A 72,089-nucleotide genomic window follows, 5' to 3' on the forward strand; every position below is an offset into this window, starting at 1 on the left:
TGACCCCTCAGGATCCTCCTCATGCTGGGTGATGCTGGGTGAGAACATTTCCTGGCAGCTTTCAGGTGGGCAGAAGGCTGGGGGAGGTGGAGCCAGGCTGATGTCGCTGAGGTCAACCTGTCTCAGTTGCTAGAGGTAACAGGACAGCTGCCTGGGTCACTGGCAACAGCTGGGAAGAAAGGGCAGGAAAAGGGAGAAGAGGGCTTGTTGGGGCCGGGTGGGGGGATGCTACTGAGAGCCAGGACAGCCACCATTACCCAGGACTAAATTGGTCTGCACTGGTCTGAGACAGTCCAATTACAAGCTGTCCATAGAATCAGAACTGACCCTTGGCTGCACAGAGCCCAGCTTGCATTTGCTTAGCCCTCAAGCACATCAGCTATTCTTTTTCCTTTTCTGTTTTTTAAAATTTGAAATGCAATTCACATCCCCAGCGGCCATTTATTCACAATGTACAGTGCTTGTGCTTAGTTAGCGCTCAGCCTGACTCTTTGCCATCGCATGGACCGCAGCACCCCCCCTCCCCCCTGCCCGCACACAGCACCCCCGCCCCAGGTTCCTCTGCCCAGGGGACTCTCCAGGCAAGAACACTGCAGTGGGTTGCCATTTCCTCCTCCAGGGGATCTTCCCGACCCAGGGATCCAACCCACATCTCTTAAGTCTCCTGCACTGGCAGACAGATTCTTTACTACTTGAGCCTCTTGGGAAGCACAATTCAATGGTTATTAGTATATTCACAGAGTCACTAATTAGTCACCGAAATGCAACCACCATCACTATCGATTTTGAAATATTTTCATCACTCTACACAAACCCCAAACCCTTCAGCAGCCACCTCCTCAACATTCCTTCTCAACCTTCCAGCTCTAGGCAGTCACTAATCTACTTGAAAAAGCTTTTTTAATGAAATATAGTTGATTTACAATGTTGTGTTAGTTTTGCGTGTATAGCAAAGTGAATTAGTTATATATATATATATATGCATTATAGCTATTATATATATGCATTACATATCTATATATGCATTATAACTATATATATATATATATGCATTCTTTTTCAGCTTCTTTTTCCACATAGGTCACCACAGAGTATTGAGTAGATTTCCCTGCGCTACAGGGACAGGGTAAGTCCTTATTAGTTATCTATTTTGATATATAAGTAAGTGTTAGTCGCTCAGTCATGCCTGACCTGACTCCCAGCAACCCCATGGACTGCAGCCCACCAGGCTCCTCTGTCCATGAGATTTTCCAGGCAAGAAGAATACTGGAGTGGGTTGCCACTTTCTTCTCCAGGGGATCTTCCCAACTCAGGGATCTCCTGCCCTGCAGACAGATTCTTTACCAATTGAGTTATAAAAGAAGCTCTTATTTTGTATATTTTATATATAGTAGGTGATAAATTGGGAGATTGGGATTAACATATACATGCAAATCTACTTTTAATCTTCTCCCCATCTCTGAAGAGTTGCCTGTTCTGGACCTTTCATATCAATGGAATCCTATCCTAGGTGGTCTTTCCTGGCTGGTTGCTTTCACTGAGTTATACTGACTTTAAGGTTCAGCCACGTTATAGGATTACATCATGTGATTTTGATTCTCCAATACATTTGGGAAACAGGTATAGTAGGTGTTATTGGAACTGTTTCCACTTAAAGAGCCACTCACTCCATTTCACCTTCTGTGTCAAGCTTTGTCTTGGGACAATCTCACCATCACTATGATGCCAGGCAGAGGCACCAGCTTTTTTCCCACTTAACAGATAAGAAATCGAGGATCAGAGAGCTGGAGAAATTTGCCTGAGATCGCACAGCTGGCAAGTGCTAGGACGGGCCTTGGAACCCAGGCAGGTTTGTTCCAGAACTCCAAGTGTGAACACTGCCAGTGCCCGCTGCTTTCTGGGCTGCGTGCCTCGCCCTGGGGGCACGGCCCCTCACTGTCCGGGATGGCGCTCTGATTCAGATCTCCGGCTTCTGCATCCTATTTTCCTCCCCCTGCTCTGTGGCCTTTCCCCAGTCAAGTTGCAATGGCCGCTCTTGGCTATGTCATTTAATGCATTTTCAGGAGGGACAAGTCCTAACTTGAAGAAATCTCAGGAAAAATGTCAAGGTCACATTTCACATGATGTCCAACCACCAAGTTCAGAGAACGCAATGAAATAAGAGGAAGGATCACATCCTTTAGCCCAGGAAGGAAAAAAGAAAAAAATGAGCGTCAGTACTGTTTGGCTTTTTCCTTCTTTTCTGTTTATTTCTTTCCATAGGTTTCCTAGATGAGTATGAGGTGTTTCAATCATCACATTTAACTTCTCATGCAAATTTATCACACAATGCGTTTGTGCTTTATGCAAATGCTTGTGGAACTCTGTCTAGCTTCTATTCAGGATGTGCCTGGACACATGGACTCGTGTTCCCAGAAAGATTTGGATTCCCAAGATTTTTCCAGAATCCCAAAGTGACTATCGCTCCCTACCTCCAATATGTCAGCCTTTTCCTTCTCATTCCTCACCTAAATCCAAAGAACACACGTATATAAAAAGCAGGGGAAGATGTTCAGGTGAGGCTGAGGACCCTGCATCTACCTCCCTGAGTTTCTTGTATTCAGCCTTGGGCTTCCCACGTGGCCCAGAGATAAAGAAACTGCCTACAGTGCAGGAGACGCAGGAAAGACGGGTTTGATCCCTGGGTCAGGAAGATCCGCTGGAGAAGGAAATGGCAACCCATTCCAGCATTCTTGCCTGGAGAACCCCATGGACAGAGGAGCCTGGCGGGCTACAGTCCATGGGGTTGCAAAGAGTCAGACACAACTGAGCGTGCACATACACATGCTTGTATTCAGCCCTTGTTCCTCACTCACTGGCCATGCCAGATGCAAGGTGAGAGAACCTCAGCTTCTTCACTACGTCCAATGAAATGCTTTTCAACTTCAAAACACTGTTTTAGAAAAAAGTATTTATTTTATATTGGACTAGAATTAATGTACAATATTGTGTTAGTCCCAGGTGTATAGCAAACCGGTTCAGTTATACATATGGGCTGTGCGTGCTTAGCGGTTCAGTCATGTCTGACTCTTTGCGACCCCGTGGATTATAGCCCACCAGGCTCTTCTGTCCATGGGATTCTCCAGGCAACAGTATTGGAGTGGGTAGCCATTCCCTTCTCCAGGGGACCTTCCTGACCCAGGGATCGAACCCAGGTCTCCTGCACGGCAGGCAGATTCTTTACCTTCTGAGCTGCCAGGGAAGCCCGGTATCTATCACTTTTCAGATTCTTTTCCCATTCAGGTTATTACAGAATGTTGAATAGAGTTCCCTGTGGTGTTCTTTACTGGTTGTCTATTTTGCATATATATATATATTTTATATACAGTGTATATCTGTTAATCTCAGATTCCCAATATATCACCCCTCCCTTTCCCCTTTGGTAACCATAAGTTTGTCAAAACATTATTTTAAGACCCTAGTGCAGTGTGACAGGGATGTGAGGTTTCAGAGAGATTGTGGCTGTAAAACTACTTTAAAATTGAAACAGTATTATGCAAATATGAGAGGTCATTTCTTGTGATATGATTTGTTATCAGGACACACAATGACTGATAACATTATCGTCATCTTATCCAGCACTCGTCAGTGGCTGTCTCCTGGTCTGTCTTCTGCTGGCACTCAGCGCTCCACCTCCAATATCCCGAGTCAAGCACAGTGCTTGGAACACAGGGAGATCTCAGCTGCCTCTGCCCGATCGAGCCTCAGAACAGGTGCCCTCCCATATCTCAGATGTTCATCCAGGTCCACCTCCCATTTCCTTCCGCCTGAACAGACCCTCTCCCCAAACCTTGCCTAATTTCATTTCCTCAAACAAGGTGTGCTGGGGAGTTTTATGTGTCAACTTGGTTCAGCCAGTTATTTAATCAAACATGAATGGAGGTGCTGCTGTGAAGATATTTTGTAGATACACTTGATATCTGTAATCAGTGGACTTAAAGAGATTGCCCTCCAATCATGTGGGTGGGCCTCATTCAAGCTGTGGGAAGGCCTTAAGAGCCCAAACTGAGGCTTCCAGAAGAAGAAGAAGAAATTCTGCTTCAAGATTGCAGCCTTAACTGGCATCAGTCTGACAGCCTGCCCTATAGATTTCAAACTCAGTCTCTCAAGGTCAGCTTCTGATATGTTTCCAGCTGCCTAGTGGATTTTGGACTTGCTGGTGCCTGCAGTCCCATGACTCAGTTCCTTAAAATAAATCTCTTTGTATAACTTTCTATGTAAAGGTTCAGCTTCTCTGGAGACCTCTGACTGATACACAAGGCCTGGAAAGATGGTACCCCTCCCTTTAGTTCACCTACCTACTCAGGACAGCTGGTTTGCTCTCCAGAGATTGATCCTTTTTTTTTTTTTTTTTTTAGTTTTATTGGATTATATTTGATTTACAATGTTGAATTAGTTACAGGTATACAGCAAAGTGACTCACTTGTACATACATATATATTCATTCTTTTTCAGATTCTTTGTCCATATAAGTTATCATAGAATATTGATTGAAGCTGAAGCTCCAATACTCTGGCTGCCTGACGTGGAGGGCTGACTCATTGGAAAAGACCTTGATGCTGGGAAAGGTTGAAGACCAAAGGAGAAGAGGGTGGCAGAGGATGAGATGGTTAGATACCATCATTGACTGAGTGGACGTGAACTTGAGCAAACTCTAGGAGACAGTGGAGGTCAGGGAAGCCTGATATGCAAAGATTCAGACACGACCTAGCGACTAAACAACAACAAAGAATATTGACTGGAGTTCCCTGTGCTCTAAAGTAGGTCCTTGATGGTTACAGAGGCTGATTCTTGGGCTTCCTATTCCACCAAGAGAAAAGACTGACCGTTCTTTGGTTTCTGCTTCTTCCTCTGTAGCATCCAGACTTGGGGAGCTCTACTTGGGGATGGACCTCTCCCACCTTTCCCTGGGGAAAATTATTAGAGAGAAACCACGCGAGTCAGATTGTGTGCAGTGGGATTCGGCCATCGGAGAGATCCTGGTGGATTTTATCACCACTTTGAACATTGAAAGAGATAACTTTAAAGTTCCCAGGCCGTTCCCACCCTCACCCTCCCCGGCATCACTGTTTCTCTTGTTAATTTACAAACAGAAGCGCAAGCACGTGGTCGTCTCCTGTGCATCTACGTTTAGTGAAGAATAGTAGTCTGAGCCCTGAGTTTGTTTGTTTTCCGTTTCCTGGGAACTCCAAAGAAGGAAGTGTTATCCGCACACTGATAGGTATTTCACCTCCGAAGGATCCCGGGCGTGGAGTCTGAAGAGTCACATCTCATTCAACATTCTTCCCCCAAGTTCAGCGATCAGACAAATAGGCATATGGATGATGCTAAAGTTAGGTACCACAGATAGGAGGAATATTCGCATGGCACCCGCTCCCTTCAGCCCTCACTCAGCACAGAATATCATCCTGTTAAAAACGGTCTATTTTTATGGAACTCTTTTGCTTATATTGAGATATAAAATTATTAGTCTGAGGTTGGCTCACATCAACAGAGCCTCAGATTCTTGGCAGAGCTGCCTGCAGTCTGCTCCAGTCACTCACTGCCAGGGACAGAGCCCGCACAGGAGCAAAAATAGGTCTTCCTGCCGAAACCTGCTGAGATACCGGGAAGGCGGGCGATGTGCGAGAGGAATCTGATACCCTGGCCTTAAGAAAGTTTCAGTCTGCTCCTGAGACAGACTTGCCCTTGGTAGGTGACTGATCATATGAAATTAGAGCGCTTCAGCGGGGATTGAGGAAGTACCAAAAGGAGACTTGGCAGTCAGCGGCCCTGTTAGAGGAGAGTTTTGCATATAAATTACATATGCATATGACATTTTAGCTCCAACTTTACATGTGTTTTGGAGGCTGGATGCAGTCTTGTCCCTGCCTGTCTGTTTGCTTTTTCTCATCGCTGCATCAATATTAATCCTGCTGTTTTTAGTTCGCTTTGAAGAAAAAGCATAGGTTTTCTTTATCTTGATTTGAAATGGCAAGTGGGGCACTGTTTCCTTCGGGCGCTTTCGATAGCCTTTACTTTTATTTTTGGTGAACCATTGCATCTTCTATGTAGGAATGTGTCCCTTCTTTCTTTCTGTCTGAATGTTTCCAGGGTGATTGCCCTTCCCCCGCCCCCCTGCCCCCAACCCTGCCACGACCTTCCTTGGAATAGGCAGTGAAGTTCTAGGTCAATGTCTCTCACAATAACATTCTGTTACCAATAATCTCTCCCTTCTTAGATCTGAGAGCCTTTGGATAAGGGGAGAAGGTGATCTGAGCCCAAGGTGTTCCAGCTCTTCACTTTCTGATAGAGGAAGGGAGCTCCTGGGGGGAGGTGGTTTGCTCGAGGGCTCTAGAGACTTAGAGGCTAAACTGAGGCTAGAACCCAGCTTGGGTCACTCGTCTCTGAGACTGGCTTTGCCAATTCAAAGAAGATTCCAAGGGGATCAGCCAATTATAGCCTGTGGTGTAAATCTGACCTGCTGCCTATTTTTATATGGCCTGCAAGTGTATTTGTTGCATTCTTAAATGGTAAAAGAAATCAGAAAGACCCATGAAAACTATATGGAATTCAAATTTTTGTACCTGTGAAATTTGAAATTTGTGTACCTGTGTACCTGCAGCGGTACACAGCCATGCCCATTTGTTTGCATCAAATCTAGAGCCGACTTTATGCTACAGTAGCGGAGCAGCATGGTCACGATGGAGACTCTACACCCAAAAAACCTGAAACACCCACTTTCCAGAAAAAGAGGGCTGACCCCTGCTCAGCCTCGGGCCAGTGTCTCCATTCTTCGGATAGACTGATATATTATCATTTTCTTCTAATTCAGTCAAATCAATCCATTCATTGCTAGGTTTGGTTTTCTCCATTTATGTTAAGGGTCAATATCTTCTTAGTCAAATTCAGGTAAAATGTTTTATTGGGCATCTCAGGTACCAATTAATGGTAGGAAGGAGATCTTTGAATTGACCCTGGGGTCCCCACTTCTGGTTTGACTAGTGGTGTCTAAAATGGCATTAGTGATTGTATATTAGCCAGAATAAAAGGAGGGGGGATGTTTCATTCTCTACTCTGTGGATTGACCCACAGTGAGACTCCTGGAGGTCACTACACTTCTTACAAGGGATAATGACAAAGCATATTTAGGCTGGTGTAAGCAGAAGATAAAGAAAACTCTAAATTCTTTCCTAGGAGAAGCAACTAAGGGAAAAGAATGTGAAATCTCTTGGAGGAAGTACGATGGAAGGGGCATGAAGTTTAGCTTTAGAGAACTGAAACCCTGCGGAGCTAAAGGATGACGGAGCTTGCATTTTAAGCGAGAGGGGCCAAAGATGGACTCTATAACAGGTGTGTCTTGGTTCACTTGGACCATGATTTTATCTGTTGAATGTAGTCAACCACGGAATGGGCATCAAGGCCTATAAGTGTCCTTCCCGGGAGACACCTGACAGTCTTCAGCATAGGCTTTTCTTAAAGATGTTCAAACATTCCTTGCTGGACCCAAAAGTGGCTAGGACATCTCACTCAAAGTTGAGTTGATTTGAGTTCCTTTCCCTACCATTCAAGCCGAGTTAGGGTCACCCCTCTGGGTTCTACTTCAGTTCAGTTCTGTTGCTCAGTCATGTCCGCCTCTTTGTGACCCCATGGACTGCAGCATGCCAGGCTTCCCTGTCCATCACCAACTCCCGGAGCCTACTCAAACTCATGTCCATCTCATCGGTGATGCCATCCAACCATCTCATCTTCTGTCATCCCCTTCTCCTCCCGCCTTCAACCTTTCTCAGCATTAGGATCTTTTCCAATGAGTCGGTTCTTTGCATCAGGTGGCCAAAGTGTTGGAGTTTCAGCTTCAGCATCAGTCCTTCCAATGAACATTTAGGACTGATTTCCTTTAGGATTGACTGGTTGGATCTCCTTGCAGTCCAGGGGACTCTCAAGAGTCTTCTGCAACACCACGCTTCAAAAGCATCAATTCTTGGGCACTCAGCTTTCTTTATAGTCCAACTCTCACATCCACGCATGACCACTGGAAAAACCATAGCTTTGACTAGACAGATCTTTGTTGGTAAAGTAACGTCTCTGCTTTTTAATATGCCGTCTAGGTTGGTCAGAACTTTTCTTCCAAGGAGCAAGTGTCTTTTAATTTCATGGCTGCAGTCACCATCTGCACTGATTTTGGAGCCCCAAAAATAAAGTCTGTCACAGTTTCCATTGTTTCTCCATCTCTTTGCCATGAAGTAATGGGACTGGAATTCTGAGCTCAGAATGTCTATTGGGAGAAAGTAGACTATTAAGCTTTTCTTTTCAAAAATGAAGTTAAATCAATTTATTAATTTAGCATAGAAGCATTTAGGAAGACTTCACAAGACACACCATTAACACACATTGAGATGTAGAATATTTCAAGCGCTGTCCAAGAACAATTTTCCAAACACAAGCCAGGCCCCTCATTCTCCAGAGCGGAGGGTTTTTAACACTCTGTTGTCTTACATAGGATCATGTAATGAAAAATAACAGAGACTCTGGTCTTGCTGCAGAATCAGAAAGAGCTAGCAGCTGGCTGGGCAGGCTGACTCTCTGTGATTCGCATGTTATCATGAAGACTCTGGCTTGCTAAAATTCTTCATAAAAAAACTCCAATGGCGATACATTTCAGATGTCACAGTTTTCACTAATAAAGAAATGGAGGAATGCTGCTCTCTGAGTAGCTCACTCATTCGCACAACAAATATTTACCAAGAGCCTGTTATGAGCAAGGCACTGGCAGAAGCTACAATTCTTTATATCTTTTCAGAACTTGGGATGTTTTTTTATGTTGAGCATTTCTTTCATTGACAAACATTTGGAGGTATCAAGTCTGTGTAAGATGCTAGGCAAGATGGAATCTAGCAGGGGATGCAGGGTAAGAGGATGGCTGAGGATACAGACCCTGGAGACAGGCTGCCTGGGTGTTAGTCTCACCTTCACTTTCACTGTGTTCCTTGGGAATGCTCTAGAACATCTGGGGCCTCAGTCTTTTCACCTCTACGATGGGGATAATGCTACCTCCAGTGGAAGACTTGTGAAAATTAAGTGTGTCAACATGTGTGGAGTTCTTAGATCAGGGACTGGACATCTTAGTGCAGTTTAAGTGGCTGCTACTATTATCGTGGGCTTTGCAGGGGGTGCTAGTGGTAAAGAACCTGCTTGCCAGTGCAGGTGGATGTGAAAGACATGGGTTAGATCCCTGGGTCAGGAAGATCCCCTGGAGGAGGGCAAGGCAACCCACTCCAGTATTCTTGCCTGGAGAATCCCATGGACAGAGGAGCCTGGCAGGCTGCAGTCCATGGGGTCACAGGGAGTCGGATATGACTGAAGCATCTTAGCATGCATTGTTATTGTGCTGAAGCTGTGAAGACACTGTGCTGTCTTTTTAGTTTTCATTTGCAAGGCACTGTATTCCTTACCTTTACCAGCATCCTTTTGATCCCCACAATAACTGTATGATTTGTAGCAAGACGTTAAGTCTATTATCTTCACTTTATCACTGAGGAAAGGAGAGGCAGATGGGTCAGTGGTATGTCTGAGGCTACCCAGAACCCAAGACCTTGACCCTAAGGACCATTTTCTTCCCACTGGGCTTGCAGCTTTGACAATAGTGGCCTGTGTTGCATTAGTTCAGGCTGGACTGATTTTGACTATGAACCAAGGGAACTGGGTTAAGCACCTCTCTGTTTGACCATAGAGTTAGGAAGCCTTGTGTTCCCCTCAGCTTTAAGAAGCAGTATGCCCTGAAGGATGAGGGAAAGATGCCTGATACTGTTGGGTCCAGAGACTGGGAGCTGGGATTCTGCTTGGAAGGTCTGTTTCTTAAAATAGTTCTTCTGCTGATCTGGGGACCTCTGACCAAAGGAAGAGAAACCAGCAGAAGCAGGGGCAGATGCTGAGCAGGTTGGATGTCACCGCACTTACTGCTTTGGACCTCCGCATGGACCATTTGACAACATCTCCTCTGTAAGAATTACTTTAAGTGTAACCAGGTGACAACCCAAGGCTCTGCTGCTGGGACGTTAGAAGATTCTAGGGACCTACTGAGTAGTCATGAGAACAGCTAAGGAGCTTCTGGACAAAGAAAAGTGAGAGAGGGAATCTGAAAATAAGACAGCACCTTAACTCTCAGAGGTGGGAGAGGGTTCCTGCTGCTCCCTTCTTCCTGGGGGCTGGGGGCTGTGAGTGGGGAGTGGGCCAGATGGGAGCAACTGAAGCTGATGTGGGTCTCTGGGAACAGGAGGGACGTGCCCAGAGCTGGATGTAACTGGAGGACAGAACTCACTGGTGGGGAGGTAGTCAGTGACCAGCTGGATCACCCAGCGCTGAGAGGCAGTGACTTCTAAGACTCCATGTATTTTACGAGGTTTTGGATAATTGCAGCGGAGAGGGGCAGAACACAAATCAGATGCCTCTGTACCTCACATAGCATCAAAGGATGCTACAAGGATGGTGGGCTTTTCATGCCTCGAATGTCCAGAGCTTAACATCTGAGGGCGATCGCTAGAGTACTTTCTGTTGAGCCCTTTAACCTAACTCTGTGTGATGCTTCATTTCCTGTGTCAATTTGGCTGGGCCATGGGACCTAATTGTTTGGTCAGATATCAGAACAGATGTTGCTCTGAAAGTATTTTCTTTGATGAGATGAACACTTATATCTGTAGACTTTAAGTAAAACAGATTACTTACTCTCCATAATTTGGGTGGGCCTTACCCAATCATTCAAAGTCCTTCAGAGTGGAAAAGCTCTCCTACAAATATTACATGGTCATCTTACTAGAAATATCCTATATCTTTATTAGGGTGATGTTCACACGGATGTGTATATTTATCAAAACTTCTCAATCCCATACTTAAGTCCTGTGCATTTTACTAAATGTAAATTTTACCTTAATAAATAAAAAATTATACCTTATCCTTCAGTAAAAACTGCCTTAGAAGACAATGAAAATACCAAAGAAAGTTGCATAATCAGAAGAGTAAAAGTTAATTAAAATGGAAAAGTCTTGCTTGGTAAAAAAAAAAAAAAGCTTTTTTTTTTTTTTCCTTGGAAAAGAAGCAATTCTTCCTGAAGAGTGCAACATCGAAAATCTGCTTGAGTTTCTCACCCACTGGTCTGCTCTGTATATTTCAGACTCAACCCTGTAATAGCAACTCTTCCCTGGGTTTCCAACCTGTAGGTTCTTACTAGGTTCTCACAGTCACTTGAGTGAGATCCTTAGAGTAAATCTCTGTCTCTTGTATATATGTACCTCTATCTCTCTTACACACACACACACACACACACACACACACACACATATGTTTATACACACACATTCACACACATGCATTGGGAAAGAGAGGAAAATTGCCATCCTGCCAGAATCCTTTTGCTGGAGAGAAGGCCCACAACAAGACCATCTCAGGGCTGGGAGCAGAGGTAAGGGTCAGTGGATTCACACGTCACTCTGTCTAAAGCCACCGTGTTCTCTCATTTCTAAAGTGTCAGCCACCATCAGACACAAGAACAGCTTTTCCAGAATAGTGAACACGCTGATGTTAAATATTCACATTGATGAAAAGATGCATCTGAATTTCAAAAACCTTGAAATGTGAAGCTGTGTGTATTTCTGAACTTTAGAAAGACAGTAGTTAGCAATAGTTAACTTTTATTTTACTTTACCAAATGTCAAGCAACATATGGGATCAGTGCTAAGCATAATTGCTCTACATGTTAGCCTCCTTGCCTGTGAAACGGGGACACGACAGCAAGGACCCCATGTTGGGTCAAGAAGGTTTCAGTGAGATGATGCTCAGAGTGCTTAGCACAGGGCCTGGCTGTAGGAATTGCTCAGGCTGTTTTCCCTTGTTATGATTCTTAGCATGTGTGGGCCACCAAACCCGGTAGATGGATGGATGGTGGATGGGTGGATCTATAAATGAAAGGCAAAGTCCCTAAGCCGAAGTTCATAGGCCACTGGGGAAATTCCCAGGTAACTGCATTCATTATACCAGGTTGTAAATAACTGAGAAAAGGGTATATCAAGGGAGCCCCTGGCCAAATTGGAGTTTCTATAGCTAGGCACCCAAGGGCTACAGGAACAGGCTAATCTTGGCTGCTCCATCTACATGAAGGTGCTTGTCTACATGAGGTGCTTGGGCCTCATTGAGCAAGGCCCAGCTAACACTTCCTGAGTGCCTACTGTTTCTTAGGCTCTGGGTCGGGCAGGCTCACATTTCATTCAAATGGGATGATCTTCCATTCACTTGTTTATTCATTCAACACACGAGGGTATTTACACAGTACCTGCTTTGTTCCAGGTACTCAGTCCAAGAGAAAGATATTCTGTAGAGGATAAGATGGACAAGAACCTTGTTCTCAATGGCTTTGTATTCTAGGACAAAACACCTTAACTCTCAGAGGTGGGAGAGGGTTCCTGCTGCTCCCTTCTTCCCGGGGGCTGGGCGCTGTGAGTGGGGAGTGGGGCAGATGGGAGCAACTGAAGCTGATGGGGGTCTCTGGGAACAGGAGGGACCTGCCCAGAGCTGGATGTAACTGGAGAGATGGACAGTAATTTCAAAGATAAGTGTTGTCAAGAAAGTAAAGACCAGTGACTCAAAAACAATCTGCTGTGCAGTCTCCAGGAGGTTGGACAGGGAAGGTCTTTTGTGAGGTACATGGGAGCTGTGAACTAAATGAGGAGCCAGCTATGAGAAGGCTAATGGAATGAGTGTTCCACAGGAAGAACAGCAAGTGCGAAGGTCCTTGGTGGGAATGTTACTGAATTCAGGTTTGGCTGCTTGGGGCTCAAGAAGTTTATACTGAGAGACATAGGTTGGGTAAAAGAAAAGATGCTTTATTGAGGAAGCCAGCTATCCTGGGGAGAAGATGGACTCATGTCCCAAAGAACCAACTCCCCATTGCCAATCAGTGGGCAAGAGTTCCCAGAGGGCAGTTTCAGGGGTGCATAGATGCTGCGGGGAGGCTCCATGTAGAACAGCACAGTCAGCTCTGAAAGTGATCTTGAACTTGGTCGTGTGACAGTCTGATCGGGATCATCTTGATTGTTTTAAGTATAGTTAGCAGCAGCAGCAGTTTTCAGTTCCAGGGTCAGTTTGTTCCCATTTCCTTGAGGCCAGTTCTCAAAATTGTGGCAGCTTATGTTGTGGCTACATCCTGGTCATCGTGTAATTAACTTCTTTCACCTGATGGGAGTTATAGTATCTACAGAACAGCTCAAAGGATATGGTTCAGAATATTATCTATAGCCTTCGAGGAAAAACTTAAAGTCCTTGACTTTGTTTATTGGCTAAACTATGATTATTTTGTGTTATTTGACTGTTTTTCTTTGTTTTTGCATTGTTTCATTTCTCTAATTAAAATTAGTCTTTGACTAAATTTTTCTAGACAAGAGGCAGGTGGAGAATATGGTGGTGGTGGTGGGGTGGGGTCGGGGGGGGAAGTCTGTCCTGGGAAGCCTCCACAGGGTCCTGCTCAGCTTCAGAAATGGGCTCGGAGTGTTGGAAGAACAGAAGGGAAGTAGGAGGCGGCGGTAACAGTGGGCTCCCAGAGGTGAGCCGACCATAGGTGGTAAGAAATCTGAATGCCCTCACCATGCAGTGGAATCATGATGACAACAGTGTTAGCTACCTCCATGCCAGGCAGAATACCCGACATGCTCTGTCTTATCCCTCACATTAATGAGGATGTCATTATCCTCATTTTATTGACAGGGATATTGAAGACTAGAGACGGGAATTACCTTGTCAGGGTGAATCAGGACTAATCAGTGATGGGTCCAAGGTAGAAATGCAATTCTGTGGTCTTTATCCTCCAAGTTATATTGAGATGTTCTCAGTCACCTTAAGGAGCAGCTGGATGCAGCCTACCATTGTGAGGCTTTGTGAACATGTGTGATTTTGCAGGACCTGGAAGGTCATGCCTTTTATAGTTCTTGAGCACGAGGGTGACTCAGGACCTGGGTGGGGGAGCATATTTGCACCATGAAATCTCAGCCCCTGGAGTCTCAGGTTGCTCTTCGCGTCTGACGCGGAAGAAGGATGAAGCAGCGAGCCCTACTTTTCCGGAGTTGAATTTGAACTTGCAGAGGGAGCATGCAAGCTTAGGGGTGAAGAGAACAGGGAGGGGTTGCTCTGTAAGGCCAGTAGAAAGGGGAACGAAAGCAAAAAGAGCAAAGCCCAGTAAGTCAGGCTGTGGTCTCAGCCTTCTGAACCCTTCTGCTTCTCTGATTGATACTTTTCAATTATTCCTTCCCATTTCACTGACATTTGAAATGCTATTTTTTTTTTTTTTCTGAGCGATAACTTCAAATGCTCAAGTTCCCACAGTCCTGGTAGCCCTGTTTAGCTGTAGTGGTAAATTGCTTCCTTGTACAGCATAATGGAATTGACAGCCTTTTGCTATAGGGAAATGAGTTCTCCAGTGGGACACGCCAATGATAAGACGTCCGGTTTTGAAATTGTATTTCTCTGTATCGGAATTAAATCTGGACTTTATATATCTGGGCTGCCATGCTCAGGAGCTGGCCCCTATACAGTACACCCCGAGACTGACAAGCAATGCTTACATAGGAACTCTTTCGCTTAAATTGGATCTGCGCTTTTATGCTCTCTCCTATTATTAGCTATTAAAATCTCTCAAACCGCAGCCCCCCTCCACACCCCCCTTTTCTCCTTCTTCATCGTAGTGGGTTTCTTTTTCCCCCATTTTAAATAGTGATAGGGTTTTTCCAACCTAGTTGTCTGAAACCCAGACAACGGCAGAACTGGGGGAGAAGAGGCTTTCTCATCTTTGCAGGCAATAATTCCCCTCCGGAGGCTGAAAGGTGTAAAATTAACGCAAACTTAGGAAAACGCAGTATTGATTTTCTGTGATTCATAGGGGGATCTGCTTTTCATTACAATAGGGGGTCAGAGCTGAGCATATAATACGGGGAGGCTGAAAGGCTTTTGTGCAGATGACTTTTCCTGGATGGAAGAGGGGCGTCATTTTCAGATGCTGTGTGTGAACCCGCTTCACGCTCTTCTTTCCTCCTGGGTTGTCACCTGCGTGTCTGTCTGCTTCCTCCCCAGCCCCCTGCCTGCCCCCATCCTCTCAATTCCCCGCAATGGAAATAGTCCAAAACCAAAGCAAAATGCTCCCTGCCCTCCAAGAATTTTCACCTGCACCCATTTCTGACCATATTCTGGTGTGTTCACTTGGGGTATCCTCTTATCAACATCCCGTCACCCAGCTGAATAAAGGAGGTGGCTTGGAGGGTATCAGCACATGCAATTTCATTTCAGCCTGAGTGTTAATTTCTCTTAACATAATTCTTTTTAAAAGCATAAAATAATCAGCTGTGTCCGAGTAATGGGTTCTTCCCTCTGCTTGTGTTATGTTAAGATCCAAGGGCTTTCTCTCGATCCCTTGTTTCAAAGTTATTTACATTCCTGGCCACCTCTTTTTCCTGGAAGATTGTATTCTTGGCATTTGAATGGGAGGGGGTTCCTGAGAAATCCAAATACCGTCCGTGAATTTGGTTTCATATTTCCCAGATTCTGTCTCCAGACAGCACTGAGCAGTTCTCCGGGCAATGACGCAAAGGTTACCAGGTGTGGAAAGGCAAGGAAGGGAGCTGGAAAGACTGATGCCCACTGCTCAGAGCTGACTGTGAACTGGCTCCTGGCTGAGGGGATGGGAGAGGGGCAGCCCAGGGTAGGGAAGCCCCCTTTGCCCTGGACTGAGAAGATGCCCTCCCCCCACCCAATTCAGAAGTGCGAGTTCCCTTCTGCAGGGCACGGAGCAGAGGCTGCCATTCAACCAGAATGTAACTTTAAAGCTTGTGTTTCCTAAATGTCATTAATAATCAGGAACGTTGGATACAGAAGGGCAAGTTAAATCCTGTCATTGAAACAGCAAACAGCTTTAGTCAAATGTATTGGCAAAGGATTAAAAATGCATCAGGCATGTATTTGTCTTCCCTATGGGAAGCCCTTATTAATAGTCTGAAGAGTGGAAAGCTTTGCCCTTATACAATCAGCACTGTAGTTGTTTCTTTAAAAATATGTTTTAATGTGTGAAATTGCAGGATGCCAACGTTGCCATTAAAACCCTTCTCCAGTTCCAATAATTTCTCCACTTACATTTCTTTCCTCCCCCCTTTAAAAAAAAAAAACAAAACACCTTACTTCTTTTCCAAGGCATATTTCAAAGTGGTCGGAGCGGGAATGTGGGGTTATCAGAAAGGCACACCCCCAACCTGGCCTCTGTCTCTGCCCAAGGCGGCCACAGTGTGGGGCAGTTCAGAAGCAACTTGGGGGCCCTGTTCACAGGCCCAGGCTCAGGAAACCTTTCCTTCGGAGGAATTTAGACTCCAATGTTTGTGGCAGAAAAGCGTGATCTCATCCCAGCTCTGTTTTGTCATTTCTTGGGCATCTGGTGCAGACCACAAAGTGGACATGTGATGAGTCTGCTGATTTCTCATGACTCTTGCACTGATGTGCGAGGTCAGGCGTGACCAAGGTCAAGCGCAAATATAGACCAGAGTCCAACTCAGGTCTCTCTGATGTCTCAGTTGTTTTTCTTCCTGTCTTTTCTCTTCCCGTTCTTTTCTTTCTCCCCCTCCTTTCTTCCTTCTCTCCCTCTTGTCACCCCTCCCTCCCTTCCCTCCTGTTTGGCTCCATCTAGTTATTCAACAGACGTCGGCTGAGATCCTATCGTGTACCAGGGTCCAAGATGAGGGACACAGGCTCTGCCTTCACAGATGCACTTCTTCCCACGCACAGGACCCAGGAGCCCCATGGCTGACTGCGGTCCCCGCTCCCCTACCTGAACCCATGTGGACGTCAGCCCGGGGTCACCTCCAAAGTCCTTTCCAGACCCACATTCTCCAAGACTATGGCCTGTGGAGAAACGGGACGTGAGTGAAAAAACCCACCGCGCTCTCCTGTCTTTATCGAATTTCTCCCCGTTCCCAGGGCCACGGGTAACAGCCACAACAGTTCAGCGATCCTCCTCTTGGCTCCTTCTAACTTGTGTTTCAGATTCAGTCTCATGTGCCATATTGTCAATGCTCCGGCTCATGGGCTATTATTGTCACACACACACACAAGCTCATGAAAAAAAAAAAATCAATGCAATTTGAATTTCTCTTCCCCAGCCGGGTCTTTGGTAAATTGTTGTAGAGAGCTATTGATCTCTTATTGCGATGTGATTTTTAAACAGCATTAAGGTAAACATAGTCTTATTGTGTTCATTTTACTGGATAACACTTATCTAGACAAAAGGAGACACGGCGCTGCCGGAGCTACTCAGCTTACCTCGAGGAAAGATGCGGTGAATCACCTCCAATAAAAACAAAGCAAAACAAAAAGCTCTCCACGCTGAACGGAACGGGAAAATTGCTCTCTTGTCACTAATTTTGATTGAATTGAGTCGGCAATCTCTGAACTGGTTCACTGATACAACAATAGGAAACATTTAACTATTTCTTACACTTTTCCACATAGAAAGCGGGCTTTCAGACAGTTGATAGGGTGTGCGTGTTCAAGGCTCAGACACACACAGATGGGGGATGGCCGCTTTGGATCTGGGACTTGAGGAAGTGAGATGCCTCCCGGGAGAGCCCCCAGCCGCTGCTGGAGATGCAGAGACCTGGCCCTTGCCCGGGGCGGACCTTGGGAGAAATGGGGACCCGCAGCTGATGATGCTGATGCTGTGGGAATGGACATATCCTGAAGGTTCTCTGGGCACCAGGCTCTGCTCTAAGTGCATCATCTCATTAAACCCTTATGATATCACCCTGTGATTTTTACCCAGCATAGAACTCAGCGTTGCCAGACCTGGCGAGGAACCAGTCTTGGGTCAGAATTGCGCTGGACCAGGAAGCACAAAACTCCTATTTGGGCTGTGACTCTGCTGATAGACTGGCCTCCAAACAGAACCAATATGTATAGGTGCGTGCATGCGTGCTGAGTCACTTCAGTCGTGTCTGACTCTTTGCGACCCCATGGACTGTAGCCCATCAGGCTCCTCTGTGCAAGGAATTCTCCATGCAAGAGTACTGCAATGGGTCACCCTCCTCTAGCGGATCTGCCTAACTCAAGGGTTGAAACCCCTTGGGGTTGCAACTTGAGGTTGAAGCTCAAGTCTGAAGGCCATCTGCTGGCCATCTGCAGAATTCCTTCTTGCTTGGGAGAAGGTCAGTGTTTTTCTCCTAAGCCCTTCGGTTGATTGAATGAGGCCCATTCCCATTATGGAGGGTAATCTGCTTCACTCAATGGTTCCTGATTTAGATATGACTCTCTTCTGAAGAGCATCTTCACAGCAACATCTACACTAGTGTTTGACCACATCTCTGGGTACTGTTACCCAGCCAAATTGACACATAAAATTAGTCATTACAAGTCCACACCTCATCAACATGGCCCCCATATGCATCCCCTTAAGCTACAGATAATCTCTAAATAAAGACAGTCACAAGGTCATACTTACATTTGACTCGACGCACCATCCTGTGTACAACTGGAGACACGCCAACATGTTCCCCAGAAGAGAATGGAGTCCTTGGGTGATGTCCGCCCTTCACCTTGATATGCTCCAACCTAAGCACTGTGCTGTGGTGCTAACAGCTGTTTTTGTACTTTAGTCACTTAGTCGTGTCTGACTGTGTGTGACTCCATGGACTGTAGCCCTCCAGGCTACTCTGTCCATGGAATTCTCCAGGCAGGAATACTGGAGTCGGTTGCCATTCCCTTTTCCAGGGGATCTTCCTGGCCCAGAGATTGAACCCACATCTCTTGCATTGGCAGGTGGGTTCTTTACCACTGAGCCAGCAGGGAAGCTCCATTAAAAAAAAAAAAATTGAATGCTCTAAAAATGCTCACAGCAACTTAAAAAGCTATATCCGAAACAGTAAACAAAATATTTAAGAAACATTTAAAAAGTTAAAAAAAAAAAAGCAACAGCTTCTAGAAAGTGGAGACAGCTGAATTCAGTTTTGATGGGGCTTCTGCGACTTCTTACACAGTTAAGACCTCTCCTTGTCAACAATACAGTCCTAGAATTTTGGGCAAGTTACTGATTTTTTTGTGTGTTTTGGTCCCCTCCTTCATAAAGTGGGGAAAGTTACCCCAGACTCGCAGCCAGCTGATGATTAAAGAACCTGATGCATATAAGAAGCCCCATGCTCAGTAAACTCAGGTCAACTTCCACTTCCCTTTCTCAATCACAGACCAGGTGTTGGCAAGGGTCTTTTTTGTAAAGGGCTGGAGAGTAAATGTTTTAGGCTTTGGGAGCCATTATGGCCTTTGTCCCCACTGTTCAACCTTGCTTTTGTGGTATCAAAGTCCCTGTTGTTGTTTAGTCACTAAGTCACGTCCAACTCTTTGTGACCCCATGGACTGTAGCCCTGCAGGCTCCCCCTGTCCATGGGATTCTCCAGACAAGAATACTCGAGTGGGTTGCCATTTTCATCTCCAGGGGATCTTCCTGACCCAGTGATCGGACCCATGTCTCTTGCATTGGCAGGTGGATTCTTAACCACTAAGCCACTAGGGAAGCCTGAAAGTCCCTGTAGATGATACCTAAACGAGTGAGTGTGGCTGTTCGCTAATAAAACTTTATTGTCATTGCTGAAATATGAACTGCTGATAATTTGCATGAGTCACAGAGTCTTGTGATTTTTTTTTCAACCATTTAGACATGTAAAACCATTCTCGGATTGTGGGCCCTACAAAAGCAGGTGGCAGGCTGGATGTGGCCCCTCCCTGGGCAGTGGTTTGCAAAGGCAGGCAGTAGACCCTAAGCCCCTGAAGGCAGGAGGTACAGATATTTTTTTCTGCTCAGAGTCCCCAGCAAGTTTCCCATGCAGGAATCAACAAAACGCAGTGTGACAAATTAGAATCCTGCATGTGTCTACATCTTAGGGTTCAGGGGACGGCTAAGTGAAGAAATATTTCTAAACCAGGGTTGACATCACGAAAGACTGCATCTTTTCTGAGCTTTATTTACCATTTGGTCCTTGAAGGGGAAGTTTTAAAGTTTACAGCAGTGACTATCAGGAAATGGCCAATAAAAAGGGATGGAAGCAAGGATCTAAAATTTATTTGGTGGAGTTATTCATTTATCCATTTATTAATCCAACAAAAACAATTTCACCCCTCTCCCATCCTCCATGCTCACACACAAAGGAAAAACTTTGTTTTTCCTGGATCCCCAGGGAGCCTTCATTTGGGGCTGAGGGGTGGCCTAAGGAGAGATCAGGGAAGCTCAGCGGTATAGTCTATTAAAGCACAGCTGTTCATCAATTAGGACGGAGAAAATAGTCCTGCTGTTTTAGAATGGCGTGATGCTCCTCGCACTGTCTGAGCGAGCACCATGAGACCCGACGGGCACCCGTTTCCCTTCATCTGTCTCCCCCAGACACTGGTCTAGAGGGGGCCCAGGTCCCCACATTCCTGCATCTCTGCCACCCTCAGGCCCGCTGCATCCAGCCCCGCTAACAGCCAGAGGGCACCCGCTGCCCCTGTTGGTCCGAAAGCTGATCCACACCCTAGAGGGCTGTAGGAGATTGAGGTCTCCATGGGTCCTCGCAGATGCTGTTCAAACAGTATAGTGTCCTCGGGATTGACCTGAATGAGGCATCTAACAGGACTCCCTGCAAAGGGGAAGTTGGCTGTGGTGAGTTCAGGGAGCTTCTTGTGACTATCGTTTAGATCCCAAAGAGGTATTTAATCCACTCCTAATCCCTACAACAATTAAAGGGAACATCAGAGAGAATATTGAACACCATTCAGTAACTGGTTCTCATTCTCAGCTCAGGTCCAGGTTAAAAATTTTTTTCCATAATACTTAGAAACATAGTTTTCAAGGCCATGTGTGGGTTGACCCCCACCTACAGCTCCAACATCAGCTCTTGCCAGAACACCTCAGGGCCTTTGTCTCATTTGCCTCCTTCAGTCTTTACTTAAATGTCAGCTCCTCAGGTCGTTACTAAAGTCACTCTCCCATCACATTATCACATCATCCTGTCTGTTCTCCCACTTTGTGGTTCTTTGGTTTGTTCTCTCCTCTGCATCCTGGAAGTCTCTGCTAGCAAGCAGCTCCATAGCAGCTTGGCACAAAGTAGGAGCTCAGTACATCCTCGTTGATGGGAGGATGGCAAAGTGAGGCTAACGAAAGAGCCTCCCAGACGGAGGACTGCTCCGGAGTAGGGATCGGGGCTCCGAGGCTCAAGACTCAAGCCTCCACATGCGGCCGCTCTGGTTTGGGGCCAACCACTCAGCCCTTGAGCGTCAGTCTCTGCAGCTGAAAGATACAGACAACGCTTGAACCCTCCCCTCAGGAGCTTTGGGAAAATTAAATGCTGCAGTGGTTGTGCAAAGAGACTCGTGGGCTGTAAATCTTGCCGCATGTCTTAGTCACCTGGGAGCCTGCCAGTTCCGGAGGGCAGGGACAGACAGGGGCTCAGCTTTGTCACCGGACCATCTGGCGGCATCTTGGTTCACTTTCCATAGCGGTTGTTAAGTGAAAGGATGGTGTGGGCTGGCCTCAGCCGACACTAAGAAATTGAGAATAAAGCAATCACGCTCTGAAATAAAGATTGTCTGACTCTCGCCGTGGTATGGGCTGGATTGTTTCCTTAAAATTCATACACTGGAGTCCTAACCCCTAGCATCTTAGAATGTGAGTATGTTCTGAGATGCTGTCTTTAAAGGGGTGATGAAGGTTAAGTGACATCATATGGGTGGACCCGGGTCCAGTCTGACTGGTGTCCTTACAGAAGAGATTAGGACACAGGCACAGAGGGAAGAGTATATGAAGATACAGGGAAGAGGCGGTCATCTGTAAGGTGAGGAAAGAGACCTTGAAACCAATCCTACCGACACCTTCGTTTTGGACTTCCAGCCTCTAGAACGGTGAGAATCAATTTCTGCTGTGCACACTGCCCTGTCTATGATATCCTATGAGCCCCGACTGATGAATGTACCCAGACAGCCCGTTTATTGTAGTAAACACAACTCCTCATTATGGAAAATGACCTCATTCGAGGCCCCAGGAGAAGTGCATTATAGAAGAGATCTCATGGCATCTCCCAGCAAAGTGGTCCTCAGCACCCTCAGCTGTAAGATGAGGAAACTGGCCTGTCCTGGGCCCACAGCCAGGATTAGGCAAGGCTAGAACAGTGAGGTGGTTAAGCCTAGGGGCTCTAAGAAAAACCTCGGGTTTGAATCTTAGCTTGGTCATTTCCCAGCCCTGAGATCTTAGCAAATTACTGCAGAGTTTCAGTTCCCCATTGTTTAATGGAGTTGATAAGAGTGGTACCCAACTCTTGGAGCTGTGGAGGGGCATCAGCGAGGTCACTCCTTAGAGTCTTTCTCAGCCCTCTGTGAGCAACACAGCTCTCGAGTTCCTGGGCACGGATCACAGCTCATAGCAGGTTGACCAGACTTGAGAACCCTCCCTTCTCCGGCTGCCCCTGGTCCTGGGTGATGAAGGCTCTGGGCAGGAATGAACCACAGGCCCTGCTGCCTGACACACAGCCCCTTGAAGAGGAGCTGGCCCTCTGCAGCACATCTAGCCATTTGAACCCCTCTCTCAGCCCCTGTGACCACCATCTGGGCTTTTTAGGGACCTTCTCCTGTGTCTCCTGCTGCTGTAGCCCAAACAGGAAGTCTGCTGTGGCCATCAGTTGCCTCTGAAATCGGGCAGTTCAAATGTCAAAAATGGTGAAAGTAAGACCCAGTGTGGAGGGACTTCCCTGGTGGTCCAGTGACTAAGACTTCCCCTTCCAAAGCGAGGGCTGTGGGTTCAATCCCTAGTCAGGGAACTAAGAGCCCACATGCCTCACGGCCAAAAAACCAAAACGTAAAACAGAAGCAGTCCTATAATAAATTCAATGAAGATTTTACAAATGGTCCACGTTAAAAAAAATCTTTTAAATGAAAGTCAGAAAGCAAAGATTGAGGACAAATCACAGCAGCAGTTCATGTTGGTTCCTGACCACATTTGTAAAAGATAGGATGGTCCATGAAGGGTTTCCAAGTTGAGTCCTTCCCTGGTTCTGGCCTGTGCTGCTCCTTGGCTGTGCAGCTTTAGAGGAACTTCCTTAACCTCTCTATGCCTTGGTTTCCACATCTGCATGGTGGGATTCATCACAGTACCTATTGTGTAGGTAGCTGGAGAGATCAAGAGGTAATACACAGAAAGTGTTTAGCAAAGCGTCTGCTCTGGGCTTCCTGGGCGGTGATACGGGGAAAGAACCCATCTGCCAGTGCAAGAGACTCATGAGATGCGGGTTCGACCCTTGAGTCAGGAAGATCCCCTGGAGGAGGGCATGGCAACCCACTCCAGTATTCTTGCCTGTAGAGTCCTGGACAGAGGGGCCTGGTGGGCTACAGTCCATGGGGTCGCAAAGAGCTGGACACGACCGAAGTGACTTAGCAGCAGCAGCTGCTTAGGAAATGGTAGCTGCGGTCTGAGGTCTCAGGCTTATGCTCGTCCTCTGAATCCCCCTCCTCCTCCCGGGCCCACTGACTGCTCAGTCCACACGTGTCTCTAACGCTCCACCCCCGCACTACCACTGCTTCTCATGCAAAGTGTTGTTCTCAGCTCTGCCCGAGAGACTAGTTAGTGTCATTTTCCAAGGTCCAGCTTCTGTTACCACCTCTGTGAACCTGCTGAATATTGCCAGGGTGCTCCTAAAATCTTACAAAGCGAGTTCTCTTTCCTTCATTTTTACTCATGGGGAAACTGAGGCTCACGAAGATTGATTTGTCCAAGGCCATAAAGCTTTCAAGGTCACAAGGTTTCAAATTAAGAGCTCTGCGGTCCCCAGGCCATCCTGATTGACCCCTGTCTGTCTTTGCACATATTGTATTCACATTACTTGTGGCCTTTGACCCAGTCACAATGTGCATAATTTGATGGTAGGTGTAAGTCTATTCATCTCTGTATCCCTAACCTCTCGCAGGACACCTGGTACAGGCAGATGCTTGATAAATACTGAGTGAATGAATGAAGGGAAGAATAAATTCCACATGCATGTAATAAAGGAGTCAGATTTAAAGGGATCACTAAGCTTGCCACAGCTCTCAAAAGGCTAAGTCAGATAATTCATGGAAATGTCTTCCTGTCAAAATCGTGTTAGGAAAATATGGTAGCAAGTAGCATTGCGTGATTTTTTAATATAATTTGCAATTTCTGTAGCTTCTTATTGAAATATGAACTTAAAGAGGCATATGGGTGGTTGAATGTGTGTATCCAGAGAATTGTGGGAGGATCTCAGTGCAGACCCAGCTTGAGCAGCATCTTGAACTGGGACGGATGTGGGAACAGGAAGGGCGTGAGGGCTGAGTGGAGGTGGGCATGGTCCTGCTCAGCTGCTTGCTGGTTCCCTTACCTTTGACGAGTCACTGGGCTTCAGTTTCTTCATCCGTGAAATGGGGACAATGTGAAACGGGACTCTGTTAGGAACCACAGCTGTTACAGGGAGCACCCAAGGTGAGTCAGTTTCCGCTTCCTCTCTCCGTGATTTACAAGACAGAGTTCAGGGTCTTCACTCTGACAGTTGTTTGTTCTCTTTCTCTACCTGGGCAGCGTCCCGTGTGGCACTGGCCAGGTCTGGTGCACCAGGCAGTTCCTGGTCAGTGTGAGAGGACTGGAAGAAAAGGCCGAGACTCTTAGAGCTCGCTGGATGGTGCCATCCTTTCCAACTGCAAGCTCAGCTTGACTGCGGGTGGTGGGACTTCAGCAGGAAGTGATGGGGATGGGGGAACAGATGGCATTTGTGAGGGTCCAGAGGAGGGGAAATTCGAGGTGTGCGTTTGACTCAATCGGCAGGCAGTGCTTTTGAGTTGGGGGGCAGAGCGTGAGAAGAGGAGGAGGAGGGCTTAGATGGGGAAGGGGCTTCTTGATGAGCAGTCCGTGGCCCCTGAAGGGACTTAATTCCTCCCTTCTTCCTTGCTGTCCTTCCTTTCTCTTCTCTCCCCCTGCCGATTTCAGAAGGACAGAGTTTAAAGCAAGGTTAAAGTAGGAGGGCAGAGAAGACAGATCTCAGTGGGGTTCTAAGTGGGTGTGAGAAAGAGATCAGATTAGCAGAGGATCAGATGACCAGTACAGCTTCCGGATCCTGAAACGAAGTTCAAGTCTGTAAAGGACAAAAGAGAGTCCCGTATCCTCTTCAACATCACGCGTCTCTTGCTTTGTTTCCCTGCCTTTGGATGACTTATGATCTACATGCTTAATCTCAGGGCCCCCAGGGACATCTTCCCAACCTACTCTGTGATCAGAACTCTAAGTTCGCAAGAATTTGATTTCTCCCAGGTTTAAATTAAAGGGAACAAGAATACTCTCTGTCTGTCTCTGTCTGTCCATTTGTCCATCCATCCAGCCAACCATCTTCTGTCCTTACTTTCTCTATTTCTTTTTTCCTTTCATTCACCCTCCCATCTATCCGTTCATCTTTCTTTCTTTCTGTCCATCTTTCTTCCTCCCAACCATCCATCCAACCATCCATCTATCCATATTCCTTCCTTCCTTCCATCCTCCCATCTGCCCACCCATCTTTCTTCCTTCCTTCCTTCCATCTGTCCACCTTCCCATCCATCCATCCATCCATCCATCCGTCCATCCATCCATCTTCCTTCCAACCATCTAGTCATCCATCCATCTGTCCATATTCCTTCCATCCATCCATTCTTCTATCTATCCATTCATCCATCCACCCGTCTATCTTCCTTCCTTCCATCCCCCATCTATCTATCCATCCTTCTATCCATCCATCCATCTGTGCATCTTCCTTCCTTCCATCCTTTCATTCACCCACCCATCCACTACTGCCCAAGAAGAGTAGTAGATTAGGGACAAGCAAGGGAGGAAGTGACAGTTATTTATGGAAGAAGACTTACTGGGTCAGGTAGATTTGGGGAGATGAACACTGCCTACTAGCTGTAGTTCTCCTAGTCAATCGCAGCATCATCCAGAGACCCAGTGATGTCATGCGTAAATGAGGGCTAATGGCCCCTGCCTCACAAGGAAATGATGTCATCCACACCAGCCCTGTGAATGTAACCTCCCCCCAGAGCTTCCCCTGGGGCTGCGGAGGGGAATGTCTTCTCACTAATCTATGCCAGGCACGACTGCACGACTGCGCGGCTAAGGGGTTATTTGCATATTTTTCCAGAAGGAGAACCTGGCAGGTCTGCCCTGGCCCCCGCCCATTGTGGAGAAGTTCTTGTTCTTCCCAAAGCCCACCTGCCTGGTCTTGTTCCACCAAAGGCTTTGGGGCTCTGTGTGCGGTGGTTGCCTGCCAGGGGGCATGCACACCAGTCAACCAAGCAAGGAGGGAGCCTCATGGGGAGGGTTCCTAGTGGGTTATTCTCTACCAGGATGGGCACTCAGAGCCAGGGTCCCCCAGCCCTGCACATTGCCTCCTCCAAGATGGTTGGGATGTCCTGGGCACTGCTTTTCCAGATAAGGAAGCTTCAAGGGGCTGGGAAGGGTAAATAATGTGCCCAAGGTCAAATGCCCCTGGATGGACATGCAGAATGGCGGGAGGTTTAGAACTGGGACTGCAGCCAGCTGCTCCCACCCTGCTTCCATTTCGATTTCAGAGGGATGAGCTCTACCTTCAACTCAGACCTATGAAGTGTGTACAGTCCGAGCAAGAAAATGGCCAAGAATTCTGGAGCTTCAGCCTGTTGGAGTGGCTGGAGAGTGTTTGCCTGTCTACAGTCCCAGGACCAGGGTGGCAGCAATAGGGTGAACAATGGGAGGTTGAAGTGAGTTTTTAAGAGGCTGGATGTCTTCGTCTTAAAAAGCCATCCTTTATTCTGAGACATCTTTATGCCTGTCCTAGAATTTCAATGTGCAAAGTGTTTTCGTGTATGAAATGAGAATGATAAACAAACAAACAAACAAACAAACAAAACAGCTCTTGGGTTTTGTTTTTTAAAAAGTGAAAAGTGAAAGTGTTAGTTGCTCAGTCATGTGGGACTCTTTGTGACCCCATGGACTCTAGCCCACCAGGCTCCTCTGTCCATGGAATTCTTCAGGCAAAAATACTGGAGTGGGTTGCCATGCCCTTTTCCAGGGGATCTTCCCAACCCAGGGATCGAATGAGGGTCTCCTGCACTGCAGGCAGATTCTTCACCGTCGGAGCCAGGAGGGAAGTCTTTGGCCAAAGAAAAACTGGGAACTCTACATGGATTCCCTTTATCCATCTATTTATCTGCCTTTGTATCCATCATCTCTCTCTATCATATCTGTCTACTTATTATCTATGTTTCCACTGATTCTGGTATCTATCTGCCATTGATCTACCATACCTATCATCTCTGTTTGTATCTATCGTCTCTGCTTGCTATCCGTATATCCATCTCTTCTGTTATCTGCCATTTACCTATCATATCTCTCATCTATCTTTGTATCTATCAACTCTATCCTATCTACCTATTATCTATCTATCCATCTATTGTCTTTCTGCTTTCTATTATTTATCTATCATATCTATTATCAGTCTATCTTCCTCTCTACCCATCGTCTACCTACTTGCCTGTCTTTAACTGTAAAATGTGCTGCTCTGTGACATCGGTAGGTCTGGGCATCCCTGCTCTGTGTATCGGAGAAGGCAGTGGCACCCCACTCCAGTAGTCTCGCCTGGCAAATCCCATGGACGGAGGAGTCTGGTAGGCTGCAGTCCATGGGGTCGCTAGGAATTGGACACGACTGAGTGACTCCACTTTCACTTTTCACTTTCATACATTGGAGAAGGAAATTGCAACCTACTCCAGTGTTCTTGCCTGGAGAGTCCCAGGGACGGAGGACCTGGTGGGCTGCCGTCTATGACGTCGCACAGAGTCGGACACGACTGACGCAACTTAGCAGCAGCAGCTCTGTGTATCTCAAGGAAGTTCTATGGATTCGGCGGTCCCCGTGCCTTCCTGGGGCTACTGATCAGCTGCATCTTAGCCGTCTCAGAGCCCAGGAGCTCTGGAGAGCGGACCAGGTTCTCACAGGGCCTGGCACAGTTCATTCACTCACTCACTCACTTTACAGATCACGTGGGCTTCTTACTCTGGACCCGCTCCCGTCCGGCGTGCTAGGGGAAGAACAGACAGGAGCAGTAACAGCCTTCAGCTTTTCAGGGTAGCAGGGGCCCCAGTAAATACAAGGCAGATCTGCTCGCTCTGTGGGGTGAGGAGAGAGGACTTCTGAGGAGGGTGTGTGTGTGCAGGGGTCATGGGAACACCTGGGACTGGGGCTGGCTTAGGGGGGTGTTTGATTGGGAAGAGCTTCTGAATCTCAATGGCAGAGGCTCAGAGGACCTGGGGACCAGATTCCTGGGGAGCTCAGGCATTTAAACACCAGAGAAAATGGAAATGCGTAATTCCTTGGAATGGCAGATGGACTGTGGTCTCTTTTAGAGTGCAGCATCGCCACCGATTTGGACCTCACGCCTTCTCAGAGGGTCATAGAGACTGGGCCCTGCATTTCACAAGGTCTGTCTCTTTATGGAGGTTTTTCTCAGACTTGATGTCATCTGGTTCACACAGCGGGCCTGGCGAGGTGGGTGTTATTATCTCCATATGTAAAAGGACATGGAGCCTCGGGCAGATGAGATGACTTGCTTAGGGCCGCCTGCCTTGTCGCTTGACTTAAGGCTTCAGGGCCACTGCACCCCAAGGCAGCCGTTTCCTTGCAAACCCTGAACGTTTGCCCTGCGCATGGCGGCCCTGTTTTGTTTTCCTCTCTCTGACATCAACTGGCTTTAGAAAGGTCAGTCGACTCCTTTGACCAGTGACCTCAGCATCCAATAACTGTGACGGGGACACAGAGCTGGGTGGTGGTCTTAGTGTCCTTTCTCCCTCCCCATTATGCTGGGGGCCGCCCCTTGAGAAGTGAGTTTCGAAGGGACCTCAGGAAGAATGGGACATGTTGACTCTCAGTGTTCAAAAGGCTGGCATCTGGGGGAAACTCATTATTTATATTCTGCAGGGGGAGGCTCTGGTTATGTTTAACTCAAGTGAAAACATTTGCTAAAAAGCCTGACAAATCACAAAGAAGGAACTTAACTTTAAAAAAAAAAGAGGAAATTTAGGATCGGAAGTTGAACACTGATTAATATTCCGGGTTAAATCTTTCTGAGCCAGGGAACAGATGACCCTCATAGCCCTCCTGTGTGTGGACTTCTATTTCCATGAATGTTGCCTGGCTTTAGTTTTATTGTTGGTGTACAGGGTGTGTGTGTGTTTAAGGATATAAATTCCAACCATGTTTTGTGTGAAGGGTCTCAGCGCATACTGACATTGTGAGTGTCAGCCCCAGATCACTTTAATCAGAGAGTGGATATGCATGATAAAACGGATAAGGGACTTTAATCAAAAAATCCGCTGGCCTGGAAACGTGACGCACTCCGCCAAACACACTTCATCCCACTTTTCTTGTGCCACTGCCAAGATTCTGTTTCATGAATATGCATTGGGCATGATATTACATTAAAATGTGACATTGGTGTATGGGGTGGAGGATTTAGAATTCCCTCCCCCGCCCCAAGATGTATGTATATATCTGTACACACACACACACGCACGCGTATGGGACCGCTCACACGTGTACATTTCTGCAAAGTTTTTGTCAATTGCACCTTCATGTCCCAGGATGATTTTTCCCTTCCCAAAGCTCTTTTGGGAGCCGAATATTGAATTTATATAACTTATCATCCTTATAAGAAACTAAAAGTAACGCTAGGCAAGAATTTTATCTAAGCTCTACCCATGAGCGTCGATCCAGTCTTCAGCAAGGGTTACATCTTTCCATATAAAATGCTTATTCAAGAGAGAGGGCACAGGCAGGCGATTCTGTGGCTTGTTCCTATTTCAAGGCATTAGCGAGTGAGGTATAGTGAGGGAGCGCATGTTTCGTCTGCAACACATACCTCTAGAATCAGGGCCAGAGACCCCAGTGAAATGCCTGGGGAGCTCTTCAGGAAGAGCAATGTTGGGGCACACGTCTGTTTGCTTTGGTGTCCTCGGACTCTAGCTAATGGACTACTGTCAGCTCCCAGCTCTCCTCTCTGCCTGCTGTGTGTTTTCCTCCATCTAGATGGAGGCTGCAAAATTTGAGACTCGATCAGAAATAATATCATGTCAAGCAAAGCACACCACTTGCCGGATAAAAGTGCACGACACAGATGAAAGATGAATGTATGGTCAGACCTTGCTTGTTATCTTGCAGAGTCCCATCCAGGGAAAAAAATTCTGGGTGGTGTTTGGCAAGCACAGATTCATCTGAAGGAATCAGGGGTTGAATGGCTCCAGAAGGCTATTTGCATAGAAATGGGCTGGTGCCTGACTCCCCAGAGGGCTGCGTGTTCCTTAGCCTCTCCGTGGCACTGGTGGCCAAGGGCTAGCACTGTACTCTCTGTAGGCTTCCCAGGTGGTGCTGATGATAAAGAGCCCACCTGCCAACACGAGATGTAAGAGCTGCTGGTTCAATCCCTGGGTCAGGAAGATCCCCTGGAGGAGGAAATGGCAACCCACTCCAGTATCCTTGCCTGGAGAATCCCATGGACAGAGGAGCCTGGCGGGCTACAGTCCATGGGGTCACAGACTGACGTACACACATACACATACTCTCTGTGCTCAGGCATGTCTGACTCTGGGGCCTCATGGACTGTAGCCCACCAGGTTTCTCTGTTCATGGAGTTTTCCAGGCAAGGATACTGGAGTGGGTTGCCATTTCCTACTCCAGCGGATCTTCCCAATCCAAGGATTGAACCCAGGTCTCCTGCTTTGCTGGAGAAGGAAATGGCAACCCACTCCAGTATTCTTGCCTGGAGAATCCTAGGGACAGAGGAGCCTGGTGGGCTGCTGTCTATGGGGTCGCACAAGGTTGGACAAGACTGAAGCCGGCTTAGCAGCAGCAGCAGCTCTTGCTTTGCAGGTAGATTCTTTGCCATCTGAGCTACCAGGGAAGCTGCAAAAATACTGAATTGCTTTGCTGTACACCAGAAACTTACACAATATTTTAAATCAAGTATACGTCAATTAAAAAGTGGTCGTGTTTTCAGGGAAGCCCCTGCAAACTTAAATAATTTTCTTGGAGAAATTCCATGTGTCGTCATTTTTCACTCAAAAGGCAAACCTGATTATGGAGCTTGGGTGGTGACAGCTGGCAAACCCAGACTGCGCTGCTTCTGCCTGCGGCCCCGGCAGGTAGACTGACCCTTGCATCCAGGGCGTGATGTTCTGGTTCTTAACTTTATAAACCATCCCAAGGATCACTTGAAAAAGGGAGGTGTCTGGGAAAGGGAGGGTAGTTCTTCTCATTTATAGCTGGTATTATCATTGGATCCAAATCTCCAAACACTGTAGCCCAGGGTACGGGCAGGAGGAAGAACATTTCTGACATGCTTGGTGGTAATGAAGCCTTCTGCATTTGCTTATGACATGTTGATGCCTCATATTGGGTTATATCATGTCATGTTTCATTATTACAGAATTCATAAGACATAGTAGAATAGTGGCAGGAATTTGGGAATTAGGGGAAGAAAATGAACCCACAACCCCACACCTACAGTATATTTTTCTTATCTGTTCCCTGCTGTGGTTTCAGTTAAAAAGCTCCCCCTGTGACTCTGTGTTATTAATTAGGATGGTTGGTTATCTGCAAGAAGCAGATATTTCTAAGATACAGTCACACAGTATGTGAACGAGGGTATCTGGGGACTCACTCTACTTGAGGAAATAGAACCGTACTTGAAAGTTCCATTATGTGGTGAAGACAAACGCATCTAAAAATAACCCACGAGTCTGATTTTTCCTCCCTCTTCCTATAGGGTGGTTATCTGCTTCAGCTTTGGCTTTTCAACGTTTGGGGGTCCTCTAGACATGCACATAATTTCAGCTTTCTTCTTTTCTGCCTGGGCTGCTGACTCGTCTTTAAATTTAATGTGATTGTGGCAGAAACACTTGACATGAAGTCTACCATCTTACGTTTCAGGTGCACAGTGCGATATTGTTATTTACTGGCGCGGTGCTGTACGGCAGGGCTTCAGAATTTATCCGCCCTGTGTAACCACACCTGCTGTGCCTCCCCTTCCCTCTCCCCGGTCCCTGGCACTCGCCGTTTTATTCTTTGCCTTTATTAGTTGACTGCTTTGAAACTGCCTGTAAGTGTAACCTTGCAGTATTTGTCCTTCAGTCTCCAGCTTATCTCACTTAGCGTAGCATCCTCCAGGTGCATTAATGTTTTCACATATGGCAAGATTGCCCTTTTTTGAGGCTGAGTAGTATTCCACTGTATATATGTATTAATACCTGCAGAGCTCTACACCAAGGTCACAGGTGTGAGGCCTTGTACCATGGCCCTGAAGGCAGAGCCCCACACTAAGGTCATCCTTGGAACTGACTGAGCCCCATAGCAACCATTGCCATGAGCCCTCCTTATCTAAAAATGGACAGCCCCATGACCCCTTATTAGATAAAAATACCCACCCTAATCAATCACCTAATGCCACCCTTCTGGTAGGAATTTCCTTTGTCTTGAGGCTATAAAAATTGGCTACTAGCCTGAGTAGCCAATTGAGTACCATAAAAATTGGCTACTAGTCTCTCCCTGGTCTGTTGGGAGATTGGCCTCTGTGCTGGCAGTGCCCTCATTATCTCTGCTCTCTGTCTTAGTAAACTCATCCCTTTCTGAAATACTCTGTGTCTGGAAATTCTTTCCCAACCCATGCACAGACCACAACAGTACCACATCCTCCTTATCCATCCATCTGCCAGAGGACGCTTTGGTTGTTTACACCTCTTGGCCGTTATGAAGAGTTTTGCAGTGAATATGGGAGTGTGAGTATCTTTTAGAAGTCCCAATTTCAATTCTTTTGGTTAAATACCCACAAATGAGATGGCTGAACGATATAGTAATTCCATTTTTAAAAAAGAATAAATTTCCATACTTTTCCCATAGGGACTGCATCAATTTTTTCTAGAGGGAAAAATACCAGGACAGAGATCTCTGTCTCTGCAATGCTCAGCATGGGTGGGAACTACTAAGCAACAGACAGTGGGCTTCCCAGGGGCACTAGCGGTAGAGAACATGCCTGCTAACGCAGGAGGTGTAAGAGACGCAGGTTCGATCCCTGACTTGGGAAAACTCCCTCGAGAAGGGTAAGGCGACCCAGTCCAGTACTCTTGCCTGAGAAGCCCGTGGACAGGGGACCCTAGAGGGCTACAGTCCGTGGGGTTGCACAGAGTCAGACACGACTGAGCACGTAGCACGCACAGTCGGATGCAGACGAGCAGTCCCAGAGGTCATCTGAGGTTTGGGTCAGAGTCCAAGTAGCCCTGTTCATCAGTCCCTCATTGAAAAGAATGACAAGGCCATATGCTCTTTAAGTAAAGAAACGGCCCCATTTTTATGGGCTCATTTTCAGGAGCAATGTAGAAGGGGTGACTGCGCTGGTCTGGATGGGTTTCAGGGTAGAGAGTGGAGTAGAGCTATCTGTCCGTTTGTTCCATCACCAGCATCAGCCCCTCTGTAACTTTTACCCTCCCCTCCCTGCCATAAGCCCTCATTATTAACCATGTCCAGCTCCCCAGAGGAAATCAGAGAGCTGTGAATGCTGCTCCATGCCAGGCTGTTTGAGTTTGTGCAGCTGAGACACCTGGATCTGCATGCTGAGGTTTCTGAGTAGAGTGCCGTCCCTCCTCATGGTGCTGAAGAGCCAGGACTCAGCAGTGATCACTGCTTCAGTCCTCATTCCTCCCCTAAGAGGGGATGTTGGTGAAGGAAGCGAGGAATGCAAGAACTATAACTGAGATGGCAGGCACCGCTGCACCTCAGCATGGGCTGTTTGACAAAGCAGTTAGACTTCTCTGGTGAGGTACACAGCCTCCGCTCCCCAGTTTCCTTCCTGAGTCTTAGATGGCTACACCCACAGAGGAGGGCTTGCCTAGCTCACCTACCCAGGTGTGGGCAAGGAGGATTGGAACAGAATAATGCTAAAAATAAAAAAGGCAGACTCAACTTTGGTCTACTCTCTGCTTAGGGACTAGTGGCACAGAGGGGAACCCATGTCTGTATGCTGACCACCGTGACAGAGAAACTCCTCCTGTGGGTAAGATTTGGACTGGGAGTGTCCCAGAGCCTGACTCATCAAAGAAGTGACTCCTCTTCCTTAGAGGCCTAGAGGTGCTCCAGGAAGAAGACAAAAGAAGGGAAGACCATTAAGATAGAAGTTTTCTCTCTGATATTGTTGGTGTGGTTGCCAGATTTAGCAAATAGTAATACAGGATGCATGGTTACATTTGAATTTCAAGCGTGTTTGTTGAGGGCCTATTTGTACTAAAATAATTATTTATTGCTTATCTGAAATTCATGTCTAATTGGGTTCTATGGCCTGAAGTGTGCCCCATCCCTGCAGGTTCACCTCCTGAAGCTAAAACCCCAGTGGAATAGTGTCATTGGCTGGAGGTGGAGCCTTTAGAAAGTGATCAGGTTTAGGTGAGGTCTTGAGGGTGGGGCCCTCATGATGGATTATAGGAAGAGACAGTTGGACTGCAAGGAGATCAAACCAGTCAATCCCAAAGGAAATCGGATTGGAAGGACTGATGCTGAAGCTGAAGCTCCAACTTTGGCCACCTGATGTGAAAAACTGACTCTTGGAAAAGATGTTGATGTTGGGAAAGATTGAAAACAGTAGGATAAGGGGTTGACAGAGGATGAAATGGTTAGATAGCATCACCGACTCAATGGACGTGGATTTAAACAAGCTCCGGGAGATGGTGAGGGACAGAGGGGCCTGGCATGCTACAGTCAATGGAGTCGCAAAGAGTTGGGCATGACTTAGCAACTGAACAACAAGAAGAGGCAGCAGGGCGCTTGCTGTCTTGCTCTCTCTCCCCACCATCTGAGGACATGGCGAGAAGATGACAGTCTCTTAAGTCGAGAAGAGAGCCCTCATTGGAAACTGACCACACTGGTATCTTGATCTCAGACTTCTAGCCTTTAGAACAAAGAAAAAATAAGTGTTGTTTAAACCCCCAGTCTATGATGTTTGGTTGTGGCCATCCAAGTTGACTGAGATACTGGGCATCCTATATTTTGTTTGGAAACCCTAATTGTTGGTTTATTCTTTTTTGGTTATACTTAGCATTTCCAACACTACTTTGGGTGCCCAAAGGTGATTTTGGCTGGGAAAGTTGGCTAAGGTAAGAGATAGAGAAATAGAAAGATACAAAGACATTTCCTGCCCAAGTGTTACTAATTCTTGGGAAATTGCAGAAAAACAAGGCACAGGCCGCTTTTGTTGCTTCCTAGCTGAGAGGGGCAAAAATGTCTTTTCAGTGACCTAAACTGCTGTCATCCAAGATGGCCTGGTGGTCATGGGTGGGAAGGTTTCTAAAATACGTGTGTGTGTCTACCCACTATTTCCCTTATGATCCAAATGGCCACATCTGTTTGCATGAGAATGAAGTAGCTATGTTGGCAATTTCTGGGTGAAGAGTAAATAAAGGGAACTTAAAGAGCAGTCATAGGAATTCCGTGGTGGTCCAAGGGATGGCAACTCACACCAGTATTCTTGCCTGGAGAATTCCGTGGACAAAGGAGACTGGTGGGTTTTCCATGGACAAAGAATCGGACACAACTGAGAAGCTAACACTTTCACCAGTGGTTAAGAATCCACCTTGCAATGCAGGGGTTGTGACTTTGATCCCCTTTTCAGGGAACTAAGATCCCGCATGTGGCAGAGCAACTAAGCCTGTGTGCTGTAACTCAAGAGTCTGTGCGCAATAACAGAAGATTATGCACGCTGCAAGTAAGACATGATCTGTTCAGTTCAGTTCAGTCGCTCAGTCGTGTCCAGCTCTATGCGACCCCATGGACTGCAGCACGCTAGGCTTCCCTGTCCATCACCAACTCCCGGAGCTTGCTCAAACTCACGTCCATTGAGTAGGTGATGCCATCTAACCATCTCATCCTCTGTTGTCCCCTTTTCCTGCCTTCAATCTTTCTTAGCATCAGGGTCTAGACCTGATACAGTCAAATAAGTATTAAAAACACACACACACACACACACACAGAGTCACAATTAGGGCCAGTGAGATGCTTCTGTACCAGTCTTGAGGGCTTCATTGTAGTCCCTTTCTCAATACTTGGAAGTACTTGGCCCTTGTGTCAAAGTTGAGAGTCCTTGGGAGGAAGACCTAGTTCTTCATGGGCTGCTTAGGGGATATTTGACAAGTTACTTCTCCCTTCTGAGCCTCAGTATCCTTTTCTGTTAAATGGGGTTGAAACGGATAGGACTATTGAGAAGGTTATATTCTGGATGAGAGGCATAGCCTGGCACTCGGTCAGTCTTCAGTAACTCACAGTCATTATTTTTATTCAAATAACCTGTGTCCCAGTTGTAAATACACCAGCCAGTAGCTTTGGATCATTAAGAGCACTTACAAATAAAGACATTTCCCTCTGAAGTAGAAGGTTATGTCATGGCAAATAAATATTGTATTGATAGCATTAATAATAAAAAGTGCAAATGTGACTATAAAGCAGGATAATGGATCTGACTTAGCCATGCAGGTTTCCAAGTGGGTTTGGGGAATCTATTTGATTTGTGGGGTTTTATGCTAGGCAGTCACAATAGAGAATCCTTGTATTAACTGGCTCCCTCATCAGAGCTATGGGAGCTATACAAAGTACACTAGACGAATGGGTTCAATAGGGGATGATCCTGCCTTGGGGGTCGCTACTGAGAGGTGTGAACTGTTGCACAGCTGTCTGGGTGGCCTGGGGTTTCTTGGTGTAGCTTTTCAGAAGTGGGTGCTATTTGCCTGGGTCTGAAAACAACCCTTTTCCTAAGTCGCTTGTATGTGTGGTCTCATCAGCTCTGACTCAAGAAAAGTGCAAAGTGATCTGGAAACCCTGGGAACTTGGGGAGACTTTGGCATTACCTTCCCCCGGAGAACTGGGCAGTGACTTGCCCAGGGTCACACTGAGGCTAATGTGAGTGAATCTCTGAAGCTGTTCTATAAGCATTAAACTTTGACTTTCAAAAGAAATTGCTAATATCTTTTCTCTGTCTCCCTGACCATGGCAAACCTTGGTCATCACCTCTCTCTACCATGTGGAAAACACACAACTTGAGCCATGAATCCATTACTAGGGGTGACTCCCAACATCTATTCCACCCCAAGTGGGTAGTGGGAGCCACCTGGGTTAGTCAGGGTAATCAGCGCTAGCTGCAGTAGCAGATTAACCCCAGTGCTCAGTGGCTTGATACAATACAACGTCAACGATGTCTAGACCAGTGCACGGCCTTTCGCCAAATGGTTCAGGAATCTGGACCTCTGCATCCTAGGGTGTTTGTCATCTTATAGGGCCTGAACTGCTGGTCAGAAAAAGCACGAGGACCACATAGGACATTTTAAGGACAGGCCTGGAAGTGGCATCACTTTCCTCAAGTTTTATTGGTATGTGAGCCAGGCAAATGGTCCAGTCTGAACTGTAAGAGAGACTAGGAAATGACGGTCTTCATGGATATCCAGGAGGGTGAATGGGATTAGAAAATATCAACCAGCGTTCTCCTACAGCATCCAAGGTCATCCCTTCCCCCTTGCCAGTGGGGGTTCAGGATGGTGAACACATGTATAGCTGTGGTGGATTCATGTTGATGTATGGCAAAACCAATACAATATTATAAAGTAATTAACCTCCAATTAAAATAAATAAAGTCTTCCCTGGTGGCTCAGAGGTTAAAGCATCTGCCTCCAATGAGGGAGACCCGGGTTCGATCCCTGGGTTGGGAAGATCCCCTGGAGAAGAAAATGGCAATCCACGCCAGTATTCTTGCCTGGAGAATCCCATGGACGGAGAAGCCTAGTAGGTTACAGTCCACGGGGTCGCAAAGAGTCAGACACGACTAAGCGACTTCACCTTACCTTATCTTATATTAAAAAAAAGAATGAATATGAAACCCAGAGTATATGTATGGACTGGTGAAAGCTGGGTGTTTTAGGAAAGGTTCTTTCATACCTAAGGAGATGAGCCCGTTTCCTTCTTTGGAGAAATCCCCAGACCTGCTGCATCCTGGTTCCTACCCGCCTGAGGAAGCTACACTCTCATGGAAAAGGGCCAAATAGAGGGAATCTTGGAGCAGAAACAATCCTTTAACGGTAACTGGAACTTGCCCTGTGGCTAGACCTCTGCTGCTGGGGCATAATCCATCATTTCATTGCTGAAGCCGGCTTGAACCTGGCCGTGCTGTTACTTGTGACTGAGACCATCTAACGGGTAGCAGCTATGGTGAAAATTCCCTGATGCAGTGTCCAAAAGCGAGCAAAAGATGTCAACATTATATAATAAATTGGATCGTTACAGGCAGCCAGCGCCAAACACTCAGGTTGGACTCAAAAGCCCAGAGGCAACTTGGGAAAGGGAATAACCAGGGCTCCAGAGTCAGAAAGACCTGGATTCAAGATTCTAACTTGACTGCTTGAGCTGCTCTGCAACCCTGGGCAAGTTACCTACCTTCTCTGAGCCTTTTTTTCTCCCCCCTAGAGTCCCAGTGCTTTCCTTGCCAAGTGGTTGAAATTCTGTAAGCGCTGGCCCACCAATGACATTTAATGGCTGATAACTACTTTTTCGCTTGGACTGACTTGCTCAGGGAAGAAAGTACCTGTTTCTTCACTGTGTGAAGTTTTTGGCCTCCTCTGTACAGACAGCCTAGGGGAGGGGGTTCTGCATCTAAGATCCTACTTTAACATGGCAGCTGGGTCGGGCCCTCCATTATTCATTTTCTGCAGTAATGGGCTCATTAGATGTCTTTTCAGGCAACTCCATGGATTCTGGAGTGAAACCAAACACCACTTCTCCAGCGGTTATTTTCTTCCTTGAGATGCTTACACTTTTTGGAGCTGATGCCAAGACATCCAGCGAGGCACTCAGATCCTTTTTGGAAGAAGACAGGATATAAATCATTAATAAGTAAATAAATAAGTAACCATGTGATTCTGTCAATTTGGGAGGGAAAAAAATCAGTCAAGCCAGAGTTTGCTGTCATGTAGACCCTGGATTGACTGAATTATGAACGTTTTTGGGGAGGGGAGAAAGGGGCATGAGTGTTGACATTGTGCTACTCTCTGACAAGTAAGTTTGAGAACAAAACTTATAAAAAAAACAAGGAGGAGAAAGTCCAAGTGAATGCCTCATTTCCTCTTCTGCAGTTAACAAAGGCACAGGGGTGAAGTCCTGCATGGGCACAGAATGGGTGCCAATAGAATATTGCCACCTCTTTCTTTCCCTTCTAAAAAATTAAAATTCAGCATCATATATGTGTTTCTTGCCATGCTGTGCTAAAGTCACTCCAGTCATGTCCAACTCTTTGTGACCCTATGGACCGTAGCCTGCCAGGCTCCTCTGTCCATGGGATTCTCCAGGCAAGAATCCTGGAGCAGGTCGCCATGCCCTCCTCCAGGGCATCTTCCCGACCCAGGGATCGAACCCATATCTCTTATATCTCCTGTGCTGGCAGGCGGGTTCTTTACCACTAGTGCCACCTACCTCAATACAAATTATTGTTTCTCTACAATTCAGTTCAGTTCAGTTGCTCAGTCGTGTCCAACTCTTTGCAACCCCATGAATCGCAGCACGCCAGGCATCCCTGTACACCACCATCTCCCGGAGTTCACTCAACTCACTTCCATAGAGTCGGTGATGCCATCCAACCATCTCTTCCTCTGTCGTCCCCTTCTCCTCCTGTCCCCAATCCCTCCCAGCATCAGAGTCTTTTCCAATGAGTAGTAATTCTAATTTTAAATTTGAAAGCTCCTAATATTCAAAGAACTGCCCAGTTCTCTTTTATAAAGGGGTAAGGGCTTTTTCACTGAAGAGATGATTTTACATTCCTGTGGACTTAAAAAAAATAATGACTTCATTATCCCCTTTTTAACACTCTAGCATAATTACATACATAGAAATAAGTATAATTCCTTCATTTTGGTGTAGAGTCCTGGGAGTTTCAATACATGTATGCAGTCGTGTTTCACCACCACAAAGATATGGAGGTCAGTTTCTAGCACACAAAAATTTTCATGTCCCTTTGCTGTGAACCCTCCTCTCCCTCCCCAGCTCCTAGTAACTTCAGATCTGTTACTGCACCTGTGGTTCTTGTCTGTGAAAGGACGTTATATAAATGGAATCCTACAGAATATCGCCTTTTGAATCTGACTTACTTCACTTGGCACAATGCTTTGGGGATCCGCCTATGCTGCTGTATGTACAAGGGCTGTTTTGTTCCTTTTTCACTGATTAATACAATTTCAAGCGCCACATTCTCCTTGGAGTCTCGGTGAGATGTCTAAACAGTACCCAACTCTCTCTGTCTTCAACCCACCTCCAAACCCTGACCAAGGACCCACCAAACCTTGTTATTTTAGGGAAGACATCATTTGCTCAATTTTCCCCACCTTTCTGTATCTATTTTGTTTGATATGTTCTTTGAGGTGCCCCCAATGAAAGTAGAGTACATGTTCCCCTCTTAACTTTTATCTCAGACAGGTGATTTTCTTTGTCTAAGAGAATGAGGTAGATGTGGCCAAGCCCCACTTCTGAGCCTGAGCTTTTAAAGGTCTTGAGGTTTCACTTGCCTTTGTGGTTCTGCCATCCTCGTGGGAGGTACCTGCCCAAGCTGCCCTCTGGTCTCAGACAGAGGAGGAGAGATGCAGGGAGCAGCACTGCCTCTCTTAAGGCCAAGCAAGAGGAGCCACCTGCAGCTGTGTGAGCAACAGTCAGCAAGTGTGGTCTGTTACACAGCTGTGGTTGACTGACACCCCCACTGCCTTTGCATCACAGAGAGCTGCTTGGGAAGAAAGAAACTGCTGCTTCTCACATGGCCAAAGGCACCCCAGAGTCATTTCACTTCTTTAAGGCTCAGCTCAGAGTTCTGCCTGTTCCTTAAAGCCTTCCCTGATTAGTCTGGTTCTGATGGATTTCTGCTACCTCTCATCTCCATAGCTCTTTGTACTTTCAACCAAGAATTTATCTGGGTTCTGCTTTATGAACTTATGAAGGACCTTTGCACTTCTGTTCCTCTTACGCTGCATCTTGGCCTGGTGGGCCCATTACTGTTGAGTTGGTTTAGATGTCATCTCCTCAGAGAGACCTCGTCTGACCACCATGAACCCCCCAATCTAAGGCAGCCCCTCCACTCATTCTCTACTGTATCTCTTTGCTTAAGTCACCCATCACTTTCTGGAATCATCTGCATTTTTCCGTGGATGTGCTTGTTAAATGTGCTGGTTGTGAACTCCTGGGTGGCCTGGACTCCGCTGAGGTGGTTCCCACTGTATCCCCAGCACTTACAGCAAAGGGGTGCCTTAGCAGGGCCACTTTACTGAATGAATGAGTGATGACCAAAGCTTTCATGCCTGTCTACTGCCCGCCAGCTGCCTTTCTCTAGAGGACTGATCATGCCTGCAAATAAAAAAGGACCAGACTCATGCTGTTATACACTTAGGGCTTGACCACTGATCTCGGTGTCTGTCCTCTCAACATGCTGATTCCCAGCCTCCTCCTTGCATGGAACATTTAGTTCCTCCCATCTTCACCCTGATGCCTTCTCTCATTCTTCTCCCCCTTATAGTTGAGAAATAATTCACTTATCAAAAATTCATCCATTTAAAGCATACCATTCAATGATCATAGTAAATTTATAGAGATGTCCAACCATCACCACAATCAAAGTTAACAACGTTTCATCACCAAAAATAACTCCCCCCCTCCCATGAGCAATCACATACTCTTAACTGTAGGCAGCCACCGGTCTGCTTTCTGTCTCTGTAGATAGGCCTAGTCTGGGCATTCCCTATGAATGGAACCATGCCGCATGTGGTTTTGTGACGGGCTTCTTTCATTAAACCTCAGGTTGGCAAGGTCCATCCTCACCGAAACTTGAGTCGGGGCTTCATCTGTCTTAGTGCTGGATAGAGCGTTCCTTTGCAAGGATAGACCACATTTTGTTTATCCAGTCACCACTCGATAGCCATTTGGGCTGTTTCCACTTTCTGGCTACAGCGAGACAGCCCGTTTGAGGTATTTTTGCGGTGGAAAGTTTTCATCTCTTGGGTGAGACCAGGTCTCTAGCTCTGCACCCTATCCTGACTTTTGCCTTCGCCTCTCTGCTAGCGTTTCCTTATGAGTCGATTACAATGATGCTGCCGATAGTGAGGACAACGATGATGATGATGATTGGACTCGTCAACTCTTTCTCAGCATTTGTTCTGTGCCAGACACACTTTAAAGCAGCTTACACGTGTTCATTGGTTCATCAGAACAGCTCATGGTTCCTGTTCATTCGCCAAGTCTTTGCGACCCCACAGATTGCAGCACACTAGGCTCCCTGGTCCTACATTATCTCCCGGAGTTGGCTCAGATTCAGGTCAGTGCTTATAGTTGGGTTGCTATTCCCATTTCCCAGATGACAAAACTGAGGCACAAAGTTGCTAAGCCATCAGCCCACGGTCACAGTGCTCTGGCTCAGCACAGGAGTCTACCGCCCTCGGAGGTGATGCCCCTTGTTTGACCTGGCCCTGGGAACTTTGACCTCTTCTGCACCTGCCCCTGTGGACAGCTCTCCATGCACCCTGTCCCAGCCTGATATGACATCTCCTTGCTCCGAAAGTGAGCTCCTGAGGGTGGGAACTGGGTCTTTTTCATGTCTGCGTTCCTGTACATTTTTCACACTGCCTGGCACATAAGTAGAGATTTGAAAAGTAATCATTTAATTGAAAATAATTCGATTAAATGCATAAAACATTCCTCAGTGTAAGCCATGTATTAATATTTGCTGACTCAGGAGAGACAAGTACAAATGACAGGGATGAGATCTTTCCAGATGGGAGGGAAGGGGTCCTGGGCATGGATTCTGGGGCTAACTGAGGATGGAAATTGTTTCTTCTTTTCTCCCCCACTTTTTTATGGTTTTCAGTAACTGAATTCTGCTATAGTTACTTCCCTTAAACCCCTAATACGAGTCACACACAAAAATAAAACATCTGATTTCACATACAAATGAATGCCCAAATCAATGAGGTTACCCTCACCAGTCTTATACATGGTAAAAAAAATGAATTAGGGAAAGAACACTTGGAAAAAGAAATATTAAGATCCTCTGTCAGTGACATCGGCAAATTCTAACTCCATCTCCAGGTTCAATCCCTGCCCCCTATATGTCCAGAATGGTAATAATGTTGGATAATAACCGACATTGTGCAGAGCCCTGTAGCCCCAGAGTTTGCAAAATCCTCTTATTGAAATAATCATCTCCCAGATCCTCTAAAGCTCATCTTTATCACCTTCCCATTTCTGAGGCTGAATTCCTCCAGCAGGGCTGAACTGCTCACAGGATCCTCTGCAGTTTCATTCTCTCTGGTCCCTAGATTGCTGTGCCTGCTGGGACTGCTGGCCTCACAGGCTCATTTCCCTTTGTGCCTATCAGTCCTCCATTTTAGCTTAGTCAGCTCTTCCTCCAGGAAGCCTTCCTTGACTCCTCCATAGAGATTCGTGTCCCTCTGTGTTCAACAAGTTCCTTGTAGCCTCTGTCCACCATCAACACTGTTCTATGACCATTTTCACCACTAGACTGTGCACTTCTGAATACAGAGACCGTTTGCACATGAAACAGAATTGTCGTCGTTCAGTCACTCAGTCGTGTCTGACTCTTGGCACCCCCATGGACTGCTGCATGCCAGGGTTCCCTGTTCTTCAGTATCTCCCAGAGTTTGCTCAAACTCATGTCCATTGAGTTGACAGTGCCATCCAACCATCTCATCCTCTGCCACTCCCTTCTACTCCAGCCCTCAATCTTTCCCAGAACCAGACTCTTTTCCAGTGAGTCGCCTCTTTGGATCAGGTGGCCAAAGAATTGAAGCTTCAGCCTCAGTCCTTCCAGTGAATATTCAGGGCTGATTTCCTTTAGGATTCACTGATCTCCTTGCAGTCCAAGGGACCTTCAAGAGTTTTCTCCAGCATCATAGTTTGAAAGCATCAATTCTTTAGCACTCAACCTTCTTTATGGCCCAACTCTCACATCTGTACATGACTACTGGAAAAACCAGACCTTTGACTATATGGACTATAGAACAGAATAGATGTCCAATAAAAGGGCATTTAGTGAATGACCGGATGACAACACCACACAGCATGACTCTAACACGTCTCTCTGGACAGGTGAAGAAAGGAAGGCTCAGAAAGGGCAGGGCACTGGGAGCCTTGCAGATTCTCTCCAGGATGGCTTCAGCTCAAGAATCACGATTATTTTTTCTTTGCTATCCGTTTGGGCAGCTGGGCTGACCCTCTCAGGTCACAGCTGTCTCTCAGAGGCTCATTTGAGTTGCCGTGATGGGATCCACCCAAAGAATCTCCAATTCCTTTAAGCTTCTGTGGGCGTGAAGACCATGCACCAAATTGAAATACACATTAAAAGAATTTTGTGGGTTGAGCCAATCACGGACAAAACTACTGTACAAATACTGTCAAATGGGGCATGTATTTAAAAGGTTAGACAAAATATCTCCTTGCCTTTTTTCTTTAGTTCTCTTTTTATAGTCCACTGCAAAACAACAATGGATAAAAGGGTGCAGAGAATGCATGTATATTTTCTTTTCTTTTTTTTTTTTTACCTTTCCCTAAGGAGCTTCTGTGCTACCCACACTAATTGTAGGTTTTTCTGAAAATGCAGCATGAATCATTTATAAATAAAGAGACTTTAAAATCCCTAAAAGACTCCCTGAGGTATTCAGTATTTCAGCATAAAATAACTGTTAAATGGAGTTATTCTGAATTAGCTTTTACTGGAAAATGGTGAAAATAAAGTTTTCTTTTCACTGTGACTGTTGCAGTAATTCTTTTATACAGCCACCCGGGGTAATTGACAAGCCATTTCCATAATTCAAGTTTTAGCCCAGCCGTCCCCTGAAACGGCTAGTCTCAGAGAAATGGGGGTTTCCAAGAAAGAGACCTCTCACACTGGCCAAGAAGGAAGCCAGCTCAGGGTCCTTGCGGGGAGACCTGAAACAGCTGTCAAAACTCAAGGCCAGTAGCAGACATTGTCTCTTGTGGGTAGGGAAAGAGCAACACCTTCAGATTTCAAAGCACCAGTGTTCTAAGCAAGCCCAGCTCTGTCTCTTGTAGGCTGTGTGACCTTGGGGGACTTGCTTAACCTATCTATTATTAAGATAATAATAATTCTTATTCTATGGAGTTGTTTGAAATTTGAAGCAAAATTTATAAATGCCCAGAACAAAATAGAAGAAGAAAGCGGCAACTATAATTAGTTAATAACAAGGATGCCGCTGCTTGTACATTGAGTGGGCCTTGAACACACGTGCTGAAGGGCCATCTCAGGGCCTTGCCTCTTCTCTGCCTTGCTGGTCATCTGAATGCCCTCACACCTTCAGCCTTCTCTCTGTCCACTCTCTCATCCATTGGTTGACTGGTTAGCTTGCTCTGCAAATATTTTCAGCACATGATCTTATGCCATGTGCTGTGTACAAAGGACGGGGGGATCTGAAAGTGAATTAGATTACGGGGCAGGAGTTTAGTCTAAGGAGGAAAAGGTGAAGCTGTCCAAGACAGTGACAAGGGTGAGCCAATGACAGTTATGTACTGGACACAATGGCGGTGCAGAAGAAACAGAGGCCATTCCACCTGGAAATGGTGGGGTGGGGGCTGCAGCTCAGGGATGGTTTCACAGGTGGAGGGTAGGTGCTAGAGCTGGCCCTTGAGTGTGAGGGTTTTCCAGATGAGAAGGAGGCGAGGCAAGGCGGCCACCATCCTGTAGGATGGATGTTCTCGAGGTCAGGGACTATGTCCGTCTGATTGTTCCGCATCCCTGACCTTGTCACATACCTGATTCAGAGCAGGCTTTCCACGTGTGTTTTGTTGAGGGGATGAGTGAGTTCTAGGCACTGGCGCAGAGGAAGCCAAGACTTCGAGACGGAGGAACTGATGGGGCAGCTGGGGTGTCTGGGGATGGCCATTAGCCGAGTAAGGTGGAGAGGGGAGTAAGAGCAGGAGCGATGGAGATGGACCAAGTCCAGGTGAGAAAGGACCTTTGCTGTCCGGCTGAGAGCAGGGAGGAGGCACTGAAGGGTGTGACCGAGCAGAGCCACGTGCATGAACTCTCCTGCCTTTGGGCGAATCCTCTTCAGTAAACTGGCAGGAGGAGGGCTCAGAGGCTGGAAATAGGCAAGGATTTGACAGGCGCCATTGGAGTCATCCTTTTGCTGTCCTGGCTCGGCACCCAGTCAGAGGTCAGTTTTGATCCCGGGTATAAAATTATGCAGAGAAGATTCCAGTACTACTCAGCAATTGATTGACAAATTGTCCTGTCACTCAAACACTTCTTCCACTTATCATGAAGAGGCAAAGAAAATTATCTGTTCAGTGCATACAGGAAAGAAAGCACGCTCATTAACCTCTGGATGCTGAGATCGGAAATGTGTGCAGCTTCAAGGAATAGAGATCCTTCAAGAAAGACGTGAGGAGGAAGCCAGGGAGCAGGTACATGCGTGCTTGTGTGTACACATTACTCTCTCTATTTATATGCACATGTGGCCCACACATCTGGTCTCCACGATCCACTGCAGAAACACACAAACCTAAACACACGCCCCCCACACACCCCCACGCTTACCAGCATGCATATATCTTGCAAAGGGTGTAGCTAATGCATAAGTTTTCACCTCCAAAGAGTGTGTACACATAAAGACAGATGCTTGCGTACCAGTGTTTTACAATGGGAGCTGGCTGCCAGCTGTTGGAACTCGGGACTCATCTGAAAATATTGCACTTTTTGGAGAGCTTTGTAAAGAATCCATCTATTTTTGGATTCCTCTTGAAGACAGCTCAGATTTTTCTAAATAGAGGCGTTGGTCAGGAAGGAAACTTCAGATGGCAAAAGTCCCCAGTGACAGATAGACAGATGCCATCATAGTATGCTTAGTCAGGGTTCTCCAGAGAAACAGAACCCATAGAACATGTGTGTATCTCTCTCTAGCAATGTATGTTTGTTTTCAGTCGCTAAGTTGCGTCCGACTCTTTGCAACCCCGTGGACTGCAGCACATCAGACTCCTCTGTCCTTCACCATCTTGGGGAGTTTGCACAAACTCATGTATGTTGAGTCAGTGATGCTGTTGAACTATCTCATCCGCTGCTGCCCTCCTCCTTTTGCCATCAATCTTTCCTAGCATCAGGGTCTCTTCCAGTGAGTCAGCTCTTCCCGTCACGTGACCAAAGTTTTGGAGCTTCAGCCTCAGCATCAGTCCTTTCAATGAATATTCAGGACTAATTTCCTTTAGGGTTGACTGGTTTGATCTTGCTGTCCACGGGACTCTCAAGAGTCTGCTCCAAAACCACAACTCAACAGTGTCATTTCTTCAGTGCTCAGCCTGCTTTATGGTCCAACTCTTACATCCATATGTGACTACTGGAAAAACCATAGCTTTGACTATATGGACCTTTGTAAGCAAAGCGATGTCTCTGTTTTTTAATAAGCTGTCTAGGTTTGTCATGGCTTTCCTTCCAAGGAACAAGAGTCTTTCAATTTCACGGCTGCAATCACTGTCCGTAGTGATTTTGGAGCCTAAGAAACTCTGTCACTGCTTCCATTTCCCCCCATCTACTTGCCGTGAAGTGATGGGACTGGATGCCATGATCTTATTTTTTTGAATGTTAAGTTTTAAGCCAGTTTTTTCACTCTCTTCTTTCACCTTCATCAAGGAGTTCTTCTTCACTTCTTCTGCCAGTAGAGTGCATCTCCCTTGAAAGATAACTATTATGAAGTTTTGCCTAAGGTGATTAGGTAACTGAAAAGTCCCACCACCTGCCATCTGAGAGCTGGGGACTCAGGAAAGCTGGTGGTCAAGTTTTAAGGCCTGAGGGCTGGAAGGTCTATGCTGGAGACTCCAGGGCGGGTCTGAGAGCAAACCCCATCTCCACCTCCTTTTTGTTCTTCTCAGGCCCCCAGCGGGTTGGATGAGGCCCACCCACATTGGCAGAGGGTCCTCTGCTTTACCTGACCACTCATTCAATTCTCATCTCTTTTAGAAATATCCTCACAAACACATCTGTGTTCTGGGTGTCCTGTGGCCCAGTCAAGCTGACACAGAAACCATCACGCTCACAAAGTCACAATACCTGCTCCTTCCTCATGCCCTGTGCTGACATCAGGCTTGGGCCCTTTACATGCATCCTCCAGAACCCCAATGATAAACTTCATGAAATACATATTGTCTCATTTTACAGGTTAGAGACGGAGGCTTGGAAAGATAGCCCCATGACTTGGCCGAGGTCACGGAGGGAGAAAGTAGCTGGGATCCATAGGCTTCTTCCACCATAATAATCTATCTATAGTGTCCTTTTGCTCTCTGTTTTTTATTGTTAAGTACTTAAACTTCTGGAAGAAGCACAAGCTGGAATCAAGACTGATGGGAGAAATATCAATAAGCTCAGATACGCAGATGACACCACCCTTATGGCAGAAAGTGAAGAGGAACTAAAAAGCCTCTTGATGAAAGTGAAAGAGGAGAGTGAAAAAGTTGGCTTAAAGCTCAACATTCAGAAAACGAAGATCATGGCATCTGGTCCCATCACTTCATGGGAAATAGATGGAGAAACAGCAGAAACAGTGTCAGACTTTATTTTTTGGGCTCCAAAATCACTGCAGATGGTGACTGCAGCCATGAAATTAAAAGATGCTTACTCCTTGGAAGAAAACTTATGACCAACCTAGATAGCATATTTGAAAAGCAGAGATATTACTTTGCCAACTAAGGTCCATCTAGTCAAGGCTATGGTTTTTCCAGTGGTCATGTATGGATGTAAGAGTTGGACTGTGAAGAAAGCTGAGCACTGAAGAATTGATGCATTTGAACTGTGGTGTTGGAGAAGACTCTTGCGAGTCCCTTGGACTGCAAGGAGATCCAACCAGTCCATTCTAAAGGAGATCAGCCTTGGGTGTTCTTTGGAAGGACTGATGCTAAAGCTGAAACTCCAGTACTTTGGCCACCTCATGTGAAGAGTTGACTCATTGGAAAAGACTCTGATGCTGGGAGGGATTGTGGGCACTAGGAAAAGGGGATGACAGAGGATGAGATGGCTGGATGGCATCACCGACTCGAGGGACATGAGTTTGAGTGAACTCTGGGAGATGGTGATGGACAGGGAGGCCTGGTGTGCTGCAATTTATGGGGTCGCAAAAAGTTGGACCCGACTGAGGGACTGAACTGAACTGAACTGAAACTTCTATTAGCACATTTCACCCTCATACGAGTAATGGGAGGTAGGCCTTAGTCATTCAGTTCAGTTCAGTTCTGTTGCACAATCATGTCCTTCATGACCCCAAGGACTGCAGCATGACAGGCCTCCTCGTCCATCACCAATTCTTGGAGCTTGCTCAAACTCATGTCCATTGAGTTGGTGATGCCATCCAACCATCTCATCTTCTGTTGTCCCCTTCTTCTCCTGCCTTCAATCTTTCCCATCATCAGGGTCTTTTCAAATGAGTCAGCTCTTCGCATCAGGTGGCCAAAGTACTGGAGTTTCAGCTTCAACATCAGTCCTTCCAAAGAATATTCAGGACTGATTTCCTTTAGGATGGACTGGTTGGTTCTTCTTGCTGTCTTTTATTCAAATAGTTACTGAACCAGGCACTGTGTTGGTTTGGGAAATCAGCCAATGAGCAGAGGAGACTGAACAGCAGACTCAATCTAATAGGAGACTACAGAGCATGAGCAATTTAGGAAGAAGTCCTGCAGGTGATAATATATGGGATGGAGAAGAAGAAAGAACAGCTAGAGGGAAGAATGTGTCCTGAGATTTCTTTTAGATGCAGGGGAGGGTAGTCAGAAAAAAACCTTGCTGGTGAGATGATTTTGTTGTTGTCGTTTAGTCGATTAGTTGTGTCTGACTCTTTGTAACCCTATGGACGGTAGCCTGCCAGGTTCCTCTGTCCATGGGATTTTCCAGGCAAAAATACTGGAGTGGGTTGCCATTTCCTTCTCCAGGGGATCTTGCCCACCCAGGGATCGAACTTGCATCTCTTACACTGACCCACAGTTTCTTTACTGCTGAGCCCTGTGGGAAGCTCCTGATGAAGTGATAGTTAAGTTGAAAATTCAGAGGAAGGAAGAGAATTGCAAATGAGGAAAAAACGTTTGGAGAGAACTGACCAAACCATGATCACATGGCCCGTTAGCACTGGGGTTGGTCTCAGAACAAAGTCTTAGCTCTCACCAGCACAGCTGCCTCTTTCAAGCACTGATACAGAGAGCTGATAGAATTCTCTGCTTGCTCTGTGTTGCTGGGACAGATAGAAGGACAGCTGTTTTCCTGAGATGGGCCACGGATCCTCAGGTCCCAATGACAGGCTCAGAGAGTTTTTCTTGGGGTGACACATTCTCATCTTTTCTTCCCATCTGGTCTTGGTCATCTCCCTCTCAACCTCTGGTTGCAAAAAATAGCAGAGTTTAAGCTACCCTACCAGCTTCCCTGATGGCTCAGTGGTAAACAATCTGCCTGCTAATGCAGGAGATGCGTGTTTGATCCGTGGGTCAGGAAGATCTCCTGGTGAAAGAAATGGCAACCCATTCCAGTATTCTTGCCTGGGAATTGCCATGGACAGAGGAGCCTGGCAGGCTATAGTCTATGAGGTTGCAAGAGAGTCAGATATGACTTAGCTACCAAATAACAACAACAGGTCTGAATAGGAATGAACGGGTCCTACTACTCTCCCTTCTGTCCCCAAAGCCCACTATTTAAAATATGTCTTTCTGCCAGTGGCTGAGTAGGTTGAAATCTTTGAAACCCTGAGTGTTCTGTAAGATCCAAATAATTCCCTGTAAATCAAAGTACTTGGCATGCTGGCTGCAAAGCCTGTAGCTTTTTTTTCCTAAGGTAATCTCTAGAAAGTAGTTTGTACTCATGTTTCCACAGTGATTAAATATGCAAAGTAATTTCCACGATTTTCACCGCGTTCTGAACCAAATCAGATTCCGTTCTGCTCCTCTTTGTACAAAGCTACTTACTGGATCAGATTCCAAAACAAATCCCCCGAATTTGGCGGATCATCATTTTAAAAGGGGGCTTGTTAAGGTAATCATTAAATTAAACCACCCCTTTAAGAATATTTAGATCTGGTCTGCCAAGCGGAACGGTCTAATGGTTTTTAAATTAGAAGCTGCAGAATGCTGGTGAGTTTTCTTTTGTGGGTCAAGTGGGTATTAACAAATGCTAAGACTGTTCTCTCTTTTATCATCACCTTGAAATCTATAAAGAAAAGCAAAGAGTGGGAAGGACCCGAGGAGACAGGCAGGGTGGGGACTGAACATCTGCTTGCTGATACCCAGGGTGGGTCAGTTGCAGAATGAGGCAGGAGCAAGCATGAGACAATGCTACTAGTCATCTCTTTACACCTGGTCTTGAGAGAGACCGAAGCCTGAATCCACTGGCAAGAGCAGATACTCAGGGCATGCCTCGACTCCTGCAGGCTTCAGCCACTCATGGTCCGACCTTCTGACCACAGAGCCTGGGCTGATGCCTGTGGCCAGGAGACTTTTTAAAAAGCTGATCACTGTCTCTCTTTCCAGGGAGGTTGACACAGAGTCCCGAAGAATGCAGAAGCAGGAGCGCCTTGTCGTCACATCTGTAAGATACTCAGGGAGCTGTGACTCTCATCCACGTGTCTCACTTGCTCTTTCCGGGGCTCTTGGCTTCCTGGCAGTGCCTGGATCCCAGGTTAACATGACCCAGGACCGGGGCCCAAGAGCATCACACTGGGTTTACCTGTGGCTAATTCAAGTAGACTCTGAGCTGGGATTTAGGGGTCGCTGAGGGAGAATTTCATGCGCCTTGCTTGAGAGCCCACCTCCAAGGGTCTGAATTCATCTGGGGTGGGACCCAGAGCTGCTTTTGCTTTTTTTTTAAAAAAAAAAAACTTTCCAGATAATTATAATGTGCATCCAGGGCTGAAAACTATTCAATTTAGAAAAAAGGCAATTCTCACACAGAACTCTAAACAGATCGGGGTCCTGTGTGGATGGGAGCTTCAGTTAAACCAGAGGGCTGGTGACCTCAGGCCCCCGGGCCAAGTGTACCCTGTGCTGGTCACCAGTTCTGTATGACTCTGCTGGCTCAGTGGTAAAGAATAGAACTTTCCCATATCAAGAGATACATTCACCTTCTGAATTTCTTCGCATCCATTTAAAAATGTACAAACCAGGGTTTCCCAGGCAGCTCAGTGGTACAGAATCTGTCTGTCAAGCAGGAGACATGGGTTCTGTGGGGTGGCAGAGTGAGACATGGCTTAGTGACTAAACGGCAGCAGCAGAGCTAAGAATAGTTGGTGCATTTTCATTTATTTATTTTATTACTTTTTAAAATAGTTTTCATGTATTAATTTTGGCTGAGCTGGGCCTTCAGTGCTGCACAGGCATTTCGTCGTGAGCAGAGCTACTCCCTAGTTGCACACGGTGACTTCTTGTTTTGGTGGCTTCTCCTGTTGCAGAGCGTGGGCTCTGGGCATCTGAGCTTCAGTAGAGGCGCGTGGGTTCAGCAGGTGTGGCTCCCAGACCCCAGGGCACAGGCTCAAGAGTTGAGGTGCATGCGCTTCGTTGCTCTGCAGCATGTGGGATCTTCCCGGATCAGGGATTAAACCAGTGTCAGTCCTGGGTGTTCACTGGAAGGACTGATGTTGAAGCTGAAACTCCAATACTTTGGCCACCTCATGCAAAGAGCTGACTTATTGGAAAAGACCCTGATGCTGGGAGGGATTGAGGGCAGGAGGAAAAGGGGATGACAGAGGATGAGACGGCTGGATGGCATCACCAACTCGATGGACATGGGTTTGGGTGGACTCCAGGAGCTGGTGATGGACAGGGAGGCCTGGCATGCTGTGGTTCATGGGGTTGCAAAGAGTCGGACATGACTGAGTGACTGAACTGAACTGAATTCCTGCATTGGCAGGTGAATTCTTTACCACAGAGCCACCAGGGAAACCCTAGTTCGTACATTTTCAAATGGATGGAAAGAAATTCAAAAGATGAATATATTTCTTGATATGGGAAAGTTCTATGAAATTCAAGTTTCAGTGTCCGTAAGTAAAGTTTCATGGGCTCTGCTCATTTGTCTACATATTGTCAATGGGCTGCTTTTGTGCCGGGATGTCTGAGTTGAGTTTAGTTGCAGCAGAGATCATATGCACTGCAAAATCTAAAATATTTACCATCTGGCCCTTACAGAAGAATAAAATAAAATAAATTGCAGACCTTTGAATTAAATCATAGGAGAAAAGAGCCATTGAAGAGAAGCTTCTTTTTAACTGAAACCATGTAAAACACAACCTCCTTAAAATCAGTAAGTCCAAAGAAATAAAGAAAAAAGAGATAAAATTCCATATTGCTATGGATATTGGGGGAAGAACAGTCTCACACACAGCCCACGGGAGTGCTAGTATATTCTTTCTGTTCTATTAGTACATATCAAGGACCTTAACAATGTTCCTACGCTTTCCCCAGTCCGTTGTTTCTAGAAATGAATGTTATGGAAACTCCCAATTATATGTGTGGTTTTATCTATCAGATTTTATTGCAAAGTTGTAATATGAAAACAGCAAAAATCGCCACCCCCAAAACTATGTCCAATAATAGGAGATGTTTTATCTACAGATGAATGGATAAAGAAGATATGGTATGTATATACAATGGAATATGATGCAGCTGTGAAAAAGAATGAAATAATGCTATTTGCAGCAACATGGACGGACTAAAGATGATTATACTAAGTGAAGTAAGTCAGATAAAAGAAGACAAATGTCATAGGGTATTGCTTATATGTGGAATCCAAAAAATGATAGAAATGAACTTATTTACAGAATAGGATAGACTCATAGATGAAGAAAACAAACTTATGGTTACCAAAGAGGGAAGTGGGAGGAGGGATTAATTAAGAGTTTGGAATTAACAAATACACATTGCTGCTGCTGGTGCTAAGTCGCTTCAGTTGTGTCTGACTCTGTGCAACCCCAGAGACGGCAGCCCACCAGGCTTCACTGTCCCTGGGATTCTCCAGGCAAGAACACTGGAGCGGGTTGCCATTTCCTTCTCCAAGGCATGAAAGTGAAGTTGCTCAGTTGTGCCTGACTCTTAGCGACCCCATGGACTGCAGCCCACCAGGCTCCTCTGTCCATGGGATTTTCCAGGCAACAGTACTGGAGTGGGTTGCCATTGCCTTCTCCGATATATAAAATAGATAAACAACAAGGACCTACTGTGTAGCATGAGACTATATTCAATATCTTGTAATAATCTACAAAAAAGGCCTTAATGACCCAGATAACCACGATGGTGTGGTCACTCACCTAGAGCCAGATGTCCTAGAGTGTGAAGCCAAGTGGGCCTCAGGAAGGATGACTGTGAACAAAGCCAGGGGAGGTGATGGAATTCTAGCTGAGCTCTTTCAAATCCTAAAAGATGATGCTGTTAAAGTGCTGCACTCAATATGCCAGCAAATTTGGAAAACTCAGCAGTGGCTACAGGACTGGAAAATACCTGTTTTTATTCCAATTCGAAGAGCAATGTCAAAAAATAGTCAAACTACTGCACAATTGCACTCATTTCACATGGTAGCAAAGTAAGCTCAAAATCGTCCAAGCTAGGCTTCAACAGTACATGGACCAAGAACTTCCAGATTTATAAGCTGGATTTAGAAAAGGCAGAGGAACCAGAGATCAAATTGCCAACATCTGTTGGATCATCAAAAAATGAAAAGGCAAGAGAATTCCAGAAAAACATCTACTTCCGACTATGTGGATCACAGCAAACTGTGGAAAATTCTTAAAGAGATAGGAATACAAGACCACCTTACCTGCCTTCAGAGAGGTCAAGAAACAACAGTTTGAACTGGACATGAAACAATGGATTAGTTCCAAATTGGGAAAGGAGTATGTCAAGGCTGAATATTGTCACCCTGCCTATTTAACTTATATGCAGAGTACATCATGTGAAATGCCAGGCTGGATGAAGCATAAGCTGGAATCAAGATTGCCAGGAGAAATATCAACAACCTCAGATATGCAGATAATATCAACATAATGGCAGAAAGTGACGGGGAACTGAAGAGCTCCTTGATGAAGGTGAAAGAGGAGGGTAGAAAAGCTGGCTTAAAAATCAACATTCAAAAAACTGAGATCATAGCATCCAGTCCTGTCACTTTATGGCAAATAGATGGGGTAAAAATGAAAATAGTGACTGACTTTATTTTCTTGGGCTCCAAAATCACTACAGATGGTAACTGTAGCCATGAAATTGAAAGATGCTTGCTCCTTGGAAGAAAAGCTATGACCAATCTAGACAGCATATTGAAAAGCTGAGACATCACTTTGCCGACAAAGGTCCATTTAGTCAAAGCTATGGTTTCTCCAGTAGTCATGTAAGGATGTGAAAGCTGGACAGTAAAGAAGGCTGAGCCCTGAAGAACTGATGCTTTCAAAATTTGGTGCTGAGAAGAGTTCCTTGGACTGCAAGGAGATCAAACCAGTCAATTCTAAAGAATCAACCATACTTTGGCCACCTGATGTGAAAAGCTGACTCATTGGAATAGAGCTTGATTCTGGGAAAGATTGAAGGCAGGAAGAGAAGGGCACAACAGAGGATGAGATGATTGGATGGCATCACCAACTCAGTGGACAGGAGTTGAGCAAAATCCATGAGATAGTAAAGGACAGGGAAGCCTGGCATGCTGCAGTCCATGGGGTCGCAAAGAGTCAGACATGCCTTAGGGACCAAACAACAACCCAGGGGTAATAACAAATGCTTTATAGGATTTATTTAATCATTAGAAAATGCAGATAGGAAAGTACGATCGTCCTCATTTTACATAAGGAAATGGACTCAACTTGCCTGTAATCATTCGTAGGTGATGGAACTCCATCTACACACAGATTTCCCTTGTTTTTTCTACAGTGCAGCTACATGCTTTTTATATGTAGGACAGACTGCTGGCTATGTCTCTATTGTTTGAAGCCACCAAGTTTGTGGCTAGTTCAAGACTGCCCTATAAAACACAGGCCTGGGAACCAGAAGCCGAGCTGCCCAGAGACAGCCTGCAAACTGGAGGGTTCCTGAAGGACTCAAGCTGCAGGATAACTCCAGGAACTCACTGGAGTGTGCTTTCAAGTTTACATGCAGTGTTTCCTATCGTAAGTCTTCTCTAATCCCCTGGATATTAGTATAATTTTTATTCCCCAAGAAACTGAGGATTAAAAAGCTTAAGAGGTTTACCCAAGGCAGGTAAATCAGACGAGTGCGGCTATAAACCCAGAATGGCAATGCCGCAGGAAGCCCAGTTCAGGTAAGTCCAACATGTGCTGATTAAGAGTCGCCTACATACTGGGTACAAAGGCAAGACAGACTGAGCCAGGCCCTTTCCTTCAGGAGACGGCAGTTTAGTGGTATAGACAGATATGAAAGCACACAAGCTCCATGCAGGGGATACATTTGAAGTGGAGGAAAGGTGTGGATGCCTGCTCCAGCCTTGGGGGTTCAGCCGAGAGGAGGCAGCTCCCCATCCTGGCTTGGGAAGAGGATTAAGAGTTAGGCGGGTGGAGGAACTTCTCTGGTGGTCCAGTGATTAAGAATTTGCCTTCCAATGCAGAGGATATGGGTTTGATCCCTGGTCAGGGGACCAAGATCCTGTATTCCACAAAATAACTAAGCCAGTGTGCTCCAACTAGAGGCAGCCCACTTGCCCCAAAGAAGAGCCCAGTGCAGCCAAAAAAAACATTAGGCAGGTGGAGATGGAGCCATGAGTGGTCCTGGACAGCAGCTCTCAAACTGTTTGGTGCTAAGACTCCTTTGCTAAGGTCGCTTCAGTCGTGTCCGACTCTTAGCGACCCTGTGGACTGCGGCCCCCCAGGCTCCTCCTTTACACACTTCAAATTACTGTGGGGCCCAAAAAGCTTTTGTCATGCGAATTACAGTACGTTAGAAATTAAAACTGAGAAATTGTAAACATATTTACCAATTTATTGAAAGGAAAACTAATAAGCCCATTAGGCATGAACATAAAGAACACCTATTTTTAGCGAAAAACAAGTCATTTCAAAACAAACTTGTAGGCTATAGAAAAGTGGCCTTGTTTGACATTTTTGTGAATCTCCTTAGTGTCCAGCTGTCTGGCTTATCAGGTGGCTCAGTGGTAAAGAATCCACCTGCCAGTGAAGGAGGCACAGGAGATGTGGCTTCGATCCCGGGGTCGGGAAGATCCTCTGCAGGAGGCGTGGCAGCCCACTCCAGTGTTCTTGCCTGGTGATTCCCATGGACAGAGGAGCCTGGCGGGCTGCAATCCATGGGGCGCAGAGTCGGACATGACTGAGCGACTGAGCACAGACACGCACATCTGGCTTATGAGCTGGGTCTTTCGATCCGGCGCCACAGTCAATCTGTTGTGATATGTGGCTTTGACTTATACCTATGGAGAAGACATTTGACCTCACACACACAGTAAGCGGGACAAGGAAGGACCTTGGGGACCCTCTGGGGGGCTCTGGTGGATCCTCATCCAGATCCAGTTCCCCTCCCAGGTAAAACTCATTGGCCAAACACACCGTGCTGTGGTCTGCCTTCTGGCCTTGGGTCAGGAACAGAGGGAACAGCCTGACCCGAGGCCAGGAGGCAGACCGCAGCACAGCATGTTTGGTGAATGAGTTATACACAGCTCTGCATAACCAGACAACATCCTGGGAAAGACCCCAGGTGGAAAGAATGCCCCTTGAAGTGGTGGATGGGGGACTGTATGGATGCGTGGTGCTCCACGCTTCAGCCAGCAATGATGGAAGGCAGTCCACGTGGGGATTTAGCCAAGGAGAGGCCCCAAGCTACTGGCCTTGGGAAAGAGAACTCCAGCTGCTCAGGAGGGAAGGGTTTGTGGTGCAGGAGGGGCCAGAAAGGGCAAGCCTGAAAGCTGATGCAATGGTCCAGCCAATGGATGGCCAGCCTCTGGAAGATCCTGGGAGGTGTTATCACTGGGTTACATCACAGTACAAAGCTGCAGCTCACACTGATGGCCCCGAGCCAACGAGACAAGGTTAATCACACTGAATAGGCTGTTTTAAGAACAGGGGAACTGTTTCCATTAAAATAATTAAAATCTTAAAACGTTTGGGGGCTCAAAGGTATACGTTTCAGTTACCTGGAAAATCGACTTCATTTTCTCAGCATCCCAGAGAAAGAAGACACTACCGCATTTCTTCTACACAGTGGGACTGGTGGGGGAAAAGGACTGTGTAAGGCAAACAGACGGGGGTCCTGACTCTCCAGAGTCACCCCCACTCAGTAACTCTGTGACCCTCGGTGCAGGAATCAGGCTCTCCGTGCCTACATTTTCACCATCTATATGAAAGTGACAACGATTCCTACTGCAGAGACGAAATGAGATCCTGATCTATTGAGCTTTGGTCAGCATCATTTCCTGTCCTTTTGCTTGCCTGTGTCAGTTTCCCAGACAGCACCCTGGAAAGTGTTTGTTCTGTCAAGGGTCTGATTGACAGCATTTAGAGCCAAGTTCCCAACCGAGCTGCAAAAGCTCTTGCTCTATATAACTGGTGTTTTTCTTCAAAACATCCTTTTCTATGATTGCCCATAAATCTCACATGGCATAGAAGTGGGGATTTTGCGTCTTGAAAACACATGTACCAAAAGGCAATGAACATCAACAGAGTTTAGATGGATTTGGGAACTCCCCTCTCTCCTCCATCCCTCACAGTTCCCCCAGATGACTCTTATGCCCAAGGACAAAGTGGAGAGCCAGCATGGGCCACCGGAGGCCTGGAGGAGGGTGGGTGGGGGTGCTTGGGGAAGGCTGGAGGGGGCAGAGCTCCAGAGTCCCAGACCCCCCACCCCACTTCAGCCATTGCAATGTGTTCTCCTCTGTGGGGATTCCATAGGAGTTTGATTGACAAGACGGGACCTACAAAGCACACACGCATGCGCACAGAGAGGTTTGCAATTTTAGGACCGGTTAGATTAGCATGAGGAAACTGGTGAGTCCCCCTGGAGTTTCTCCCTAGGCCTCCTGCTACGAGAGGGGTGGAATGGTTTCATGTCTCGGGCTTGAAAGTCCTCTGGACCCCTCTTTGTTCAGACTTCTGCTCCCAGATCTCCTTTGATCTGGGAACCGCTCCTGGCTCCAGGACATACTCCAGCGCACATGGAGTGCGTCCTAGCCCAACCTTAGTCTTAGTGGGAGAAGCAAGTGCAGGGCAAAGGGTGGGACCCCGGCTCTAATCTGCAACTACTGGGTGTGAGACTTAACACAGACCTCTCAGTTCTCCAGGCTCCTGTAGAACTAAGATTGTTAGTTGAGATTGTTCGGATTGTAAACGAGACCTGGGAAGCAGAAGCATCCAGGATATAGTATATGCTCAGTGAAAGTCAGCTTCCCTGGTGGCTCAGACGGTAGGGAACCCACCTGCCAATGCAGGAGATGCAAGAGACAAGGGTTCAATTCCTGGGTCAGGAAGATCTCCTGGAGAAGGAAATGGCAACATGTTCCAGTACTCTTGCCTGGAAAATTCCACAGACAGAGAAGCTTCATGGGCTACATGCAGTCCATGGGGTCACAAAGAGCCTGCACACACACACAGTAAAAGCCAGTTGAATACTTCGGAGATTCCTAAGATAGATGGAATAGCATGAATTGAAGTGTGTGTGTGTGTGTGTGTGTGTGTGTGTGTGTGTGTGTGTTGGGATGGTACCAAGTGAAGGATCTAGGTGTGTAGAATGTCTACCTTTTTTTTTTTTTGCTTACTTGCTTGTCTACCTTTTTTTTTTCTTTTTGCTTGCTTGCTTGCAAGCTCAGTCCCTCAGTCGTGCCCACTCTTTGTGACCCTGTGGACTGTAGCCCACCAGGCTCCTCTGTCCATAGGATTTCCCAGGCAGGAATACTGAAGTGGGTTGCCAATTCCTACTCCAGGGGGTCTTCCCGACCCAGGGATTGAACCCACGTCTCCTGCTTGGCAAACAGATTCTTTACCACTGGGCTGCCTGGGAAGCCTCATCCTTTTTTTTTTTTTCTTCTTCTTCTTTAGGGGAAGGAATTCTGTCCAGCTTTCAGGAGGATCAGAAACTGTCAGACACACAGCCCAGCTCACCCCTGCCATCCTTCTATTTTGCCCTTCTGCATTGGAGTATGACTGGTTATTAAAATGAAAAATTCTCTTTTCCTCACCCACAGCAGCTGTTTCATTATGTTTTCCATTTCTCTCCATCTCAATGTTAGCTCTAGTCCTGGGCAAGGACTTTCATAATTTCTTTAATGTATATATCTCTATTGACACTATGATGGATGATAACAGACTCTCGCTGAGGAATGAAGCGGCTTTACAGGGCCAGTCCGACCTATTGGGGAAAGAGCAAGGATTAAATAACCAATTATAAATGGATATTTACCTGATAGATTAGGATGGAGGCTTTAGAGCAGTCTTGCTCTATTAGGTAAATGATCTATGCTCTTCAAAAGTTTATAAATATGTATTTCACCAAAAGACTCAAGCCCTGACAATAATTAACATGCATTTCATAGCATTCCATTAAAAACCGAGCCCTCCTCTCGATTTTTCCAAAGCAAATGAGGTTGAGCTAATGCTGCAGGGAGTCAGTAGCTGGTCTGAGCAACTCTGGAATGTGCCATTGACACATCGACTCATCCGAAACTGTTCTGTCCCACCTGTACCTCCTCCTGGGTCCCCTCTTATCACAGGTTACTGCAGCATCTTAGCGACAAAGTTAGAACTTCTCACCCTCATTGGATCCTCACTCTTTACCTGAAATTGATCACAAAGTCCTATCCAGCCCCCACTCCCCCCTTTCAATATTTTCCTGCTGCCAGCCTTCGGCTTCTATGTTAAAAATCTACATACGTTATTGCTCTTGTCAAAAACCCTCCACAGGAATCATTATGCTATACACTTGAAACTAATATAATGTTACATGTCAACTATACGTCAATAAAAACCACAAGCAAACACAAACACACCACAGCTCTGTGTTGTTTCAGTAGCATTTCCCCAATGTACGTGCTTTGCAATACCAAGTCTATGAGATGACACTTTAAATTTTTTTTAGATGATGTTATAATGAAAACATTTGAGAAACATTGTATCTTTCATTGTCCCTCTTGGAAGTTCCAACGTGTATGTAAATTTTTTTGTATGTGTCTGTGTTATCTTTGCCTGGCTTTGGTAGTATTAGGGTGATGGTGGCCTCATAGGATGAGTTCAAAAATGTTATTTCCTCTGCAATTTTTAAGAATTGTTTCAGAAGGATAGGTGTTAATTGTTCTCTAAATGTTTGGTAGATCTCTCTTGTGAAGCCTTCTGATCCTGGACTTCTGTCTGTTGGGAGTTTTTTAAGCACGGATTCAATTTCAGTACTTGTAAATGGTCTGTCCGTATTTTCCATTTCTTGGAAGTTCCAAGGTGTATGAAAGTATTGAAGGCTCTGAGAAGTCCAGCAGTGTTTACCATGGTGTTTTCCAAGCTTATTTTTGTAATACCTATTATCATCTTATGGAACTCTTATTTCATGGAGCATACCTTGATAAGTCCTGGCTCACAAGATAAAGTCACAATCGTGTAGCCCCCCAGCCAATGAAGCCCTTTACAACTCACCTCCAGGCTACCTTTCCAAATTCCTCTCTGGCTCATCCCTCCCCATTACAGGCCATTATTCATGCTCAGAATGTACATGATCAACTCTTTTCTTTCCATGGAAATTCCTCCTTACTTTTCCTCCTTCCTTGTCTTGCAAACTCTTAAGCTTTAAAAACCAACTCAAACATTGCTTACACCGAACCATCAGTTCGACACTCCCTTAACTTCTTCATCATGTTAGCATTTTTATGCACCTCTGCTATTTTTCTTTTAGCTGTTTCTATATGAGAGTTGGGTTTCCCAGGTGGCTCAATGATGAAAAAAATTCTCCTGCCAGTAAAGGAGACGCAGGAGGCGTGGGTTCCATCTCTGGGTCAGGAAGATCCCCTGGAGAAAGAAATTGCAATCTGCTTCAGTATTCTTGCATGAAGAATCCCATGGACAGAGGAGCCTGGCAGGCTACAGTCCATGAGGTCGGTGCAAAAAGTCGGAGACGACTGAGTGGGCACACACATATGAGAGTTATTTTTTTATTTCCCGTGTTTCACCAGAAGAGTGGTGGACAGAAGCTTTATCTTGGGTCTTTCTCTACCTCTGCAGCCTAGACATTTCCTGGCACTTAATTCACATGCAATGAGTATTTATTTGCTGAAGGGACTTAGAGACCAAATTACCCGAAGTACATTATTCTTTTTACATTTTGAGCTTTTTTGTATGACCATATGAATTATTTAAGCAACAGAACCTTAGAGAAGAGAAGGATACTTGGTTTGGTCCAGCCTCATCACCACAAAAAGTGCTTCAGAGAAAGGTAGAAAACTCAGCCCTTCCTTGCTGCCCACCTCTGCTCCACCATCGATGAATGAGGCTAGTTGATTCATGGCTTGAGAAGCATCAATTTGACACACTCGTTTGAAAGAGCCATATTGGATATTATTTTAACAGAGATATTAACATTATGCTCCCGTTGTAGTTCTTCTGATTTCTTATGTCTGAGAAAGAGCTTTTAGCTTTGACTCAATGGAAGTGATATTGGAATGAATGCACTTCCAATGGTATTTGGACCCCCATGAATATAAGATGCTTTATCTCTGGAGACCATCCAGGCAAGCCATGCTTTAAATAAATAAAATGAATGTTCTCATCATCCAGGATGCCTATGAGCCAAGGCTTTTCAGTGTTATAATGTGGATACAAAGCATGATTATGGATATGGGCAAGAGGGAGGGTAATATAATAGAGACAGGAGGCCATCGCTCTGCATCAAAGTAATAGAGCTTCTTAATGGGAGCCTGGACAGGGTGATGACTTAACTCTATAATCCCATCAGTTTTATTGTCCAAATGCCATTTGTACATTTATGGAGGAGCTTCTTTAACGGGAGGGAAATACTAATTGTAACATTTAAAAATATGGACTAGCCAGGCACCAAGTCCAGTTCTCTCTCTCTCTCTTTTTCTCTTCCATTTGAGCGTGTTTGGGTGTGATGTGTGGATGTGTGTGGATGTATGTAACTGTGTGACTTGTGTCTGGGGGTGCATGATCCCCAACCAATGGCAGTGATGGACTGCACTGGAGGGAACTGACGACACAGACCTCTCATCATCCTGAACTAAGAGAAGGGGGCATATTCAAGTTGTCCTCTTTGGTTCAAATACTTCCTTTTTCATCAGCTATTTCTATTTCCTGGAGAAGTTCCCAGGAGGCTGAATGGGAGCCCAGATGAAGATTTGCTGGAGATGAGGCAACTTTCCATGGAAAGGGAAGCCCCGTGTCTGTCCTGGGCCATTTAGGACTCAAAGCGGACAGTCTACTCTTACTTTAGTTTTGAGCCAGTTTCACTTTAGGTCAGGGGTCCTCAAACTAGGGCCTGTGGGCTGTCCATCTTCTTTTGCAATTGATTTTTTACTGGAATGCAACTGTGCCCCTGGGCTGACATCTGGCCACGTGGCTTTCACAGCACAATGGCAGCGTTGAGAAGTTACCACAATGATGGTGGACCCTGAAAGCACAAGACATTTGCTCTTTGGTACAGGGAAAGTCTGGGGATCCCCAGGTAGTGCTGGTAGTAAAGAACCCACCTGTCAATGCAGAAGCCACAGGGGATGGGAGTTCAGTCCCTGCGTCAGGAAGATCTCCTGGAGGAGGGCACGACAACCCACTCCAGTATTCTTGCCTGGAGAATCCCATGGACAGAGGAGCCTGGCGGGCTACCGGCCATAGGGTTGCACAGAGCTGGACATGACTGAAGCGACTTGGCATGCAGCCTGGTCTAGACCACGGACCTGAGTTGGGCAGGTCCTCCAAGCTGTGCTTGCTGGCTCTCGGCTGATACTGGAGATCCACCTGGTCCTTCCTCTGCAGCTGTCTGAGCAGCTCCTGTGGTGGGTGACAGCACCGGGCTGGGAAGCAGAGGTGAGCTTTGATGTTCCCTTTCAGATCTCTGGCTTCTCACGTTTCCCAAGGTCTTGGAGTCCCAGAAGATTCCTTACAGTGGACTTTCACAGCTTCTTTCCATGTAGCTATTTTACCCAATGGGGAGTACTATTGCTTTTTTTTTTTAATTTAATTTTTCCATACCCAACTCAACACTAAGAAATGCAAGCTCTCGCTCCTGGAAAGTCCTCTTTCAAATGAACCCAAACACCTCCATGGAGCATCCCTACACAGTCTGAGTGTTGGCTGGTGAGCCTTTGGCTTTGCCTCTACTTGAGCATCCTTTAATATGTTTGTTGGCCATCTGTATGTCTTCTGCAGGGAAATGTCTCTTTAGGCGTTCCGCCCATTTTTTGATTGGGTTGTTTGCTATTCTGCTATTGAGCTACATGAGATGCCCTCTGGTGAGACGGAAAGAGCTTAGTGGTAGAGCCTGAAACTGGGCTTGAAGGGTCAGCTGATGACTCAGCTATTATTTACTGAGCCTACTTGACCCCAGTGACACCAACAGTTTTACAAGGAGTCTTCACTCTATTTAACATTTTAACACTGCACAAAGAAAATGAAATTTCTTTTGGAATATTTAGAGCAAACCCCACATGTATTAGTTTCCTGTGGCTGTCTTAACAGTGTACCATAAACTGGGATGGCGTAGAAAAACAGTAATTATTCTTCTGAAGCTCTGGAAGCTCAAAGTCCGAAATCAAGTTGTCGGCGGGGCCGGGCTCCCTCTAAAGGTTCTAGGAGAGAGTACTCTCTGGCCTCTTCCAGCTTCCTGATGCTCCAGACAGCATCCCTCAAATCTCTGCCTCTGTCCTCAAAGGCCATCTTCCCACTGTGTCGTCACATGAACTTCTCCTCTCCGTGAGTGTCTGTCTCCAAATTGTCCTGCTTAGAAAGACACCAGTCCTACTGGAGTGGCTAATGACCTCATTCTGTCTTGATTCCACCTGAAAACACTATTTCTAATAAGGCCATATTCACAACTACAAGGGTTTAAGACTTCAATACACATTTTGGGAGGACCCATATCATCACCCGTTACAATTTTCCATTATTTTCTTTAGAAGAAGTTTTATAATATCTATCTGCCATATTTAAAATAGTCAAAGAACTTCATGCATACCTTTAAATTATTTTTATATACAGTTAAAACATGAATATTTTCCTAGGTATGCTATTTTAAAACTTTGTGGGAAAATGTTGTAGGGGTTTTTTCTGTTTTGTTTTGTTTTTTTGATACCAAAGTGTAGGTCATATGAAACTCTCCAAATAGTAAAGGCAAAAATCCTTCTTGTATTTTGACATAGATTCATTGATGAGAATATCTTGTTTTATCAGCAATCAATAGTAGTATGTCTGAGAATATTGAACATATATTATTATGTGTAAGAACACGACACATAGAAAATATAGGAAATTACCCTTTCAAGTGAAGCTTTTTTGTAAGTAAGTCACTACTTTCTTTTTCCATTCTAAAATTCTGCAATTATTTTTATCTTACAATTTCCCATTATAATCCTAAAATTCTATAATTATATTCATCTTCCAAGCACAGAAGTAATGTATACTCCTATAATTAAGCTAATATAAATAGTATAAACAGTTCCACTTGGTCCTCATTGTGGGGACAGTTATATTAGGTTTAAGAAGCAAAACTACAGACAGAGATTTCTTGAAGAATGAGTCATTTGTAGAAGCATTACATTTCACTCTGATTTTTGCATCATGTTGTTAAAAGAGAAACTAGCTGTAATCTTATTGTGAAACGCCAAATGAATGAGTGACATGATCTTTGGAGAAAATGCTTTTAATACAATTTTTTTTTTAATGTCTTTTTTGGTCTATGTTTCAGTTCAGTTCCGTCGCTCAGTCTTGTCTGACTCTTTGCGACCCCATGAATTGCAGCACGCCAGGCCTCCCTGTCCATCACCATCTCCCGGAGTTCACTCAGACTCGTGTCCATCAAGTCAGTGATGCCATCCAGCCATCTCATTCTCTGTCATCCCCTTCTCCTCCTGCCCCCAATCCCTTCCAGCATCAGTCTTTTCCAATGAGTCAACTCTTCTCATGAGGTGGCCAAAGTACTGGAGTTTCAGCTTCAGCATCATTCCTTCCAAAGAAATCCCAGGGCTTATCTCCTTCAGAATGGACTGGTTGGATCTCTTTGCAGTCCAAGGGACTCTCAAGAGCCTTCTCCAACACCACAGTTCAAAAGCATCAATTCTTCGGAGCTCAGCCTTCTTCACAGTCCAACTCTCACATCCATACATGACCACAGGAAAAACCATAGCCTTGACTAGACAGACCTTAATCGGCAAAGTAATGTCTCTGCTTTTCAATATGCTATCTGCTGCTGCTGCTGCTAAGTCACTTCAGTCATGTCCAACTCTGTGCAACCCCATAAACGGCAGCCCACCAGACTCCCCTGTCCCTGGGATTCTCCAGGCAAGAACACTGGAGTGGGTTGCCATTTCCTTCTCCAATGCATGAAAGTGAAAAGTGAAAAGTGAAAGTGAAGTCGCTCAGTCGTGTGCGACTCTTAGCGACCCCATGGACTGCAGCCTACAAGGCTCCTCCGTCCATGGGATTTTTTAGGCAAGAGTACTGGAGTGGGGTGCCATTGCCTTCTCCAAGTATGCTATCTAGGTTGGTCATAAGTTTTCTTCCAAGGAGTAAGCGTCTTTTAATTTCATGGCTGCAGTCTATGTTTAGGGAGAGCCTAAAACCTAGGTTAGTGTTTTTTAGAAAATCTACCTATATCTGGATTCCTTGGTGTGTGTGTGTGTGTGTTGGGGGGTCACTTATTTAAAATGCAGACTACAGGTTCACCTGAGACAACTGGAATCAGAGGATCTGAGGGATGGGGTCCAGGTCTCTGGACTGTTAACCTGTTTCCCTGGAGATGTTTATACACATATAAGTTTGACAATCTCTTACCTGGATCCTTTGCTAGCATTGTTAGTCGCTGATGACTGATACCTAAATGAAGGAGGAATTAGAGGCTCAGCCTCAAAACCCTGAACCTAGCTCACAGCACCCATCTTGTGATTCCAAACAGGGCGCCGCAAGGACCCCCTGCTCCTCTTCTGCATCAATACATTGGGAGGATTCCCGGAGGGCTTGTTTTCGGACTGCAGACTGTGCTCTTGGAAACAGGTCCCGTCCGCATCTCCTCTGCTCATATTAACACCCCCTCCTCCATGAGAGCCCAGTCAGCCTAAGTCTTCAGTGAATTTTCTGGGGTCCAGCTATGGGGACCCCGGGAACAAATGCAGGGAAGGCAAGGTTAGGGCTGGCATGAAGCTTGCCTGCTGCCTAAGGCAGCCAAATAAAATACAGGACACCTCGCAAAATTTGCATTTTAGATAAACAGTACATAATATTTCAGTATAACCATGTCCCAAATATTGCAGGGGGCATATTTAGCCGAAAAGAAATTCAGATTGCACCAGGCATCTTATATTTTTTACTCGCTGAATCTGGCAGCCTTATATCATGAGCGTTCTCTGGGTGAAGTGAGCCCTCCAGATTTAAGTCCCTCCTGTCACAGCCCTGGAGAGACAAAGTCATGCCTGACTTTTGCTGCAAAAGAATCAGCCAAGGCCAGGTTCACTTGGGGGCTGAGAAGAGTTTCCATGTTTTTAAAATATCTGGTTTCAAACTGCGGTAGTAATGGCTCCAAAATCACTGCAGATGGTGATTGCAGCCATGAAATTAAAAGACTCTTACTCTTTGGAAGGAAAGTTATGACCAACCTAGATGGCATATTCAAAAGCAGAGACATTATTTTGTCAACAAAGGTCTGTCTAGTAAAGGCTATGGTTTTTCCAGTGGTCATGTATGGATGTAAGAGTTGGACTGTGAAGAAAGCTGAGTGCCGAAGAATTGATGCTTTTGAACTGTGGTGTTGGAGAAGACTCTTGAAAGTCCCTTGGACTGCAAGGAGATCCAATCAGTCCATCCTAAAGGAGATCAGTCCTGGGGGTTCATTGGAAGGACTGATGTTGAAGCTGAAACTCCAATGCTTTGGTCAATGCGAAGAGATGACTCATTTGAAAAGCCCCTGATGCTGGGAAGGATTGAAGGCAGAAGGAGAAGTGGATGACAGAGGATGAGATGGTTAGATGGCGTCACCAGCTCAATGGGCATGAGTTTGGGTAGACTCTGGGAGTTGGTGATTGACAGGGAGGCCTGGTGTGCTGCGGTTCATTGAGTTGCAGAGTTGCACACGACTGAGTGATGTGACTGAACTGAACTGAAATAATGTACAAGTTGATAGTTGCCACTAGACTTCTATGATCTGAAGGTCTTTGTGTTTGTTCTAAATATCTCTACCTTTATGTCCCAAAAGATGCCTTAAACGTTTTATTTTTGGCCATACTGAGAGACATGCAGGATCTTCCAGAACCAGGGATCGAACCCGCGCCCCTGCAGTGGAAGTGAGGAGTCTTAACCACTGGACTGCCAGGGAAATCCTGTCTGTAGGTCTTTGAGTGATTTGGACAGAAACAATTTTTATAGCTTCTACTCCCATCCCCTACCCCGATCCTTTCATGACAGTTTCAAGCTTCACTCATGGAAGGCTAATTCATGATTGATCATTTCCCCCTCTGGGGGTGACATAGAAGCTAGAGGGCTGAAGTGGGTCAGTACTACATTTTGAGTCCCAGCCAACTCTTCAATTAGAAGGTGGAGGTAAGTGAGCTGTTACCCAGGCGTGCTCTCTCTTACGCTCTCTCTCTCTCTTTCGGTCATTTATCTCATCTCTCAAGAATATGCCACTTGGCATTGCTGCAAACCTCCTCCTTGTGTTTTGCCACGGTGTTCCTTTCTCCAGATCCGTTTCAATCGGTGTGATGTCTAAGCCATTCGGAAAAGTTCCCCTAAGTTCACCACCATTCGGAAAACTCAGAGGGGAAGGACTGAATGTCATAAACAAGCAGAACAGTAAGCATCATCATCGTCTCAGGAAAAAGAAATAGAGGTAGCAGCTAAAACATTATAATCCAAACAACGCTGTGGGTAATTTTCCCTTCATAACCTAAAGACCAAAAACTTTACGACTCTTTAAACTTCAATATTGCACCAATTAAATTTCAGCTTAGGAATCCGAGCTTCTGGTCTGCATTCCATTAAAAAATGTAGCCTGTTTCTGTTCCCTGAAGAATCATAGGACTAACTTTTTATTCTTCCTAATCGCTCTTATTTTTCGCAATTAAAGAGGATGAGAATACTAACTGCGGATGCTAACTCATGTGTTCTCGATCACATCTTAAACAATGCTATTTTCTTACAGAAAGTGGAAACGATGGCAAACTCCGAGGCTTTTTTTTTTTCTTGTCGCATTTAACTTTTCTACCTCACAGCCCAGATAGCTTTTTTTAATCAAAGCAGGTAATGGAAGAACAGTCTGTACCCTCAAATGCAATCATATTTAATCATTTTTAATATCCTTATTTCTCAGCTGATCAAACTTTAAAATTTTGAATGCTTTGGTTTGATTTACAACTCGGCAGAACTTTAACTAATAAAGAATTACATTCCTTTGTTTTCGTGTGGAGTGAGGAGTATGCTTGGGAGAGGCCTGGGCTATGGGTCTGAATTCCAGGTACTGGGCAGGGTTCTGGTGGTAATTTGACTCCGTGCCTCTGTTTTCCCACCTGTCAAAGGGGTGGGTTAGTGTATGTGTTCACTTATACTTCTCTGTCCTCTGAAATGGTTAATGCTGGTGTGTGGCTCTCATTGCTGGAGTGCAGGGTACAAACAGCACCCCTCTGGATTGCTCCTGCTTTGCATGGTGCTTGCATACAGCAGACACTTCATAAATGTGTGCGGAGTGGGGACTGGACTGAGAGTTATGCTTATTCAGTTAATGAGTCATGTGCGACTCTGCAATCCCATGGACTGCAGCATGCTAGGCTCCTCTGTCCTCCACTGTCTTCAGGAGTTTGTTCAAATTCATGTCCATTGAGTCAGTGATGCTATCTAACCATCTCATGCTCTGCTGCCCCGTTCTCCTTTTGCCTCCAATCTTTCCCAGCATCAGGATGTTTTCCAATGAGTCAGCTCTTCCCATCAGGTGGCTAGTGTATTGGAGCTTCGGCTTTAGCATGAGTCATTCTGGTGAATACTCAGGGGTACAATCATTGAAAATGTTAAGTAGGATTAGGGTATAAATATATAAAATTGAATCATTTTGCCGTATATGTGAAACTAACACAACGTTGTCAATCAACTATAATCCTATAAAAATTTTTAAAAATGTTAAAAAGGATTTGCTTTGTTGAAAACTGGACACTGATGGATGGAATATTGAGGGAAAGTTGACCCCCTAAATATGTTTTGTGCCTGATTCCAGGGAGTTTAAATGCTTCTATTTTTCAACAACAGAGTGTGCTTGGATCTGGGCTCAGCTGAGGGGCTGCAGTGTGAAGGCACACAGCCCCTTCTGCCAGCAGCTCACGGAAAGAAGGGGCAGGTGTAGCAGCTCTGTGTGCAGGAACTGAGGAGCCCCGGGATGGGCGGGGAGGGCTGGGGAGACCCCCAAAGGGCAGGCTGAAGACAGAGCAGGCTTTCATCAGGTGAAAGGGAAGAAACGGCAATGCCCAGGTGAAGGAACTGGAATGTGGAAAAGCTAAAAGGGAACAGGAGAGCATGAAGATGGCTCTTGTGATGAGGAGTGAAACTGAATTTCAAATTTTTTAATATTGTTATGAAGAAGAATTTTTAACCGAAAAAGATTACCACTAGAAATGTCAATAGAAAAAGAGATGTTTCCCAAGAAAAAGTCGTGGGCTAGAGAGAATCCAGAAAGTCCTGTCCTGACAGTCAGGTTTGATGGGGACATGAGGATCCTGGGCGTTTTTCCCATCTCCCCTCCCAGGGTGACTCGGCTTTGTGCCAGGCTGAAGTTGCCTGCCTGTCCCCTCTTGCCCCTTCCAGCTCTGAGATTCCTGCATCTCTTTCTGCTGGGTTTTCCTCCTTTTTCTGCCAGCTAGCCACTTTCAGGATGCCCCCAGCATCGGTAGCTCAGCCCCAGAAAGGCACGTAAGACAGATTCTTTTTCTCCTTGCTGTCTTTGGTGACTTTAAAGTCCATTCTAATTAATCACCCCTCCCCCGACGCCATTATTACTTTCTGATATCACAGTGCCTGGGTTCAGGTTGTGCTGTTACGAGGGGAAGTGCACACTGGCCATATTGTCGGGATTTTTGATGTGTGGTGACTGGGTGCCTGTTTCTCAAAGCTGATAATAGATATCACACCAGAGTAGGGGGCATTCAGGGCATTATGGACTCATAAAACTTACACTGTCGCCTCAGAGTGTGTGCCATGAGCCTTTAGCCAGGACAGAAGATGGTTTCAAGGGACCTGAGTCCTGGCGTTGGTCCAGGACGGGACTGCTAGACCCAAAGGGCAAGTCAGAAACAAACAGTTCTAGGTCCTTTGAAACCAATACATTTAGTTAAAAAAAAATTAATTATACCATTCCTACATGTTCATTAGAGAAAACTTTGAGATCGTTTATTTTCATATGTGTGTATCTGTAATGCACACACACATAAGGTTTGTATAAAGGGTTTTCATCTTGATTTTCTCACTCTGTTTCATGGCATGATATAAAGCTCTTTTCTGAAGCTCTTAAGCTGTCTTTGAGAGTGTGATTTCTTTTAAATGGCAGTACAGGTGTTGGTGATGGTCGGTGTAGGTGGTTCATTGAACTCCATTTCGCTTGTATTTGGACATTTAGGTGGTTATCTGGGATCACTGATAAGGATAACAGTAAACACCAGGTGCCCTGTGCCCACCACATCCCAGCTCCATCTGGGTTTAATCCTAGAACTGAGCTTCCCTCTTGGCTCCTTTGGTAGAACTTTTCTCTGATCCATCATTACCTTGGAACCGAAATC

This window comes from Ovis canadensis, chromosome 18, assembly GCF_042477335.2.
Source record: "Ovis canadensis isolate MfBH-ARS-UI-01 breed Bighorn chromosome 18, ARS-UI_OviCan_v2, whole genome shotgun sequence".
Classification (NCBI taxonomy): domain Eukaryota; kingdom Metazoa; phylum Chordata; class Mammalia; order Artiodactyla; family Bovidae; genus Ovis; species Ovis canadensis.